This window comes from Schistocerca americana, chromosome 2 (assembly GCF_021461395.2).
Source record: "Schistocerca americana isolate TAMUIC-IGC-003095 chromosome 2, iqSchAmer2.1, whole genome shotgun sequence".
NCBI lineage: Eukaryota > Metazoa > Arthropoda > Insecta > Orthoptera > Acrididae > Schistocerca > Schistocerca americana.
In genome coordinates this window covers 650,145,483-650,217,571 of record NC_060120.1, presented here as the reverse complement: position 1 = coordinate 650,217,571, position 72,089 = coordinate 650,145,483, and the positions used below count along the sequence as shown (strand labels likewise).

The 72,089-nt window shown below is 39.9% G+C and overlaps 1 protein-coding gene and 1 non-coding gene across 7 annotated transcripts; both read right to left on the bottom strand.

Annotated features, from left to right (window-relative positions):
• Nucleotides 1-29,342: 29,342 nt before the first annotated feature.
• On the bottom strand, nucleotides 29,343-71,373 carry LOC124594927. 6 transcript variants are annotated; one of them, XM_047133419.1, is made up of 3 exons: nucleotides 71,086-71,373; nucleotides 65,088-65,313; nucleotides 29,343-30,038 (listed from the first exon to the last, which is right to left on the bottom strand). In XM_047133419.1, exons 2-3 carry the CDS (start codon nucleotides 65,285-65,287, stop codon nucleotides 29,777-29,779), a joined length of 462 nt encoding a protein of 153 aa, XP_046989375.1. In that variant the 5' UTR covers nucleotides 65,288-65,313; nucleotides 71,086-71,373; the 3' UTR covers nucleotides 29,343-29,776. The 6 variants fall into 6 exon arrangements, with proteins under 6 accessions (XP_046989375.1, XP_046989381.1, XP_046989377.1 ...); XM_047133425.1 differs by lacking the exon at nucleotides 71,086-71,373 and adding an exon at nucleotides 69,240-69,346; XM_047133421.1 differs by lacking the exon at nucleotides 71,086-71,373 and adding an exon at nucleotides 69,195-69,248.
• Nucleotides 57,723-57,795, bottom strand: Trnaa-cgc. The gene has a single exon. It is a non-coding gene; the product is annotated as a tRNA-Ala (tRNA).
• Nucleotides 71,374-72,089: the final 716 nt, after the last annotated feature.

The following is a 72,089-nucleotide window of genomic DNA, read 5'->3' as shown; positions in this document are numbered from 1 at the left end:
GGAAAAATCGCTTGTAAATCCAGTTCACAAAACCTGAGAGCTTCAATAAGTACTTCATAAATGTAGCAAAATCAGATTTAGACATAGCAAATTATGAGCAGAAAGTAAATAGTTTTGGGTTAAAAGGTAATACCAGCGAATGTCTTAAAAAAATTCAACACAGTCTCAGCAAAATTCGTTGAAAATGTTATACTCTCCTTAAAAGACAGAAACTCTGCTGGCTGTGATGGGATTCCCACCAAAATAATTAAAACTGTTTAAAACATAATAGCTCATCCTCCCTCTCTCATAATAAACGAATCCTTTGAAGAGGGTTACTTCCCCGATCTGTTGAAATACACAAAAGTAAAAGCATTGTTTAAATAAGAGTCAAAAGATGATATGGGCCAATATCACCGTATTTCTATACTCGCCGGCCACGGTGGCTGTGCGGTTCTGGCACTGCAGTCCGGAACCGCGGGACTGCTACGGTCGCAGGTTTGAATCCTGCCACGGGCATGGGTGTGTGTGATGTCCTTAGGTTAGTTAGGTTTAAGTAGTTCTAAGTTCTAGGGGACTTATGACCTAAGATGTTGAGTCCCATAGTGTTCAGAGCCATTTGAACCCTTTTTTTTTCTATACTCCCTGCCATATCAAAAATATGTGAAAAAATTGCTGCTTTACAGATACAAAGCTTCATCACACAGAATGATATCATTTCTCATAACTAGTTTGGCTTCCAACAAGGCAAAAACACAGTAGATGCGATAAATGAGTTTATTGAAAAAATTACTTCATTGCTAGATAGGAAAGCTAAGGCTGCAGGAATATTCTGTGTTCTTACAAAAGCATTCAACTCTATAAACCATACCCTGATGCTTTTCAAATTCAACAGGTATGGAATAAGGGATATTGCCTTGAAATGGTTTGCATCATATCTATTGGAGAGGAAACAAAGGGTAGTAATCACATCAAATGCAGCAGATTACTTCTCAGAGTGGAAAGCTGTGTCACATGGTGTTCGTCAAGGCTCAATCCTTGGACCCATCTTATTCCTCTCTGTGTAAATGACTTGCCTCTCAATATAAATACTCATTTAACTTTGTTTGCAGACGATACTTCTGCCCTAATTGAAAATGAAAATTCTGACGGTATACCACAGAGTATCATGAATACATTAAGTAACCTGGAAACATGGTTCAGTCAAAATGGCTTAAGGCCAAAAATTTCAGAAACCCACATGATGAGTTTTAAAACCAAACAGTCAAAAACTGAAGAAATCTGTATCACTCACAACAATCAAAAAATGAAAGAACTTGACTCAGTCAGGTTCCTGGGAATAAACTTAGACAGAACTTTGAGTTGGAATTCTCATATAGAATATCTAGCAAATAAATTAAACAGCCTTGCATTTGCAATGGAAATTTTAGCCTGTACCACTGATATGGCCACCAGGAAAACAGCATATTATAGCTACTTTGACTCAGTTGTTAGATATGTCATAATTTTTTGGGGATCCGGGAAACGTTACACGAATTTTAAAGTTGCAAAAAAGAACTATTCGCAACATGTGCTCTGCACAGCCAAGGGCATCATGTCAACCATTATTTAAAGACCTAAAAATATTAACTGTTCCCTCTTTATACATCTTTGAGGTTGTTCTTTTCCTATGCAGTAGAGCTGATCTATTAAAAAAATCATTTTGAACACTCATATGACACAAGACATAAAGAAAACTTTATGCTCACCTCTCATTGCTTAAAACTGCATGCTCAGACTCCTCAGTATATAGCCATGAAAATTCACAATGCAATAAAAGGGTTTAACATAATGAATATGACGATAAATATTTCAAAAAGCAAGTTACATGAGTTTCTAATTGAACAATGCTACTACTCTGTGGAAGATTTCATGAAGGGCAAAGTGATACTTTGAGCTGGATCCCTAAAATGGAATAAAAATGTATGATAGTTATAGTAGATGTAAATACAGTAAGTTGGACAAATTTTAAGTAAGTAAATTCTCCACAAAGTATTATTGTAAGTGTGACAAATTTTTAAATAAGCAAGCGAATTGTAACCTTGACATGTCTCCTGTACATCAGACGTATGTTCTGAAATTATGTACGTTATGAGATGAATAAACCACATTTCACAACCAAATTATTGCACATTAACAATGTGGGCATCTTTTGTTGTGAATGCAGCTCTACCATCTTCACAGAACAATGTACCTGAAATTAATATGAGCGAAGCATTACAAAAGAGCAAACACTGTGTGTGTCATCAACCTGTCATAAAACATGAGTGTACGATGGCTACGAGTGATATGTTACCAACCAACAGAACTTCTACTACACCATGACGAAGGCAGGCAACAGACAACTTGTTGCTGGACTTTGAACAGGAACCTACCACAGTGACCCAGCTTGGGTTACCTCTGACCTAGTCTGAATGTTAACCTCATTCTGAATGCTGCCCTTTGAAAGCTACGGATCATTAAACTTCCACACCTACAGTTGGCAATGATACCACACGAAATTGAAACCCTGGAAAAATAGTTGGTACTTGTGGACAGAATGTTCATATACTACAACAGTGGCACTATATAAATTACAAAGACATAATACCACTGCAGCATGTTACGACTTTGTTGCCTGCCTCTTACTCCAGAATGGCCTGAACAGAGCTAAGGATGGCCGCCAGTGACATCACTATCTCAAACCTGGACACCAACTGGCAGGCTGTGCACAGCACCATTACTGCAGTGGCTAACATTACACCAACTACTGCTGTTGCCTCAGTCACCAACCGGCTGGTACCATGCCCAGTTCAGAACTTCCGCACACAACTGCCATTCTCCCTGCCAGTTCCCAAACATCAAACATGGGCCACTGTAAACACATTGTCTCATGCAGAGACATCAGTTCTCTGACAGTTACTACTAATGACTTAAGCACATGCCCCTTGATCGCACTCCTGGGAGGCTGATGTACACCTTTGACCTCGATTCATAGAAGCATATTTTGGTGGCCCGTGGATCTGCCATTAGTTTAATACTGCTGGAGAGCACATTGACATTCAACAAAACATCATCATTACAACTTCAAAAAGCTAATAACTGAAAGATCATGGTGCATGGATCTGTCACATGCACCTTACAACTGTCACCTCATCACAAACACACATGGACCTTCTGCGTCACCGACATCATAGAACTGGTGAAGGGAGTCAACCTCCATCTCTCTCCACACATACAACATGCTTCACTCCTGCATCGCTGTACAGGCTTGTGCATCCAAGGGCCATTTTCCCCAACAACCTCATTCCTACATGAAATCACATTGCCCATCTGACCAGCAGGACAACAATTTTGCATATGTCAATACACTCAGAGAGTGAGTTACAATGGGAGAAAAACTGCTGTTGGCACATCAAGATTATGACAACTATCGCACAGCTGCTGACACACTCCACACCGAGAACATGGTTCTCGTGCAGTGCAAGAAGAACACACCTGCTGCAGCTCACTTTACCACTTCAAAGTCATCTAACACACTTGCCTTTCTGATGAGCATGAGGAACTGCATGCAGCCTTGCCCCCACTGACTGACCTTCATCTCTGCACAACAACCCTAAGTGAATGGTGTAACACAAATGTTGAAACACATAGGTTAGTACACCACACACTGACTCAACATGCAGTAACTCAACACAGGCCTCATGATACTCTCTACTACCCTTGTACGAAGGGGCAAGCTTTTGCGATACATAATGGCATGGCGCATTGTATCTTAACAACCCCCAGGCCACCAGCATGTCACAAGGCACACTGACTGACCCCAACTAATTTACACGCTATTAAAGTGGTGATTGACGAATTGTTACAGGCAGGAATTGTTCACTCATTCAACAGCCCATGTGCATCATCATCATCAATCAAATTTAACACCAAAAAAAGATGGAACCTTGATGCTCTGTGGTGACTACAGAGTATTAAACACCTATACAGTTTACGACAGCTACCTGGTACGCAATATACAAGATTTCACACATTTGCTATCATGTGTCACCGTACACAGTGTGACTGGCTGTAAAAAAAAAAAAAAAGCTTACCTTCAAATCCCCACACACAAAGATGCTATCGCAAAAAATACTATTATCACACCGTTTGGTCTCTTTGAGTATCTTTTCATGTCATACAGGTTGAAGAACACAGCTCAGGTGTGTCAACATTTCAATGTAGGGGTATTTTCTCAGTTCAATTTCTGCTATGCCTGTTTTTATGACATCCACTTTTTGGGGGGGAGTGGAAGGGGGCTACCATGGAAACCACAACTGACAGTTTGAACAAGTTCTCATTGCCCAAAACGATGGAGGTGTGGTGATCAACAAGGACAAATTTCAGCTGTGGAAAGCAGAAGTTATCTGCTTGGGCAAATAGTTTGTGCAGAAACTTTGAACTTTTATTAGTGGCACCTGCCAGAAGTCATGCCTTTACAAGAACCCCTCACTGATATGCTATTAGGGTCTAACAAGCAAGTACAAAGGAAGATTGCTTTCAGACTTGCTATGAACTGCTTTGCACACAGAGTCATGCTGGACCACCCAATTCCAGATGTTTAGCTCACAGTTACCACAGGCATGAGTGACATTGTGATTGGTGCCAATCTGCAACAACTCTGATTATTATCATGGAAACTTACATCTCCTCACGTCACATGGTTAGCCTTTGAATTATAATTCTTGCTGGCTGCAAAGTGGTGAGATTCTTCTGTCAAGACATTGAAGGGCATCACATACAGCATTTACAGATTGTGAACTACCGACAACTGGACCATATCACATAGCTATGGATATGATAGTTACACAGAGTTGATAACATCATCCCTGAATACTTATCATGAGACAATGTCATTTCCTTCCAGTTCAGTTATGAGAAGCTAGCCACTGATGAGCGCAATGACATTAGTGTCATGGAGTTAATAAGCAACCAGGATTGAAAAGTTAATCCTTAACAGGATTTGGCTGTTAGTGCCACAATAATGTGCCATATGATTTTTGACCAACTCCACTGCCTCCCTCACCCAAGCAGGACTGCCAGACTTGAGTGCAGGCATGTGTATCGTGCAAATGCAATAAAGTCAGAAGACATGCACAACCACATTTGGGTCAGCTTGAAATTCCAAAAGCCCACTTTTATCGTGTACACATCGATCTCATCAGCTTTCTACCAGTGTCAGAGAGATTCAAGTATTTAGGGTCAATGATAGACACAGCTTCTCTGTGGTTGGAAGCAATCCGCCTCAAGGACATCACAGTGGAGTCCACCACCCATGGCGGAGTCCACTGCCTGCACATTTATAGAAACATGGGCAGTGCGTTTCAGCATGCCAGATATGATAACTAGCAATCAAGGCTGTCAGTTTTCATTGGTGTTCTTCAGTCCCCTGTGTAACCTATGTGGAATCCAACATAACCATATCACAGCTATCACCCCCCGTGTAACAGGTTAGTTGAACGGTGGCACAGATTCTCAAAGCTGCCCTTTTGTGCCATGGGGAATTGTTGACCAAAACTTGGTACTACCCATCATTATAACTGCCTTCAAGGAGGACCTACAAGAATCCCTCACCCAAAATGCTATACAGGAAATCATTGACGCTTCCTGCTGATTTTATTCTACTCATGGAAGAACCCAAGCGCATGGATCTCCCTCCACTAGTTCAACTAGTGAAAGGCCATATTAGACATATTCACATGCCACCTCCTGCTCAGCACTCAGTGCCCAATGTCATCGTATATAAAGCACTCTCCAATTGTGAGCACATCATACTATGGGATGATGTGGGCTGATCGACACTATAGCCAGTGTACAAAGAACCCTTCAAAGCTCTTAAGAGGGAAAACAAGAATTTGATATTCTGTTTAATGACAAACCAGTGACCATTTTGGTTAACTGCCTGCATGGGTTCTCTAGGAAATCATCACCTCAAATGTCATACACAGCACTGATGATGACAGCCCATCACCCAGCGCACAGATTGCCAACCTTGACACAGCCTTCCCTGTCATCATCGTACTCAATCTCATTGATTTCAACCATGATGACACCACTTTCAAATTGCTCGATAATAATGGTTGGTTGGTTGGTTTTGGGGAAGGAGACCAGACAGCGTGGTCATCGGTCTCATCGGATTAGGGAAGGATGGGGAAGGAAGTCGGCCGTGCCCTTTCAGAGGAACCATCCCGGCATTTGCCTGGAGTGATTTAGGGAAATCACGGAAAACCTAAATCAGGATGGCCGGACGCGGGATTGAACCGTCGTCCTCCCGAATGCGATAATAATCTGTACCTCACAGGCCACAAGGCAGATTCTCCAACAGGTAATGTTGCATGCATCCAATGCCTCAAAACACGCATACAGCCACCCACTGACATCAACTACACCTCCATATCATCACACCTTTCAACAGATGGTGTCCTCACTGTCATCTGCCCAAGGGTCTTACCATGATTGCTACCTACACCCTCGCCTCAGGTAGGGGCAGATACTGCTGCACAAGCAACCACACTGCTTCTACTTCCTTCCCCCACAGATGCCCGCCAGAGTCCCAGTTTGTGAGTGGCAGGTGCCTTTCGCACTACCTGCTCCCCTAGCAGCTATACAGCACCAGCACCACACGAAGCTATCGTACAGTGCTTCATGAATAAAATACACTGGTTGGTATAATAAAACTGGAGGTGTTGTGAGTACTGCAGTGCAGGCTATATACGTTGATGCTGAAACATCATAGGTATGTTCATTAACCAATGCACTCATGGAGCATGGAGAAAAAAAAATAGTTTCATTTTCTGCCACCAGGTGAAGATGTGGCACTGTAAGCAAGCAGAATGTGAAATGTTTCCAATTTTGACATTAGTATGCTCTTTGTCTCTTGGTGGCATATGTTGATTTCTTTTGTGAAGTGGATTTTGGTGTAAATGGTTCAGAAGGTTAAAGATTTGCATATGAAATGGAATGCACTGTTGGTAAAGTTGTTTCATCGGAACAGCAGCAATGGCTAAAGAATATGATCAAGAAATTTGCAGCAGGGAGAAGGAGGCAGCCCATCTCCAAGGCAATTGTCGATGAAGTAGCTGTAGCTATAGTTGGACCGTGCAACATGTGCCTCAAATTTTGCAGCCAGTGCTCGACCTGTGTCATGGAATTTTGTCTCTCCCTTGGTCAAGAGTTTCAAAAGACTGTGTTGCATTTTACACTGGTATCCCTACAATATTCGGAATGTGCACCAAATGAGGCCCCAGGATCAGCTACAATGCCATGACATTGCCCTTAGTTTTTTGGTACTCATGCAAATGGATGACATGTGGTCAAGGAATATTCTTAGGATGTATGAGGCACATTTCACTCTGCACAGTGTCATGAATGCGCAGATCTGTCATATATAACAACATATTTCCTTCACCTCTCTTCCATCCCCTTCAACCCTTCTGCCTGAAGAAGAAGCCACTGGCTCCAAAAGCTTGCCTAATTAAAACTTCTTTTATGTGTGTATTCTGCCACCAGTTGGTGAACCATCATATATGCCACATGTTGTGCAGGAACATCCACTGCACTCAACTTTGTGGCTGTGTGGTGTGGTTTCACAAGCTCTTTCACTCTCAGTCCATTTTTCTTCAAGGAGATGACATCTCATGGGCCTGTTAGGTGTACAATGACATACACTACTAAATAGAAACCTAGTCCCAACAGGGAATCATATAGCGCTCTTAGAAAAAAGTGTTCCGAGACTGTTACCTGAAATGCTCCTCCATGATACTGACAAGAGGGAGATTGAGTTAATAATTAAATCACTAAAGACCAAGAACTCTCATGGATATGACGGGGTATCTAGCAGAATACTGAAGTATTGTTCTATGTATGTTAGCCCAGTACTTAGCCATATCTGTAACTTTTCATTTAGGAGTGGTCGGTTTCCTGACCGATTAAAGTACTCGGTAGTGAAGCCACTTTATAAAAAGGGAGACATTGATAATGTTGACAATTTTAGACCTATTTCTATGCCATCGGTGTTTGCTAAAGCTATCGAGAAGGTTGTATATACAAGGTTACTGGAGCGTTTAAATTCACATAATTTGCTGTCAAATGTTCAGTTTGGTTTTAGAAATGGTTTAACAACTGAAAATGCTATATTCTCTTTTCTCTGTGAGGTTTTGGATGGATTAAATAAAAGTTTGCGAATGCTAGGTGTTTTCTTTGATTTAACGAAGGCTTTTGACTGTGTTGACCACAAAATATTACTGCAGAAGTTGGACCATTATGGAGTAAGGGGAGTAGCTTACAATTGGTTCGCCTCTTACTTTAAGAACAGAAAGCAGAAGGTAATTCTCTGCAATATTGAGAGTGGTAGTGATGTTCAGTCCCAATGGGGCACTGTTAAGTGGAGCGTTCCCCAAGGGTCAGTGCTGGGGCCACTGCTGTTTCTTTTTTATGTAAATGATATCCCTTCTAGTATAACAGGTGTTTTCTTTGATTTAACGAAGGCTTTTGACTGTGTTGACCACAAAATATTACTGCAGAAGTTGGACCATTATGGAGTAAGGGGAGTAGCTTACAATTGGTTCGCCTCTTACTTTAAGAACAGAAAGCAGAAGGTAATTCTCTGCAATATTGAGAGTGGTAGTGATGTTCAGTCCCAATGGGGCACTGTTAAGTGGAGCGTTCCCCAAGGGTCGGTGCTGGGGCCACTGCTGTTTCTTTTTTATGTAAATGATATCCCTTCTAGAATTACAGGTGATTCAAAAAAATTTCTGTTTGCTGCTGACACCAGCTTGATAGTGAAGGATCTTGTGTGTAATATTGAAACAGTAACTTATAATGTAGTTCATGAAATACGTTCGTGGCTTGTGGAAAATAGTTTGATGCTAAATCACAGTAAGACTCATTTTTTACAGTTTCTAACTCACAATTCAACAAGAACTGATATTTTGATCAGACAGAATGGGCATATTATAAGCGAGACAGAACAGTTCAAGTTCCTAGGCGTTTGGATAGATAGTAAGCTGTTGTGGAAAGCCCACATCCAGGATCTTGTTCAGAAAGTAAATGCTGCTTTATTCACCATTAGAACAGTATCTGAAATAAGTTACACTTCAACATGAAAAGTAGTCTACTTCGCATATTTTCATACGCTTATGTCGTATGGAATTATTTTTTGGGGTAATTCTGATTCAAAGAGGGTATTTTTGGCTCAAAAACGGGCTGTTCGAGCTATATGTGGTGTAAGTTCGAGAACCTCTTGTCGACCCCTATTCAATAGTCTGGGAATTCTGACATTGCCCTCACAGTATGTATTTTCTTTAATGTCGTTTGTTGTTAGCAATATTAGCCTATTCCCATGAGTTAGCAGCTTTCACTCAGTTAATACTAGGGAGAAATCGAATCTGCATGTGGAATGCACTTCCTTGACTCTTGTGCAGAAAGGAGTGCAGTATTCTGCTGCATCCATTTTCAATGAGCTACCACAAGAACTCAAAAATCTTAGCAGTAGCCCAAACTCTTAAGTCTAAACTGAAGAATTTCCTCATGGCTCACTCCTCCTATTCTGTCGAGGAGCTCCTGGAAGAGCTAAAAAATTAAGCAAATTCCAGTGTTACATAGTTGATTTTCTTTATTTAAACTTATTACTTGTCACCTGAATATGTTTTTTTTTTTATATTTCATTTTATCTGTTTCTAATACCGTGTTATAATTTAATGTATTGACTCGTTCCATGACTATGGAGACTTCTCCTTAATTTGGTCCCACGAAACAATAAATAAATAAATAAAAATAAATTTAAAAAATCAACAGTATCTGGATACCCCCAAAAACTTATGTTTTTCATATTAGGTGCATTGTACTGCCACCTACTGCCAGGTACCTACACGCTCGCCTCAGGTAGGGGGAGATACTGCTGCACAGGCAACCACACTGTTTCTATCATCTACTATCTGCTTCTACTATTCTGCTTCTACTATCACAAACATTAACCTCAGTAGTCATTAGACACCACAAGAGAGCAGAATGGGGTGCTCCGCAGAACTCGTGGACTTCAAACGTGGCCAGGTGACACCCATGGTCAGGTGATTGGGTGTCACGTCTGCACACGAGATTTCCGCACTCCTAAACATCTCTGGGTCCACTGTTTCCAGTGTGATAGTGAAGTGGGAACGTGAAGGGACATATACAGCACAAAAGCGTACAGGCCACATACAGCACAAAAGCGTACAGGCCGACCTCGGCTGTCGACTGACCAAGAACGCTGGCAGTTGAAGAGGGTCATATGTGTAAAAGGCAGACATCTATCCAGACCATCACACAGGAATTCCAAACTACATCAGGATCCATTGCAAGTACTATGACAGTTAGACAGGAGGTGAGAAACTTGGATTTCACGGTTGAGCAGCTGCTCATAAGCCACACATAACGCCAGTAAATGGCAAACAACCCCTTGCTTGGTGTAAGATGCATGATCATTGGATGATTGAACAGTGGAAAAACGTTGTGTGGAGTAACAAATCATGGTACACAACGTGGCGATCCGATGGCAGGGTGTGGGTATGGTGAATGCCCAGTGAACGTCATCTGCCAGCGTGTGTAGTGTCAACAGTAAATTTTGGAGGCGGTGATGTAATGGTGTGATCGAGTTTTTCATTGAGGTGGCTTGCACCCCTTGTTGTTTTGCATGGCACTACCACAGCACAGGCCTACATTGATGTTTTAAGCATCTTCTTGCTTCCCACTGTTGAAGATAAATTCTGGGATGGTGCTTGCATCTTTCAACACAATCGAGCACCTGCTCATAATGCACAGCCTGTGGCAGAGTCATTACATGACAAAAACGTACCTGTATGGACTGGCCTACACAGAGTCCTGACCTGAGTCCTGTAAAACACCTTTGGGATGTTTTGGAACACTGACTTCGTGCCAGGCCTCACCGACCGACATCAATACCTCTCCTCAGTGCAGCACTCTGTGAAGAATGGGCTGCCACTCTCCAAAAAACCTTCCAGCACCTGCTTGAATGTATGCCTGCGAGAGTGGAAGCTGTCATCAAGGCTATGGGTGGGCCAACACGATACTGAATTCCAACATTACCATTGGAGGGCACCATGAACTTGTAAGTCATTTTCAGCCTGGTGTTCGGATACTTTTGATCACACAGTGTATGCATGTTATAAGGACCTCCTTGTCGACCACGTGATTCCAGATTTGCAAGAGAATGACTATTTTCATGCAAACTGGAGTGACACCACTTCCCAGGTGAAAGGTTTGCTTTGAGGAACCTTCAGCAATGAGCACATAATCTCTAGGCAATTTCAAGGTGTGTGTGACCTTCCAAGTCCTCTGACCTAAATCCATGTGACTTCTCATTGTGGAGATATCTTATAGATCATATGTATTCACATAACCCACTATTCAGTCCTTCAAATGCCTTATTTGCACACAGGAGGCCTCACTTCAAAAAATGAAACAGATGTTATTTCAGTGGATGTCGATTCTATAGTGGTGATGGCCACAATGTTCTGATGGTATAATATGCACTACTTCCTTCAAATATGCACTTGGTCAGCTGTACTTCCAAGAGAACTGCATTTTAAGCTTGTATTTCAACTTATGCCCTCTCAACTCATTCACTTCAGGTACCTCTCCGTCAACCCTCCTTAAATAACAGACTTTTGACCAGTATGTGTGTTCTAAAAATTATATAGATTTAATTTGACTGCTGATTAATATTAGTTACATAATGTAAAATAACCATGCTCTGCTAACATTGTTTAATGGAGTGACAGGTGAATGGAAGGAATGGGTTGATTACAAGAGTTATTCCCCAGAATATTTATTAAAAAGCATCTTCAGTAATTACCAGGCATCATGACCAATTTAAACGCAATGACATCAGGGGGTCACCGGCCAGTTTTCTTTATATACAAATGACAGCTACATATCACAAACGACAATTAACATGGTTTTCACCAACTTATACACTTCCTTCATCAACTCTATCCTAATAAGAAAGCTCCCTCCAAAACCTCCTCACAAGTACCTAGTAGCTATTTCATATCTCCTGCTGACATAACTATAGTGTCAGACCACTCCACATTCAGTCGCAATTCCAACTTGATCAACAGGGAAGTTGGTCCTCTTGCTCCACTGCAATTATGAGCCATCCCAGCCTGTTTATGTCATGTTGCCTCACTCCATCCCCTGAGACCCCACAACTGCACGGGGCCTGTTGCTTTCTGTCAAGGAGACACAACTCGTCTATATGGTTTGGCAGTGCCCTCAATGGAGCCACCAGGAAATTCAAATGCAATGCTGGCAACAATGAAACAATGCCATATCCATCATGATTTCCTTAAATCAGCTACGGCAAATACTAGGATGGTTTCTTTCAATAGGTTTATTATGTTTCTATTAACCTAATTTTTGAGTGGTATTAAAATGCAAAAGTATCTTCCTTTCTCCAAGGAAGGAAGATTAGGGTTTAATGAATTGCTGAGAACAAGATCATTAGAGATGGGACAAAAGATTGGATTAGGCAAGGATGGGGAAGGAAACTGGTCATGCCCTTTCACAGGAACCATTCTGGCATTTGTCTTAAGCAATTTACAGATACCAAGGAAAACCTAAATCTGGATGGCCAGGCAGAGATATGGACCATCATCCGGTGCACAAACCACTGCACCACCTCTCTTGATCCCTTTCTCCAACCCATTTTCCTAGTCTCTTGAGTGTTATCTGTGGATGGTGTGGTGTATCGATGATACTGTAGGTAAAGAAAAATTTAAGAAATCATTTGCCTCTAGTGAGCTGAATTTTCAAGAGTAGAATCATATCTTCTGAACACCAAATTGAAGAGAGTCCAGATGAGGTAGCAGATGATGGTTCACTCTAACCTCTTTCCTTTGTAACTTGTAAGTGCTATACTACAATAGATACATGTGTTTGTGGGATTCTTTCCTGGTTGGAAGAATGTAGTCATTATTAGTCCCCACCATAGGATGAACAGAACAATTATTGTGTAATTAATATTTTACCCAGTCCAAGCAGTCGAGGTGTGCCAGACAAAAGTTTAATCTTCTTCTCCGACATAAATTGCAGTTTATTAAAGCTTTTCTTGTGGGTCCTTATTACCCATTTGTTGTTCACACAGTATAATTGTAAATCTGAGCACTGATGACTTACCACTGACAGCCTGGCATGTAATTATTAAGGCAGCTAATAGGTTCATGAGGCTAGGCAGACAACAAAGTCAAAGATTTCAGGGTTCAATCCAAAATTGGGCCTAAAACTTTCTCTGCCACACATTTATTTTTTCACATATGGCAGTGGTATGCATATGAAAAATTGCCAGCTTGCACCGGGGGTTGTAGTCTACATTAAATTGTAAATCTATTATATGTGGCTGAGTACGTCAGTTCAAAGGTCGGAAGGAAGGCAAGAGCTTACTACTTCCAACAGGACCATACTCAGTTAAGCTTTACAGAGTTCAAAGTAACCTTCAAATTGAGGACAGCCTTAGCTTTACCTGATAGGGTATGTTTTTCAGTTTGTTTATAAAAAGCAAAAAGAAGTTATTTCATTATCACTAAAAACCCAGAATTTTCAGAGAACTTTTTTGTGATTCATTTATCATGAAAATGGTATTAATTCCTCCTCTGCAGTTCTTACAACTCTGCATTTATACTGCTTTCCTTAAGACCATACTCAGTTGCTTGTGCATTGAGTAGCACTGACTCAAATTCACTGTTTTCTGAATACTGACTTTTGTCTCTCTCTCTCTCTTGTTTTAGATCTGGAAATTAACGTATTTTATGAAGTTTTCTTGTGTGCTTGGCACCTTCATGAAGATCCTTCTTTAATATAGTCAGCTGCTTCAAGAAAGGTAAATCATCTCAATAATAACTCTGATGAAATATTATGAGAAAGATATTTATAGCATTGAGTATGAGGTGATTGAACAAGTTTCTATTTTTGCAGGATAAGAGTATCCAGAATAACCACTACAGATAAGCATTGATGATGTGATATAAATTGACAGCATTGTTCCAGTGTAATTTACAGCTGTGTTGCAGAAGATGATCTGCAGTAAATTCCAATAAATGTACACAAATCTGAAAAATACCTAAGAGAAAAGAACAGAGAGGAACACTAAGTACAAAGCCAAACATCATCAGTCACAGTTAGTTGTTAATGTAGTGTAGAGAGTTAGTTTGTAACAGCTGCATCTGTGTGTAATGTACATAATGCAAATCATTGAAAAGTCCCACTACTGGTGAATTTCATTGCCTCATCATCATCATCATCATTCAAGGCAGAGTACAAACTCAGCTAAATAAGTGTGGAAGAGATTCAATGATAAATCTGTTGCAGGAACTCTGCTAGTAATTGCTTAAAATTTTTTTGGTACAGCCACAAAAAAGCTGGGCAAAAGTGAACAATGGTATACTGTCTTCGTTTGGGTTATGGGTGCTAGGAGACACTCAAAAGAGAGTTTTAAGAGATGTGACATCTAGAAGAGATCAGCAAGGAAGTGTCCGGGTGCTATGAGGGCTTGGACGCAATGTTCTTAGGATGGGTATACAAAAGCCAGAGTAGGAAGCCAGTAGACTGGACAGCTTTTTAAAATATTTTATGTACTACTCCTCAAATCACATTTTAATATATACAGTATGCCTTGGGGATCTCCATCTACACTTCCGAGTCCCAAGTTATCAAGTAGTTATATAAAAGCTGTCTTCTAACACACTTCATGCAACAATAGAGTTATTCTCAGGTAATGGCCTTGCAGTTTGCTCCCCTTCCCTCGGCAGTACTGCTCTTTGAGAAGTGCTCTTTGATTTGCATTAAAGTGACAACTTTTCCATTTGAATCCATTTAACAGGTAGAGTGATCCTCGAAAGGAAGCTGCAAAGATGGATGCTCGACAAAATAAATTTGTCATTCTACAGCCAACTGGCTTGTTCTGAACACCACAGCAGCATCCGGGACAGGGTGAATTGCATTACAAGTGTGATCCACCATGTCACTGATATATCCATCCCAGTGCCATCAGGACACAAATAGGCACCCAGTCCCATGGTGAAATGACAAACGTCAGTCCACTATAAGGGGCAGGTAGGTGTTGCCTCTGTGACAGCTCAAGTGTCAGTTGGTCAACTGCTGAAAACCTCACAGACTTTCGAGTTGCAAAGGCAAAATCTCTTCTGAGAAGTGGATTCACAAAAAGCTTGCTAGTTGCAACCAAATACATTACAGCACCTACGATCAAAACAAAACAAAAATCCTATCAGTATTTTAAAAATAATCTGGATGATTGGGGACTTTCCTAACCAGTAAAGGGAGGCAATCCTGGTCTCCCTCCAGAATCCAGGGAAGGGCTCTACAGTGCCGAGTAGTAATCCTAGTGTTGCTCTAACTGGCTGCATAGGAAAGACCTTTGAGCACAAGGTCAGTCAGTCTCACTTGGGTGTTAGAATACAGGTAGCTACTCAGAACCTTCCATTGTAGGTTTAGGGGGTAGCACTTGAATCTTCACAACTTAACTCTGCTGGAGGTGTCACATCAAAAGGATTTCCTATGCAGACAGCATCTTGTAGTAATAAAAATTTTATTTTTATAAGGCATGCTGAACTATTTGGAGGCAATACATACTAAGGCAGCATGGACACACCTTCCCATCTTCCTACAGTCCTTTCTGTCAAGATGTTCCTTTTTGGGTACTGAGTACGTGATACTCCAGGCATCAATACAAACAAGAGAATAATACTCCACCCATAGATAACAAACAAGATCCCTCAGGAATCAAGTCATAAGTGTTAAATGCTCATTGAACGTATTGTGCTCAGTACCACACCATCCATCATTAATTACATTTACTTGCTAGTGTAGTTCATGGAGAACTTTGCTGTTTTCTGTTCCTCTTCCAGCCTTGCAATGACTATTATTAGTTGCAACTAGGGATAATGTATTTACAGGAGCAGGTGGAGAGTGCTGGCATTAAATTCTCCTCAGACAAACAGTGTGCATCTGTTTTTACTGTTCACACAAGCCTTTTTCATATGTACACTTCTACTTAAAATGTGTAACACACTTCTCAGTTCAATAACACAGGCCTCACTTCCAATTACAGAAGCTGACTTGGTTGCTACATCTAAGGGATTTAATGAGCAAAGATCCTATGACACTCTCTATCCTTTAGTAACCCAATAATAATCTTGGTTAGCAAAAAAGGTGTGTTTGTTCCAAGTAGATTAATTTGTTTGTACACAACTGATGGCAGTTTATGCAGAGCAAGACCAAAACAACTAAAAACCAAAAACATTATCCTTCACGAGACGAGCAGATTAGCATTGGCAACTCCTCAGTGTGTATTAAGTAGAGAGGTTCTTGTATGATCCTCTGTCAGCTGCATTCCATCTGACTAAAAAAAAATCTGCATTTTCCAGTTGTCCTCACACTACAAAGTCACTTAGGAGTCACATGAATCATGCATGATTTGCATCATGCATGACCTATTGGCACATCATATAATCAAAGTGTCAGCCCTTACCCAGTGATGGAACAGCCTGCCTCTCTGATTCATTCTGAGACCAAGAATTATTATTATTTCTCTTTATTATTCTTATTCACCCAAGGATTGTCTAACAATCAATAATATTGTTATTAAATCAAAAGTTCAAAATATACAACACAGAGACTACATAACAAGCTTTATCAGGACAAGACAGGTGGTTTATGAGGATAGGGTAGGCAGTTGCCCATGGCCTTGATTGAGGAACCATCATGGCATTTGCCTTAGTGACTTAGGAAAACCAAGAAAAACAGCAATCAGGATGGGCAGACAGAACAACTTCATCCTTCTGAATATGTGGAATACATGGTCAGTGTCTTAAAAGCTGCACTGTCCCATTCACTTGGTACATTTTGTACAGCATTCCTCGATTTAAACACATTTTTTCAGGTATCTCTTAATATAAAAACACAGTTCTGTTCTTCATCAAATAACACACACGTGTGCAGATGATGCTGCAGTGTCCCTTGTACCAACTACAGTCTGTTCAGAAAGCAGAGTCCATGTTCGCACACATTCAACTATGATCCTCAGTTCCATAGAAAAACTTAGACAGTATCCCCCTATGATGAGTGAGATGTTTAATACAGGAAAATGACAAGACATTACTACCATACATTTTACATCCTGACATATGGTTTCCTTGTGACAGCAGTAAACAGTGATCATGTATGGAAATGTGACAGGGTGTTGTAGTTATCCCCCTTCATTATTAACCACTACTCTAAATCCTGTAAGTAATTTTTATGAAGAATGGTTTTGGTGATTTTTAAACAGTTATACTTCAGTAATCTTTCATTTCCCTTGGAAATTTATTATATAATTTTACCCCCCCCCCCCCCCCCCAAAAAAAAAAAAATGCTGTTTTGCATTTGTTGTTTATTTTTCTGTGGTAAATTTAGGTTCAAACCATCTCTGGTTCCATGATTATGAATAGATCTAGTAGTGGAATAATGTTTTCCCTGGTATGTACCACATATTGGTAGATGTACTCACTTGCTGCAGTAAGGATGCCCAATTTTTTTAAAAGCTCTTAACAGTAAACTTTACTACTACTTACAGCTATTGTTCTTACAGGACTTTTCTGCAGTTTAAAAACTAAGTCCATGTTTTGTGCCTTCAGTTCCCAGAAAATAAACCCACAGCTAAGAACTGAGGGTACACACACATAATAGGTCACCACAACTGGCTGTTACAAACTGATACTGAAACCCTAAGAGCATAACATGGTGATTACATTATTTCTCCCAGTATCCTTGGGAGATCATTTCAGGATATCTGACAATGCTCATTCTAAAAACTTTGTGCTTGCTATACAGTCTATAGATTCATCATCTGATTAATGAGACAGAGTTGTTTCCCCACTTTTTGCAGAAGTGTTTACTGTCTATTTTCTCTATGTTCAACATTAATTTATTATGTACTGCCAAATCATAAAAATCCTTGATGGTTTCATTTGTTTTCTCTAAAAGGAGTTCTGATGTTTCACCAGTGACTATGATGCTGCTGTCACCTGCAAAAAGAACTTTTTCTCTCTATGCTTTATACTATCTGGTAAGTCATTGATATATTAAGTACAGGATTGGACCCAATGCACTACCACTAGGAATATTGATGTTTACATTTTTCTTGTCTGATAATTCTTTTTCTAAAAATTTATTATCAGCAGAGGTATGAACTATGTCCATCTTTTGCATGCTGTTTTCCAGGTAAGACTGGACTCACTCTTTCACCATTTCTCTCATACCTAGTGCTTCTAGCTAGCTTAGTACTTAATTGTCAACTGTGTCAAAAGCCTTGGCCAAGTATAAAAAGCTGCGTGTAACGCAGTCATTCTTGTCAAGAGCTTCAAGTAGCACTTTTGTGAACTCTAAGACCAATACTGTATTCATCCCAATTTTGAAACCAAACTGTGGTTCATTAAAAAAGGCTGTATCTATTCATGTAATTCATTAGCCTCTGTTTCAATTATTTTTGAGAATGAAGACAGTGAAAATAGCCTTTAGTTTTCAATGCTTTCAGCATTACCTTCCTCCAGTAGGGCACAACTTGTGCATGGTTTAGGTACCCTAGAAAAATACCTGATCTAAGGATACATTTATTATATCTGTTAATGAGGCTTGTGTACTATATGTGCACACCTTCAGAACAGAGACAGGAACCTCTTCTATGCCTGCTGACTTATTTTTTTTATTTTTGTATTGTTTTCCTGACTGAACTCTGTTGTGGGAAACAACAATGTGCTTGCTAAATTTTCAGTTTACTCGAGCACACAAAACATGGCACTCTAAACATTTTTCAGTTCATCATTTTATAACCGTAGCTTATTCATATGCCTGCAGACACTCACCGGTCTAACAAAGTGGCACCCTTAGTTGGACTACATTATAATGGCTCAGGAGACTGTAAGTGTAGTCAGGACAGCCACCTACCTACCTCACCTAGGTGATCGGCAATAGATTGCATCATCAGAGGGCCCCAAGTGGACTGCAGGCCTCTTTCACAGTGGCGGCATCAAACAGAGTCCAACAATCAAACTCCACATTAGACTCAACTAATACATTTATTGACAGCATCATATCAGAGTTCCATGCAGCCAGCTCTCATAAGCAGCTCTGGCTGAATGGAAAGTTGGTGGCATGGCTGCAGTTGTCTACAGGTTAAGTTCTCTGAGCTGGAGCCAACCCAGTGGGCAATCTAGAGCTATTATCCTCATGTTCCTGGAGGAACAGATTATTTATCAGCTATGTGTTAGCCCCATTTGTGATGTGGTCAGCTTTCCTCAGCAGCACTGGAATGGTAGCATGGGGGTGAAGCCATTTCAGATGACTGATAAGGGTGTAACTTGGCCTAATTTTGCAGTGTGTATTCATAAATAGTATGAGGTGTAAGGTTCTTCCCCACAAAGCCCCCTTTGTTGATTATCTTCTCCTTGTCAGTGACCCATTTTCATCACTAATATTATTTAATGATTGGTGGGTGAAGTTCATTAAGCACAATAAGTTGAGGTATCACTATTCATTTATTATACCCTTTGTCAAAAGTTGTTATTGGATCATAGCAATAAAATCACACCATGAGATTTAAAAAGAAAAAAAAGTTCAACTTCCATAAATGACTCAATCTTGGATAACATCCACTGTGTGCTAATTACTGTTCAACATTCTTCAGACATGTCATCAGAAAATCCAATATGCTTCTTGGGTTTCTCTGACAAGGAATTCAAGACTGATCACATCTATACTCTTCATTAACAGCTTCCTCACGGGTGCGGGCTTGAAAACTAGCCACTGTAAACCCCAGTCTTTTGCCCAGAGACATTTAACCGTGCATCGTGGCACCTGCCAGAGTGCATATTTGCCATTGTATCAATTGAGATGTAGCAGTTCCCCTTATCCTGAGAGCCATTTACCTAATAAATTAACTGTGCATGTGAAGTGCATGTGACCTTGGGGTAATTCTACAAAATTCCTCATATGCTCCTATCCCTTTCATACACTGCAAGCCATCCAGTGTTTGTGTCTAACAGAAAAATCAATCCGTTCCATCCAGGACACTTTCCCTCTGCTACAATAGCCAGAAGAGGAGGTAATATTCTGCTCATACTAAGGTACGTGGAAATCAGAGGAAACAAATTAGCCAATACAGCAGCCAATATCCGTGGTATCTCAATGTTTCATCCCCCCGTGTGCAATGTCATTCCCGGTGAAGCACAAAGCAGTGTGCCATTGGGAGGAAAAGGGTCTGGAAAGAAGAGAGAACAAAATGTGATCATTGAAAGCTACTTCCAGTCTGACAAAGTTCCTTGCATCCAAAGTGGTGATGCAAGATGCTCCCAACACATCTCTGGATTGAGCAGAGTCCTTTACAGTATGGATTTCATCTCTGGTGAGGGAATCCACAGACTTGAGTATGCCTCAGTATAGTGCACTCAATTTGCACATGAGAGGGTACTCCACAATCTCATTCCCTATTTTAGGCAACAGCACATAAAATGTCAACAACACTTACCAAAAAGTTCGTTTATCTTTCAATTTTTCACACTATGTATTTTAAAGAAACAAAGCCTGATCCTAAAGTTGGTTCATTGAACAAACCATTTTCACTTGTAACATCTTCAGATTTCTTTTCGCATTTTTTGTGCACTTCGTCATATCATTTTCCTTTTCTTTTATTTTATAACAGTTCTTGATTACTTTTAACACACTGACTATACACTACCTATCATTGGACGCTGATAATCATGCCACTGAGCACCCCTGAAACCAAACAATGCTTTACTGACTTATCTAACAATTTGCGAGATTTTTCTTTTTGCTTTGTGATGTTTTACATTCACGATTTTGCTCTGCTCTCTGTGATACAAAGTCTGTTCCAGCACTTTAACCTCATCACTGTCCACAAGGGAAAAAAAAGAATATATTACTGCACTACCCCAACAATCAACTTTCTCTATCCAAATTATGCCCTCACGTGTCAATGTTTCACAAGTATTTAGGAGTAAAGCAGTTCACTCACCAACTAGCAGAAGCACTGAGCCGTTAACAGAAAAATACAAAAGAGAACAAAAGCTTCACTTGGCTAGCTTTCTGAAGAAAACTCAAAGATTTTCCCCAGCCACAGGCACTAATCAACCCCACCTGTGCTGTACAATTAAAATAAAGTCCCTTTAATTCCTTTCCAGTCACACCTCTTGCAACACCTCATAGATTTTCCTGTTAAGTCACTTCTTTTGCTTGGTTGTCTATTGCTGGTGGTTCCACCAGTTCTTGAGAGAATGGGAGCAGTTTGATGACATCTCAGTGATGCGTCTCACATCTGTGTGGTATCTAGGTGCTTCGGCTGTTTTGACACAATACCACATGATGTGAAGGCAGTGAAATCTAGCCAACACTACCACTGCAACACTTTTTTCCTGTTCTACCTTATCAGCATTGTACCATGGTTTAAACCTATCTTAAACTAAGAGATACATGTTAACTATTTTCCTTGGGCGTCACATTCCAGGCTTAGCCATAACCCTAAATCCTACATTATGCCCATCTCTAATTACTGATATACATGTTTAGGCTTGCCACAAGTTTCCCCAAGTGAAATTCCCTGATTTCCAGACAAGTTTTAGCATTTTTCCTCTGACAAATTTTGAGATCTCAAGGGTAACTTATAATCTTAAGTTGACAATCAGTCTTTGCAGCTATGGTACAAGAAACAATAGTGCAAATGAGGAAATATCTAAAGAAACTCTCAAGCAGATAAAGTTTCCTGACGTGAGCAAAAAAATTTTAAGTACTAACACCAACATCTTTTGTAATGAACTGTTCTTCAGATTCAGAAATCAAGCCAGATGGTATGGATGTTTCATTAAGACCACTGATGTTATTTTATTTCAATAAAACAAAACACATTTGGTGACAAAAATATGCATTTCCTTGGAGTTGCAAGACTGATTTAAAATACCTTTACCGATTTCAGAAAAAGCCTCAGAAAGAAAGTAGTCCTCTTGAAAGGTGTGTAAAAGGCAGGGAAGAATTGGGTAAACCAACACTGTAGGTGGCTACCAATAAAATGTCGGTTCTACTATGTTTGCTATTGTCGGTTGTTACCCATTGTGTTATAGCTATTATTTAACAGGTATTGCGTGATTTTTCTTTCGAGAAATATATGGGTATGTAGTGTACCAACTGCCAGAGACTGAAACAATTTACTACTTCTTATCATCTATACTTTCTAACATATAAACTACTTTTGAAGTACCAAAATGTACCAGAACAAATAAAATGTCTATAAAACGCCACATTGTACAACATAGTTGCAGTGAGACATTTGCAATTCCTGAAATCTATCGTCCATGGTCTCTGGCCTGTTGAGGAGTACCACAGTCCTAGGTCCATGGATAAACCATGAAAATTCGCTCCATCACATCACACACAAACAGACATGGCCTGTGGGCAGATTGGTGAGACTGGATCCAACAGGCAGGGCCTGCGCATTGACGGGAACCAAATGGCTTCAGATCAGCAGGCTCGATCCATTACAGATACCCGCACAAAGGCCTCCGGTTTTGGCCCGTCGTGGAAATCAACTAGTGTGGCCAACTATTCACAAGCCACAGACAGCATGTTGACGAAATGAGACCACAGTGATCAATCCATGCAACAGATAACTTGTTCAAATACTCTGAGAATCAATAATAATGAGGATAGGTAGGAGCAACTCATCATAAAGATGACTGCTGAGCCACACACAGGCATGTAGAAAAGACAATCACACTCTTCAGCCATAGCTTTTGTCAGAAAACAGGAGCGCACACACATTCACACAATCACTCTGACACAGCTCATGCACACATGACCGCCATCTCCAGCCGCAGCATCTACAGTCTCTGAGAATCAGATCCAAACAAACCACTCCTCATGCCTCCCTGCCTCTCTTCGGTAGCTACTAGGCTAGTGGCAAGAAGTGGTGGCACTTACTGCAAGCTGAGGGGAATGGTAGGGTTGGGAGAAGCAGTAGGACTGAGGGAGTAGGGAAGTGGCACACATACTCGGCTGCACCCAGCCTGTGACGATGCATGATACCTCAGTAAACAAACCATTTCATCTACCGAGACAAAAATGAGATTTTTCCAATCTTTTTTCAAATTTCCCTTATTTCCCTGTTGTGTTTGAAATTCCCTTATTTCCCTGTTGTGTTTGAAATTCCCTAATTTCCGGAACTTGTGGCAACCCTGATATCATCCATTCTTATCCTGGAACATTTGCTTTATACAATTCCTTAATTACAGCAAAACTCCTTATTCCTCTTCTGACTTATCCTTATGAAATTACTGAACTTGTCGGGGTACCCGAGGTTTTCCACACCTGAGCCAGACACACACTAGGCACTGGCTGGTATGCAACAGGATGTGACTCAGTGCATGGGGGTGGACTATCCAGGTAAATTACACTTGTTGCATATTACTGGAGTTAACAGCTCAGGCCTCACTTCCTCACCGAACACTACAGCAGTATCTAACCCCGACATGATGGTAAGAAGCTGGGAGGAGGTCAAACCGAAGAATGTACAGAATCCCAGGAGTGAAAGTAAAAATCTTTTGCTGCACCTGTTTATTCACTGTTAGCAGTCTTCTGTCATCACCATTTTATGTATCTTCTTGGTCATCATTGATCCACCACTGTTCCAAACCATTTCGATACTGATACCAAATATAACTGGCGCCTTTGTTGGGTGCCAAAATAGAGCAGACCATGATAGCTGCAAGGAAACTTGAGTGAAATATGATCAGTTCTTGCTTGCCACAATGGAATGAAGTCTTACTCTGGGCATGGTAAGGTGTACAGATGATTTGGGAGACAGGTGTGGCATGTGGCAAAGCTGCAGACAAATCAGTGCTGGACATATACATCATTATTTATCCTGTCATTCAACTTTATTCCTCCATGAACATGAACAAGTCTCTAATTATTCTATCCCACTACTACATTAATCAAGTTCATTTTCTTCTTTATATAATATTCTGGTACTATAGGGCACCAGCAGGGTAACTGCCAGAAGTGCAAGGATGCAAGCAGCTTGCTTGGAGGAATGTTGACAGAGGGCACTGACTCACTGGCAATGGCACAGACACCGCACGTGATCCAATTGCAGCACCAAGCATGCAGCGGGTGACATCACCCGGCATAGCAGAAGGTCACAGTGCTGCCCAGAAACTGACTCCAAACTGTTATCAACAGCCAGCAATCCCGGGGAGGCAGCAGATGGAGTGGTGTTGGTTACCTGGGCTAGGCAGATAGGCAGAAGTCCCTCAGTTACAGCAGAGTTATCACAATACGCAGACACACACAGACTATGCACCACACACTGCCCAGCTGGCCAAAAAATGATTAGCTGGTACGTCCATGGTTAAATACTGCTTCCATGCACTGAAACTTGCAGAAGTGTGACAATGTGTCACACCAAATCATCTAGAGTGAAGACAATGATCGTCTGTCGTAACTGGCATTGAGTTGAACTGCAGTTCTTCCTGGTTAGTGGCCTGGTTTCATCACACGGACAGCAGTGACATCAAAGTCATAGACATCCACTCAAGAATGTGGCCTTGTTGCAGTTCTGGGCTCTGACTTCTGTGTCATGTTCACCTGGTACTGGAAGAGTGTACAAGATGCACATAGCTCCACATACATTTGGAAATAACTCTGAAATTTTAAACTCAAGCATCTTATTCAAGAGGTCTAATGGTTCCAAAGTAATGTATTCAAAGATTTAAGTATGAATTTTTTTCAAATATTTAATGTGACATAATTATGGTATTTTATGACAAATAACTTGCATTACTCAGCAACCTGATTATCAGTCATCTTTGATTATTTTCATAAAAACCCAAATGTTTTACTGAAATCTTTCATATCAGGTTTTCAAATTAGACACTAGATTGTCAATGATGATATAAAAACATTTATCTTGAATAAATCATCTCTATTCATATCCATTTACTTATGGTTTCACCATGAAATGATTTCTCCTGAGTGAGCACCTCCAGAAATTTATGATCAATATTGATTGCACTGGCAATAGCTTTGGGTTCAGGGAGAATGGTGCCTCAGTTTTTGCAAAGATATCCAAAGTCATTTAATGAGGTTTCAAAGTGCGTTACCTCTACCTCAACACCAACAACAGTATTTCAAGCTTATGGTCCTTTGCTTCTTTAGTCAACTGGTACCCATAACTTTTGCCAATTTGATGCCATAATTAAATAAATGAAACATCTTACATAATATGTGTACCACAGAACATGTTTCAACTGACAAATTTAACTTACTGAGAAAGTCAACAGCAAAGAGTGTCTTATCCAAGTGAGCTGCAACTGGTCTTACACCATCAACTGGCGTGCTCCAACAGCTATCACACATGGAATACAAAGAACTTCCAAGACACTTTCAGAATTTTCCATCACTGTGGATTGAAATTGAACAGGTTGTAAAGAAGTAGAATTGTTCCAAAAGACCATCAGCTGCATGTACTCTACATAAGGCTATGACAAATACATACAGAAAATTTTACAAGTGGATTCTACTGAAGAAAATGTGTATAAGCTCCTTTATAAGATCCTCTCATATTACTCTCATTACCATAACTCTGTCCACAAAATTCATTTATAAGAACTGATTGAATGTTTCATAAGCACTGATTTAATTAAATATACAACTCCTGTTTTTTGATTGCAATCTATGAATTCCAAAAACTGTTCACTTATTTCATATTTATCAATGTCTTTAATGAAATAAAGCTAATGCAGGATGGATGTTGTTTATTCAACATGAATTTAATCACGAGTTGCACCAACAATAATTGAATAATACTTTGTATTTTCCATCTTTTCCAAGGTGCACTCCTTACATCATGGGCACAACTAGAAATAAATTCATTGCAAGTATCACTTGACAGATAATGCACTTGTTGTAAACACTTTCTAGCTTCTTGTCTGTCCCTCACCTCACTAATGGGTTTTGCAAGCATGATGACTCAAATGCTCCAATGATCTGAGGCATTTTCCGTTATTTCGATCTCCAATCTGTGAGATGAACCTCTGAAGGCCAAGCTTCTTTCACCAAAAAAGTCACATGAAGTAACATGAGAGCATCCATTAAGGTGACTGTTCTATGGATGAACAAAATATAACCTCCACTTACAAGCAATCAGCGTGGTCTCTGTATCTCTTTCGTGTCATTTCATTTCTCCATTTTTATGATTTTTCCTGGACAACTACGTGCAGAAGTATATTTTATTTTGTGCTTACTCTTGAATGCAAAATATATTTTGTGTAAAATCACCTCGTGATGGACTCAGCAATGCCTTATCTTTGAATGTTGTTGGCAGTCCTACCAAATTATACTAACGTTTCACAGCTGTTGCTATCTACATTGTTGTTGTTGTTTTTATATGTAATTAATTACATGAGAGAAAATTTATTTTACAACAGCAGTCCTGATATTTGCCAACTGAGCATCCTTGACCATATGTAATCTTGAGACACTTACATCCCCCCCCCCCACGGGCCTTGAGCCCCAAGGATTTTGCTCCCTCCTCCTCCCCCCACCTCTACCCCTCCAGTATGGGCTACCTATTCTCACAGTCGCACTGTTCTGGTCGGTAATAAATCAATCCCATTCCAGAGCTAAGTAAATATTTATGCCCCAAGACGGTATGCATACTACCCGAGTTCAATTCTCCTCCTACAGTACCAGTATTTCATAAGTCATTTTCTTGTCTTCTTATGGAAACTATTGCAAAGCTAATGCTGTAAAACAGGCTAACTTTCTGAAGCATAACTACTTTTCTTCAATTTACTATTTTATTCACTCCATATGGTCACTTGGCAGGATCCAAACTGCAGGATGAAAAAAATGGTTGAATAATTATAGTCAATTGACATATCACCTCAGAGATAAGCACACTTACTGTGCAGCTTTCAAATCACTTCATAGCAACAGTCCAGATAACTATCCACTCATTCATGTATTATGTCATGCAGGCTTCCGGTCTTCTTCTTTTAGTGTTCAACCCTGAGGTTGGTTTGCAGCAGAGTGCCATTCCTCTCTTCTGTCTGCCTTCCTCTTCACTTCCACGTATGTGTTACATGCAACGTCACTCATGATCTATTACATGCATGATATCCTTGGTTGTCTCCACCAATTCCTTCCCTCAATAGCTCCTTCTGCTATTGTTCCAATGATGTTGTTGTGTCATACAATGTGCCCTACAAGTTTCGCTCTTCTTGTCTGGATGTGCCTCCACAGAGATTTGGTTTCCTGTACTCTTCTAAGCACCTCTTCATTTGTTACTTTGTCTCTCCAGCTGATCATCATCTTCATCATCATCATCATCATCTTCATCATCATCATCTTCATCATCATCATCATCATCTTCATCATCTTCATCTTCATCATCTTCATCATCATCATCTTCATCATCATCATCTTCATCATCATCATCTTCATCATCATCCTTCTATAGCACCACATCTCCAGGCCCTCTAGCCGTCTTCTCTCTTCTCTTCCAATTGTCCAGGTTTCACATCCGTATAGGGCCACACTCGGAACGAAACCTTTCATGATACGTTTCCTTATTTGCAGATTGATATTGTTGCTGGTGAGTAAGTTCCTTCTCCGATTAAATGCAATTTTGTACTTTCGTATTCCGGTCGCAATTTCTTTCCGGCTTCTACCATCTCTTCTTATTTTGCTTCCCAGGTAAGTAAATTCCTCTATCACTTCCAGCTCCTCTCTTCCAATCAGCAGGCTTCAGGTAGATTTAAAAATTACATTACAAGAATAAAAATAGGAAGGAAAACAGACATATTAGCATTGTGAGTGATTTTTGAAATTAATCCCCAATTTGCTTGAATTGTCAGATGTTTTATTTAATGCTCATTAATGTTCTTAACTTGTGTATGAGTGTGAGACCAAGCTGTGTTTGCTCTTATACTTAGCAACAAAAAGGAAGTACCATTAGCCTACTACAAGCAAAAAGCTTTATGTTAGGAAATAGTTTCACATTTCATTCATACACACCAGTTTCTAAAGCACGAGATCGAAAAGTAGTATTACAAAATTTTTATATAAATTTGGAATCTGTCTCATTCTTCCATAATTTGTGTGATGTTCCCGTTTCTCCTCCTTCCTTGTTCTAACAAAGAATCTTGTCATCACCAATTCTGTAGCTATTCCTGTCATTGTCAAAATTTGTTCGCCGATTAACTTCACTAACCCTGCCACAATCACCAGTTTAGTTATCCCGTGATTATTCTCTGGTTAGGCGTTGTTACATGTTCGTACAATGTGTTTTCTGCGCTACTTAGAGAATAGAACTTAAGCGGCTGCTAGCCGGGGACTGTACAACTGGCCCTTACTAGTGTAGCAATCTGGCCAATAAATTTATGTCAAAATTTCATTTTCTTGGATACACCTAGATTCCCCCGACAGACACATCACATACACTATGCACACATTCAAAAACCAATAAGGATGCATTTCAAAATCATATGAATAATCGATAGACCAATGTGCACTGGATGCTATGTGCTTTGTGAATTTTTGTTTTCCTCTCTCTCTCAAGAATATCCCCCCGCCCGAAATACCCAGGTCAGATACCTCAGTTTGTCTCAACAACAAATCCCATAATGGAACAGATGTAAAAGACAGCAGACTTAGAATTTAGAGACACCTGAACAATGGTCTACATGAAGATCATGAACCGACACCACAAATCTGTTTCACATAAATTCTCAGCAAGCACACAGTTATTGAGTGCTGTCTTCTTTAGCAGAGCACAAGGTACTAACAGTAGTGATTTATGTCTTTCAAAATTAACTTGCGTGTGAGACCAGGTAGAGTATAGCTGGATTCCAGAGTTTCTGGGGTGTTGTGTGCATAACAAATTACCTGTGCAGGTATTATTATTACATGTACTTTACGGTATGATATCACAAGATATATTTCACAATATGACCTGTCTTAGCAGACAATGCTGTTGCAAAACTTACCAATCATCACTAACTCGAACCTCCTAAATGGTATGACAAATGGCATTAAAAAACGAAGAGACTGGGTGAAACTCATATGCACCACTAGGCAATGCAGTCCTGGGTACACAACCTCCAATAAAAAATGAATGGATTGAATGTATGTGAGTGTGATTTACAAATCAAGAAAGCTTCTGAAATGTCTAACATAGGTACCTGGAATTAACAGCACAAAAAACTTTATTTCTGTAATAGTTTGTAATCCAACCTAATTTAACAGTTAAATTTTTTCTCAAAAGTAATATCTTGTAGGATTTGTCATGCTGTGCATTAGACTATATTTTATGATGTACATACTCGTATAAAAAGGCACAATAAAATTTAAGAGCAAATTGTAGATCACAGCACACTACAATCGGCTACAAATGAAGCAACATATTCAAAACACGGTTTTGAGTGGTAATATGTCACTCAAACAACATCTTAGACATGAGTTAATTAAACTTGTCCAACTTGTCACTTTTTTGTCCATTGTGGTTAATATCACAGACAATTTGTAGCAGTCCAACATGTAATGTCTTCATTCGAAATACATGACTGTCATAGGAACATGGGTGGCATTATTCCAGTAAGAGTATGTCTTCTGGCTGAACCAATTAGGTCATATTATGTTGATGTCTCATTTCTTTCCGAAATGCTTCCAGCTTTGGCTCCAGCAAAACTTCAACATGCCGACGAGAAGACTCAACAACTTTTACTGTTTCAGGTAAACGGGCAGAGTTTGCTGCTTGTTCCAACTCATCTAATTGGCCAGTATCAAAGTTGAGAGCATGGTCCTGTGCAAAGTGCACCAGCTCCTTGACATCTCTCATTAAGTCTCGCCTACGGTAGCCAGCACCCCTCAAACGAGACAGCCACCTAAAACAATATTACACATGTATGTATTAGTATGTGATGCTGCTGTAGGAATTTGTGAAACTATAATTAGTTAGTAGAAAGCATACATTTAGCTGACAGAAGATTTACTTAAGAACACAGAAAACAGGAAATGAAGTCTCAGCAAAGAGTGAATGACACTGGAGAAAAAAAAATGAGAACAAACACTAAATTAGTCAGCTTCCATATTAAGCTAATATCTTCTTTTAAAAAAATAGAACAACAATATTAACTGCAAAGTTGTCATGCAGTACAGCTTCTGTGGGTTAAAGAGAAAGTGTGTCCGGGAGTAGTGATGAACAAGAAACATGATGCATTATAAAAACATTATAAAAAGGAAAGGAAGGACAAACACACACACACACCAGCAAGCACATCTCACACGCACATGACTATTGTCTCTAGCAGCTCGGAACATGCAACACTTTTCTCTCTTCCCCTCTCCCTCCAATCTGTCATTCTATCTGCTGAACACACCCAGGATCTCGCCCCACATTCCTCCAGCTGAAACACTCTTCTAGGTTTTGCACCCAGATATGTGTGTGAATGGCACCTCCGCTTTTCCTCCCTCTGTCCCTGGCAGGTCCCCATGCCTTACTACGGATGTAGCCATTATTGCAATTGGTCAGCAGTCCCCTTACTTGATTCTTGATAAATTCTCTAATGACACAGCCCAGAAGTTACATGTCTGTGTCAGAACCTTAGTAAAGTCATAATTCATTCAGTAAAATTTAAATCTTCGACAGCATGCAGAGTCTGACCTATATGTTTTTCCGCATTAGCAGGGTATCTGACTGACTTTTGATATCTGTAGATCAGGGTAGTCTTCGAAATTACCAAGCAGTGCCCATGTTTTAGCTGGTGGGTGCTAGATTGTTTTCCCTTTGTGTTTATAGAGAATTCTATTATGAGTTACCTCTAAGGTAATGGTCTACTGACACATGGTCAGCATGGATTCAGAAAATATCATTCTTGTGAAACACATCTAGTTCTTTATTCACATGAGGTAGTGAGTGCTACTGACAGGGATCAAACTGATTCCATAATTCTAGATTTCATGAGTTTTGACAATGTTCCTCACAAGAGACTTCTAATCAAATTATGTATCTATGGGTATTGCTTCAGTTGTGCACTGGATTCACGATGTCCTGTCAGGAAGGTTACAGTATGTAGTAATCGACAGAAAATCATCTAGAGAGATGTTATCTGGCATTCCCAAGGAAGTATTACAGGCACTATACTGTATATAATCTTCATGAATGATTTAGGAGACCATCTGAGGTGCCCTCAGATTGTTTGGAGGTGATGCTGTCATTTACCATCTAGTTAAGTCATCATAAGACCAAAAACAATTGCAAACTGATTGAGACAATATCTGTATGGTGTGAAAAGTGGCAACTCTTTCTGAATAAGGAGAAGTATGAGGTCATCGACACGAATACAGAAAGAAGACCATTGAATTTTGGTTACACAATAAACCATGCAAATTTAAATCCTGTCAATTCAACTAAATACCTAGGAATTACAAATACAAAAATTAAACTGGAACAATCACATAGATAATATTGTAGGGAAGGCAAACCAAAGACTTTACTTTACTGGCAGAACACTTAGAAGATGCAGCAACAGGTCTACTAAAAAGACTGCCTACACTATGCTTGTTTGTCCTCTGGTAGAGTACTGCTGTGAGGTGTGGGGTCCTTACCAGATAGGACCGATGGAGGACATCAAAGGAGGCCAAAGAAGTGTAACTCTTCTTGTGTTGTCGTGAAATAGGGGAGAATGTCACAGATATGGTAAGCAAGTTGTTTTTCATTGCAGCAAGATCTTTTCCTGAGGTTTCAATCAGCATCTTTCTCCACTAAATGTAAAAATATTTAACTATTGCCAACCTACATGGGGAGAAATGATGAGAAATCAGAGTTCGTACAGAAAGATTTAAGTCTTCATTTATCCCATGCAGTGTTTGAGAATGGAATAGTAGAGAGATAGTCTGAATGTGGCTCGCAGAACCCTCTGCCAAGCTCTTAAGTGTGAATTACAAAGTAGTGTAGACATAGATTTGTCCTATCTTCCCGGATAATGCACCAACAGTTGTACAGTGGGTGTAGGATGCAAGTTTCTCCGAATCTGCCATTCCTTGTAGCTGTTTTACAATGTCATTCTAGGTGTTCAAGTCCTCAATTGAGACTTTCATTGTCAGAGAGGACATGAGCCCTATGTACCGAGGTTCTGAGCACACCATTCCTTTGCTCTGAGTGGTGGCAACTGTTTGCATATCAGTACATGAGGTCCGTTCGTAAAGCTCCAGAACATTCATAATTTCATGTCAATGGTGTGTTGGAGCGAGTGAAATGTGGTTGGCAACACTGCACATGCCTGTGTTTAATATGTAACTACTGGCAGTTTCATTGTTGTATGTCTGGTAGTTATTGTTCAGTGCTGTACTGAGTAGGATGTTGTATCACACAGCTACTGAAGTTCAAGATGGCAGAGGAGCAACATGTCTGGATTAAATTTCGTGTGAAACTCAAGAAAACCTTTACAGAAACACACCAAATGATGCAAGAAGCCTACAGTGACGAGTGCTTAAGCCTTACTCTGTGTTATGAATGGTTAACCACATTTAAAAAAGGCCAGATGGAAGTTAAGATAATATGATCCTTGTTGAGGACATCCTTCCACGTCTATCGACGACACTCATGTCAGAAACATCAATGAAATTGTGTATCCCAGTCCAAGACTGACTGTCAGAGAGACTGTGCAAGAATGTAATATTTCAGTTGGACCATGCCTTGAAATCCTGACACAGCATCTTGGAATGCATATTATCACTGACAAGTTCATCCCACAATTCACAAGTCAAGACCAGAAACTCCTTCTCGCCTCGAAATCTGTGAAGAGTTTCTGGACTGTGCAAATGAGAATGAGATGTTCCTTAAAAGAATCATAATTGGTAATGAGACATGGATTTACAATTATGATGCTGGGACCAAGATTCGATCTTCACAATGGGTCGGGAAGGGTTCTCCAAGACAAAAAAAGTTTATCAGGTCATGTCAAATGTGAAAGCCATGATAGTTTTCTTTGACTTTGAAGGATTAGTTTGTCAGGAATTCATGCCACAGGGGCAAATTGTTAATTGATGGTAACATTAGGATGTGTTGCAAGAAAATGTGAGAAGGAAACAGCATGAAATGTGGGCGAGAGACTTCACTTCATGGCTGTTGCATCATGATAATGTAGTCGCACATTCATCACTGTTGGTATGTGACTACTGCACAAAAAATGAAATCACTGTGCAGCCTCATCCTCCATACTCTCCAGACCTCACTGCTGAGACTTTTTTTTAATTTCCAAAGTTGAAAACTCCACTGAAAAGAAAAAGACTTGCAACTTTAGATGAGATAAAAGAAAATTCGCAGATGATACTTTGTGAAATCTAGCCAGAGATGTACCAAGACTGCTTTCAGAAGTGTTACTGGCATTGGAGCAGTGTATCAACTTTGGAGGAGAGTATTTCATGTACAATAAGTAAAAGATAAGCACAGAAAAATTTTGTGGACAAATTACTGAAACATTCTGAAGAGACCTCGTAGGTAGGCATGTACCTTCTTCCAGTGCACACTGTGACCCAATATGCTGTTCACTCTGCTTTTTACCATGACATCCCTAAAGGGGAGCACTCCACCCAATTTGCTCTTCCATAAAAAACAGATGTTCTCATGTATGGAATTGAGATTTATGTCATTCAGTTTGCATTATCCACGTGCCCATATGACAAAGGTGCCATCTACATACTGAAATAAATTGGCAATTGAAATAAATGGGCTGCATACTGAGCGTCCTCCTCTAAATGTTCATATATACAGTATGTTGGTGACTACTAGTGAAAGTGAACTCCCCAAGGCTGTTCATTATTCCTGTCCAATGTAGCCACGATCGAAAAGAAAGTATGTTGATATCGAGATAGTTTGGAAGGTAGGAGACGAGGTACTGGCAGAAGTAAAGCTGTGAGTACCGGGCGTGAGTCGTGCTTCGGTAGCTCAGTTGGTAGAGCACTTGCCCGCGAAAGGCAAAGGTCCCGAGTTCGAGTCCCGGTCGGGCACACAGTTTTAATCTGCCAGGAAGTTTCACATCGAGATACTCCTTTACCACTTACTTGTCGAAATGTTAACTACTCTTGTTATTGATTATTTGCTGTAATAATGATGAAGACAAGAAATGCAGTTCCCAAAAATATTAAGCAATATCTCGAGGATGACAGCAGTGAAGTAATTGCTGGGTGGTTGATTTGGGAAGGGGACCAAATAGTGAGGTCATCAGTCCCATCAGATTAGGGAAGGATTCGGAAGGAAGTCGGCCATGCCCTTTCAAAGGAGCCAGGAGTAATTTAGGGAATTCACAGAAAATCTATATCAGGATGGCTGGACATGTCTTCCCGAAAGAGTACAGTGTGTTAACCACTGAACCACCTCACTTGGTGCAAAGTAATAACGCCATGAAAAACTCTTCTATACAGTAGGAATGAGTTGTGTAGTTAGCTAGTCTCTCTCTCTCTCTCTCTCTCTCTCTCTCTCTCTCTCTCTCTCTCTCTCTGTGTGTGTGTGTGTGTGTGTGTGTGTGTGTGTGTGTGTGTGTGTCGCTGTTCCTCTTCCAGTTTCAAAAACACACATTTTCCAAGTGACAAAAATTTCAGTAGGAAAAGAAATGATTCAATCAAAAGTTTTATTCCCTGCTAACAGTATCATCATGAACTGTGGCAGAATGATTATTGTCTCACTGTATTGCAGTTCATTCTTGATAACGAACAGATATCTACAGCATTACCTCTCCGTGCTTTTTCGAAAATTCCAAGGTGTATTTTTCCACTTTTTCATGCTAATTTTTTTTCAGATATTATGAAACACCGTCTCTGCTGGGATCATCAAAATTGAGACTAATCACATTTTTTCTAAACCATTTACTGTAGTTCCATAGAGAAATTCTAAGCCATTCTTTAACTTTACTACCTCTTCAGGGACATATTATGGGCCATATAACCAAAAGTTGTTTTTTTTTTTTTTTTTTTATTCCTTGATTAATGTGGATAAATTTGTTGCAGTGAAGTTCAAAGTTGTGTACACGGTACAAAGTACACATTGTACCACCCTAATTTCTTTAAAATTGTCAATGCTAATCTAGGAATCTACCAATAAGTAAGACAGTTCTTTAACAACAGTTTCATAAGAGGTGATTTCTACATTTGCTGTGATTAGTTTCCTGTGCTTTTAATTTTCATAAATTCTCTAGTACAAATGTTGATGGGGTTGGGACAGCAACCAGCCACAAATATACTTTCAGTTCCTTTATCCAAAGGGTACCATTACCAGTTTAGAATCATTGTGATTCATCTTCAGATGGTTTACACGATTTCCTTATGAGACGTGGTGTGTTTTTTTACAGATTACTTGTCGTGAAATGTTGGTTAGAAGTGTTTGTTTTCATAACATTCATCCAACAGATGTGAATACATACCCACTGCATTCTTATTGTTGCACATGTAAATTTTTCTCACTGAACACTTTATATTTGTCACTGAGAAGATTTCTACCACACACCACACGTTTTGATGCATACAATGTATCTTCTCAGTGACAAATCTTAAGTGTCCAGAGAGAAAAATTTGTGTGTGCAACAATAAGAATGCAGCGGGAATGTGTTCACATCTGTTGGGCAAATGTTATGAAAACAAACACTCCAAACCGACATTTCACGACAATTAATCTGTAAAAAAACACACCACTTGTCATAAGGAAAGCGTGTAAACCATCTGAAGATGAATCACAATGGTTCGAAACTGGTAATGGTACCCTTTGAATAAAGGAACTGAAAGTAAATTTGTGGCTGGTTGCTGTTCCAACACCATCAACATTTGTCATCAAATGACAGCCACGGTTGCCATCATGTCATCATATGACAAAATTGCAGAATTCTTTAGTAATTCACTTGCAGGCAGCATATCCCGAGGCGTAATATACCCTAATGTCAGTATCGTCAGTCATATTTTAGCACGAGGATTAATTGTAATTTTAAAACTAGTAAGATTTCTCAATAAATTTGCATCATAATTGTAACATTTTTGTAACCATTACCTACTCATGACACTGTGTATATGGTTCTTTGCATGCTTCGAAAATTATGAAATATCAAAATTGGTAAGGCAATTTTCATCTAATAAGAAGTGTGGATGAGACAAGTGAAGTTTCAAACTCATTATCCGTCATTTAATTGCTGTGATGTAAGGCATACATAACTTTTAGTGCAATTAAAATGCATGTTTTACTGTCCCATAATGGTATAGTAAAAGAAATGTGTCATTTTCTAAAAAAGATGTCATGCGATTTCAATGCAAGTATGCTTTGGGAAAAAATTACATGTGCAAATAATCAGCAACTTAATTATAATCTTCAAATTATTTTTTTGTAACTTGTCCCATTCTCTTAAAAGCTCAACAGACGAATTCAATGACACTCTGGAGAAGTTTAATTTTTCCTTACTTTTAATGCATAAAATTACTATTTTAATTAACTTAAAAAAAAGAACTTTCATAAAAGAGAGCAATTCAAATTTTTTATCTTAAATAAGGTTGATATTTATTAGATCATGTAATTAATCAATTTTTGAAAATATAATAGGATATATTTAAAAAATCTACTCACCAAATGGCAGCAAAAGGAAATGCAAATAAAACTTATGGAAATATACAAGCTTTTGGAGCCAGTGGCTCCTCCTCCTGGCAGAAGAGTTGAAGGGAAAGGAAGAGCAATGAAGGTAAAAGCCTGGCAACATTTAGGAAATGGGGAGATTTATAGAATAGTCGCTCAGAACCTTTTGTCAGGTGAGACTTTCTGAACAGGATGAGAAGATTTGACTGGGATTTGTACCATATAAGATTTGAAAACCATATAGCTTAAAAGTGGAAGATAGGGTCATAAACAACACACAGATTACTGCAGAAAAAATTAATTAATAAATAAAAATAAAACCATGCAAGAGTTAATAAGAACAGAAAGATAAGTGCATTGTATATGTCGCAACGAAAATACACAGGTCAGAAAACTGAAAATGAGTAAAGAAAATGAATAGATACTGAAAATGAATGCTGAGACCAAAGAAATTAATGTAAATTTAAGCCATATGGATAGTGCAGGGTGAACCCAAGCACCTGTTTTAACACCAGTTCCCACTTGTGGTGTTCTGAGGAACTGGTGTCAGGAGGGGGAATCCCAATGAAATGAGTGGTGAAACAGGCAATGGAGTCATGACCATCAAATTTTAGAGCATGTTCCGCAACAGAATATTGTGTGTTGCCAGTATACACCCTCAGTCTATGCCCATTTGTCCTAACGGATAACTTGGTGGTAGCCATATCAATGTAGAAGACCAAACAGTGTTTACATAACAGCAAGGTAAGTTTATTGGAATGCCAGTGCTGATGGAGTTTAACTCAAATGGAAGATACGGCATGTGGTTTTGGATGGAAAAAAAAATGGAATTTTTTTTATGACGATGCCGAAAATAAAGAAAACAAATTGTAGTAAAATATTGTTAAACAGTTTGCGTTTATGTGTGAGAATTTTTCATAATTGTCCATGCAATACCTGACACTGTGTGAAAGCCTTGCACCCTTACACAATAATTTATAAAGAGCATGCTATCACCAGAAATGCTTTTGAATTTAACTTTGTCTCGGGAATAATTAAAACTAGGATTCCTGATTACACTCCAAATAATGAAGTCAACTGTCAAATGGGTGATGAAAGGGATGATATTCATGGGGGTTGCTTTGTTGTTGCTGCAAACATTTAAATTTAAAGCTGACAATACTGCTTGGGTACCAAAGTGATACTGACCAACAACAAAGATTTTCATCCCCTGGTTTAGAGATCAATGTTGTTTCATAGGCTGATGTATTTTTTGCTAAATCTAAAATTTGTTTATTTGTTCGTGTTAGAAACCTCTGTTTCCAAAATAAAACAGATTAAAATTAAACTGACTTCTGTTTTGTACTAGTATCGTTCCATCACTATGAATATTCCATGCCATCATGTGTCACAATTTTAATATTAAAATACCAGGTGGGAGTGAAAAATTATTAATGCACATTGGATGAGCACAAAAAATTTCAGATTCTAATTGGATGTAGTTTCTGAAAATTTTCACACTATGTTACCACACATTTCTTGTATCTTCTCCGAGTCCCATTCCATGATAGATATATTTTTGTTTATTTACAGAACACTAAATAAAATTTCTGTAATTTTATTGTACTGACATTGTAGTTAAGCCTACACCATTTAAGACCACAGAGAAAGAGTTGCTGTTTCAATATCAATTTAATGTTGGAATGTGAAACAAGTTACAGTGGTACGCAGATATGTCCCTCAACTAATACACGATATTGTTCACTGTCTTAAAAGGAACAAATGTTATGGGTTCATGGCTATATTGTTTCTACGTAAATTTTACCATGGATGAAAGCAAAGACTCCATAAAAACAAGTGATCATATTTTCAGTTATGTATATTGACCTACTCTAGACTCTCCCTAAACCGGCCCTCAGTAGTCTGGCCTCTCAGTAATCCGGCACACATCCGAAAATACATCCACAATGAATTATCATGCGCAGAATGCTTTGTATACTGTATTTAAAAGTTAAATCAAGGTTCTTTGCAGAAAGCCATTGCTGCTGAGTTCATTGTTGGACAAGCAAATATTTATGACACAAAAAAATATGTTATTCAACAGTACTCAACACAAATGGATAGGGAGTTGGGAAAACGGAAGGTTATGTGAAAGAGTGAGAATGTAGAACTGGAGGCAGCAGTTTATAGATGGTTCATACCACAGCGCAGTAAAGGAATTCCAGTCAGTGGCCTGACTAAGGGAAAAAGCAGCTGCATTTGACAAACAACACAGTGGTAGTAACTTATGTGCAGTGAGCAAAGTTTGGCTATCAAACTGGAAAAAACAACATGGTGTTCAGCAGCTGACATTCTAATTACATTTTTGCAATGTGTGTATCTGACATTCCCTCTTTTATGGGTCTACGGAATGAATAATTAATCTAATCTAAAGGATTTTTGGTACCTGGTCTCAGTTCCAAGTCTAACATAAGGCAGAAACCTTCAGGTAGACCTGTTATAATCTCTAATTGCAGTTCACAACAAAGAAGTGCCATTGAATCAAAGAGTTTAAGAAATAACAAATCTTGCTTATTTCATCAACATATAATGGGTCTACGGAACAAACTGGACCAATTGTCTGTCCGCATTTATGACAGTGATGCAACAAACAATGCCCGTATTTTATGTTTTACTGAACATCATTTGAAGGAAAGGATTGAAATGCTGCAACTAGACACATAAACCTTAGCAACTTTTTATATTAGAAGTAAAATGGACAAAGGAGGAGTGGTAATGTAATATAGTGTACAAATCTATAGATTTAAAAAAATATTGTGTTGACCAGCATTTAGAGGCTTGTTGCATTGAAGTCCTTGTCAATACACTGCCTATTTATGTTATTACAGTCTACAGAGCTCCCTCGGGAAAGGTCAGTGTATTCCTCAAGCAAGTAGAATCACTTTTAACTTACTTGTATTCAAAAACCAAAGAAATAACAATGATTGGTGGTTTTAATGTACATTTTCTTACCTGTAACGATGATAGAACAGAGTTTGAGAATGTAATGAATGCTTTCAATCTGAGAACAGTTGTTGACTTTCCCACAAGGGTAACAAAGAACTGTACAAGTCTGATTGACAATATTTTTGTAGATAATAATAGAATCGAAAATATATTTGTAACAAAAATCTTAAATGGTCTCTCTGACCACGATGGGCAGCTGTTGGAAATACACTATGCAAGCCCTGCTAACAAGAGCAGTTCTATCAATAGACCATACAGGTTAATCAACAGTGAGAATCTGGAAACCTTCAGTAGGCATTTGGAGCAGTTACATTGGGAGGCAGTACATGAGGTTAAAAATGTAAATGATAAATTCAACCTTTTCCTAAATGAATTTGTTACCCTTTTTGAAGCTGTATTTCCTAAGAGAATTTCAAAAAGCACAAACCAGAATGATTGTAGGAGACAGTGGCTCACTGAGGGAATAAAAACTTCATGTAGAAAAAAGAGAATGCTTTGTGTTTCACTAAGAAATTCTGATAAAACTCAGGATAGGAAACACTACAGATTGTACTGTAACATCCTAAAGAATATTATTAAAAATCCAAGAATATGTTTATCAAATCTGAAATTGACAGATCCAATAATAAAATAAAAACAATCTGGATGGTGGTAAAAAGGGAGACAGGAAAAGTTTCAGAGGATACAGACAGTATCCAAGTCTGTCACAATGGAAGCATGGTAGATGAAGGGGAAATAGATGCCACTATCTTCAACAATCATTTTCTGACAGCAGCAGATCAAATTGGATGATCATTTTCTGACAGCAGCAGATCAAACTCGATGTAAAGGGTCTATGGATGAAGCCATGAACCTTCTACAAAAAGAAGCGCAGAGAAAAATTAGCCTGATGTATGTACCCTACATCACAGCAGATGAGATTGAGAAGGTGATATGCCAAATGAAAAACAAAAATTCCACTGGTGTGGACAATATATCTCTCAAAGTACTGAAACAATGCCACAAACATATTCTTAAAGTTCTGTATCACATATTTAATGAATCTCTAAATCAAGGTACTGTCCCTAACAGACTAAAATTTGTAGTTGTTAAATCAAAGCAGAGGTTTCTAACTACCACCCAATTTCATTGTTAACAAGTCTTTCAAAAATCATTGAGAAACTTTTGTACAATAGAATCATGGATCACCTTAACAAATATAACATCCTTCATAAAAACCAGTTTGGATTCCAAAAGGGTGTTTCAATTGAACAAGCCATTTTCTCATTTGTCAACCAACTCCTTGAATCAATAAACAAGAAAATGCCACCAGTTGGAATCTTTTGTGATCTGTCAAAAGCATTTGACTGTGTAGACCACAAGATTCTACTAATAAAGGCTGAGCATTATGGCTTAAAAGATAAAGTAGGGAAGTGACTTGAATCATATCTAGATGACAAAAATCAGAAGGTAGTATTAAACAATTGTGCAAAGGTGCCTGCCAGCTCTGATTGGGGTACATTAAAATGTGGAGTGCCACAGGGCTCAGTGCTTGGTCCCTTACTTTTCTTAATCTTTGTAAATGACCTCCCATGGTGTGTTACCCAAGAAGCACACTTCACCCTATTTGCAGATGACACAACCATTATGACTGACAAGGTACCCAACTGCAGTCTAGAGAACACTGCAACCACTATATTCCAAGAAGTTCTAGATTGGTTCACTGCAAATGGCCTGTCCCTCAATGTTAATAAGACTCATTTCATTCAGTTTCAAACAGTAAACAAAAAATTGGAAAATATTGAAATAAAATGTGGAGACAAAGAAATAGTGAAAATTGCATCTTCCAAATTTCTGGGTTTACATACTGATAACAATCTAAACTGGTCTGTCCAAATCACTGACCCATGTAAAAGACTGAATTCAGCAGCATTTGCCATACACTCAATTGCATCTGTTTGTGACATGGAAACAATCAAAACTGCATATGTTGGTTATTTCCATTCACTTATGACATATGGCATCATATTCTGGGGAAATACACCACAAGCAAATAGTCTTTTGTTGCACAGAAGAGAATTATCAGCATTATGAGTAGAGTGCATCTTAGATCATCTTGCAGAAATTTATTCAAACAGCTGGGGATCCTCACCATGCCTTGTTCAAATGGCTATGAGCACTATGGGACTTAACATCTGTGGTCATCAGTCCCCTAGAACTTAGAATTACTTAAACCTAACTAACCTAAGGACATCACACACATCCATGCCCGAGGCAGGATTCGAACCTGCGACCGTATCGGTCACGCGGCTTCAGACTGAAGCGCCTAGAACTGCATGGCCACACCGGCCGGCTCACCATGCCTTGTCAATACATCTTGTCACTAATGTGCTTCATGCACAAAAATTATGCAATTTACAAAATGAATAGTGCGTGCCATGATCACAATACAAGAAGAAAACATGATCTTAACATAGATTTAAAAGATCTCAGCATGGTACAGAAAGGAGTTCATTATTCAAGTATAAAAGTGTTCAATAAACTTCCTGTCCATATCGAATCAGTCATTGGGGATCATACTAAATGAGAGCTAAAACTTTATTTTTGGATAATTCTTTCTATTCTTTACAGGAATTCTTTGCTAATGTGTAATACTTCTTGAATGTGTGTTTAATTTCAAGAGTTTCTAATAGAACTGATTATGTAGATTAGCATATCACTTGTTAGAAGAATATTTTTAGATGAATTACTTTAAATTTGTTTATGTAATCATCTATGTCATTACTGTACTATTATCTGGGTTGTTATCTGAATTTATGTGTGTAATTATTTGACATGTGGATGTCGTTTTTCATGTATCTGCTTATATATGTTAATTAAATGATTAATGGAAAATCTCATATAAAGATGTGAAACAAATACTAACAAAGAGATAGAGGGGCTGGCCAGTACTTACCTCAGCTTAGTACAGCCGATAGATACACATAAAACAGAACTGAAAATTTACATTCCTAGCTTTCGGAACAAATGTTCCTTCATCAGGGAGGAGAGAGGGGAAAGAAAGGGAAGAAGGGAAAGGAGATTCAGTTACTCACAACCCAGGTTATGAAGCAACAGGGAAAGGAAAATGGGAGGGTAGCAAGGATGGAGGCATGGTTGTCAGAGGGAAGCCAAAGATATTCTACTGTAAGTACTGTGCCAGCTTCAAACCAAAGAGGATGCATACAGAAGTAAAGAGGTATATAGTATAAAGATAAACACAACTATGTAGGATGAAAAGATGCGTGAATGGCTAAAGAGGAAAGGGAAAGAGGAGAAGACTGAAGAGTGAATGGGAGTGAGGTTGTTTAACGTAGGTTCAGTCCAGGGGGATGGCGGGATGAAAGGATGTGTTGGAGTGCAAGTTCCCATCTCCGCAGTTCAGAGGGACTGGTGTTGGGTGGGAGAAGCCAAATGGCACGTACGGTGTAGCAGGTTCCTAGGTGCCTAGAATTATGCTGGAGGGCATGCTCCGCTACTGGGTATTGGGCATCTCCTAGGCGGACAGTTCGTCTGTGTCCGTTCATGCGCTCAGCCAGTTCAGTTGTCGTCATGCCGATGTAAAAGGCTGTGCAGTGCAGGCATGTCAGTTGATAAATGACATGTGTAGTTTCACACGTAGCCCTGCCTTGAATTGTGTATGTTTTACCAGTAGCGGGGCTGGAGTAGGTGGTTGTGGGGGATGCATGTGGCAGGTTTTGCAGCGGGGTCGGTTACAGGGGTAGGAACCGCTGGGTAGAGAAGGTAGTCTGGGAATATTGTAGGGTTTAACAAGGATGTTACGGAGGTTAGGGGGGCGACGAAAGGCAACTCTGGGTGGTGTGGGGAGAATTTTGTCAAGGGATGATCTCATTTCAGGGGTTGACTTGAGAAAGTCATATCCCTGGCAGAGTAATTTGTTGATGTTTTCGAGGCCAGGATAATATTGAGTGACAAGGGGGATGCTTCTGTGTGGTCTGGGGGTAGGAACATTGTTGTTGGACGGGGAGGAATGTATTGCTCGGGAAATCTGTTTGTGGACAAGGTCTGCAGGATAGCTGCGGGAGAGGAAAGCATTGGTCAGGTTATTGGTGTAATTGTTGAGGGATTCGTCACTGGAGCAGATACGTTTGCCACGAATACCTAGGCTGTAGGGAAGGGGGCGTTTGATGTGGAAAGGATGGCAGCTATCAAAGTGAAGGTACTGTTGTTTGTTTGTGGGTTTGATATGGACAGAGATGTGGATGTGAGCTTCAACAAGATGAAGGTCAACATCCAGGAAGGTGGCTTGGGTTTTGGAGAAGGACCAGGTGAAATTCAGATTCGAAAAGGAGTTGAGGTTATGGAGGAAATTAAGGAGTGTTTCTTCACCATGAGTCCAGACCACAAAGATGTCATCTATAAACCTATACCAGGCCAGGGGAAGCAGCTGTTGGGTCTTCAGGAAAGCCTCCTCCATATGTTAATTGGTTGCCTCATGATCATCTACATGTGGCTATTTCTGTAATAATCTGACACGTTCTACATCCTAGCGATACATTCGCGTCAAGGATCCATGGAACTCGAAATAAATAAATAAATAAATAAATAAATAAAAACAGTCACCAGGGAAAGTCCCTCAGTTAACAATAAAGATGCTGATGAGTTTGTAAGCAGGATACGAAAGATAATAGAGGTAAGAGATTTAAATGCTGATATCTTGTACAATGCTGATGAATAAAGACTCTTTTACAAGATGCTTCCTTCAAAAACATTAGCTGCCAACAATGAGAAGGAAACTCGTGGTTACAAGCAACAGAAACAGCGCCTAGCATCAATGACATGCTGTAATGCAAATGGGAGTCAAACTACCGCTTATGGTGATTAGAAAATCCCAACATCAACGTTGTTTTCAACACACTGATGTAAATACTCTACCAACACAGTATTGCACTCAGAAGAAAGCATGGGTGGACAGGCATATATTCTCCCGGTGGTTCCATGAAACGTCTGTACCAGCAGTGAGAAAAGAGCTAAGAAGAAAAAGCTTCCACTGTAAGCTATCCTTATAATTGACAATGTTCCCAGTCATCCTTCAGATGTTTCTCTAAAGCCCAATGGTATACAAGCACACTTTCTCCCACCCAATGTGACAGCCTTAATTCAGTTCATGGACCAGGGAATTTTGAAATAAATTAAACGTCATTAAATCAATTAAACATCATTATTGACATTCACTTATCTCCTTGCAGAATGAAAGTGAAAACAACTCTATCGAGACTATGCTGAAAGCATGGAAAGCTATTAACATAAGTGATGATGTTTTCCAAGCAGCCAAAGCATGGGATAAGGTGGAGAGCACTACCATAATGAAGAGCTGGAGATAATTGTGGGTATCCATTGATGCTGAGTTGGATCCAGTAGTGAGTGACAGCAATAAGCCAGTAAATTCGGAATTATCAATTACTTTGTACACTGGCATGTTCCACAACCTTCCCAGGAGGATAAGAAATTGATGAAGATGTTACTAAGTGGCTGAATGAGGAAAACTGTAATACGGACCAAACTTTAACAGATGAAGAAATAATCAAAAGCATGCAAGAAAGTAATGATGAAAGTGATGAAGAATAGGACACAGGAGGACACAGCATGAAGATTTCTCACATTGCTGGTGCTGAATCTGCCGAGGTCTTCCCGGAGTACATTCTGCAATAACCAGATACATGCAATACCAATGTAATGCTTGTAAAGCGGTTGCGTGATATAGCATGCCATCATCATTGTGAAAGTTAAAAATTAGGGACATGTTCCATTGTGAGCGATATGACTGGGTAATTATGTGCAGTATATTGTACACCCAAGGACTAAGTTTTCTTTGAAAATTAATTTATTTTGGATTTAATAAAGTATATCCTCTATATTTTAAAATTGTATCCTTTGTTTAATAAAGTAGAGTACACCATGTCCCCTACATTTTCAAAATAAATAAAAAAATAAATGAATAAAATAAATTTCAGACACTCAATAATCCTCCGGCACTTCCGCTAATCCAGCACCCATATGTGCCAGGAATGGCCAGATTAGCAAGAGTCTAGTGTAAGTGCATGACGTCCAGCCCAGCCCATCCATCCTATCTTCAGAGAGAATGTTACATATTCTGGATAGTTCTTTCTTTTCTTCCAAAATAAAGTTCAGTCATCAGTTGAACAATTAGGAAATTTATTTTGATTTGCCATTTCAAGAGATTAACCTGTCATATTCAGAAGCCTACAAAATTTGTGATATTTTAAACCATTATAACTTGGCCATACACTTTTATGTTTTTCAAACTCTTATTTTACTTTCATTTTGCGCACTTCTCAGTATATGCAAAATTTGTATATTACGGAAAGATGGAGGAAGTGTGCGTTTCTCGATTTTGAAATGTTCTGCAAAAGCTGACATATATACTTTTAAATAGGACAGGCAGAAGAAACATTTAAGACAAGCTTGCAGGAACACTTGCTCCACAAAGAGAGTGAAAATTCAGGGAAGTCAACTTTTGCATAATGTCTCAAAATCGAGAAAAACACTTTTCCTTCCCCACTTTTGCCTTATATGGAAATTTTGGATATAGTTGTCAACGGCTACAAAATGAATTCCTTAGAAGAGTTGGGGTTGGATTGGGTTGTTTTGGGGAAGGAGACCAGACAGCGTGGTCATCGGTCTCATCGGATTAGGGAAGGACGGAGAAGGAAGTCGGCCATGCCCTTTGAAAGGAACCATCCCGGCATTTGCCTGGAGCGATGTAGGGAAATCACGGAAAACCTAAATCAGGATGGCCGGACACGGGATTGAACCGTCGTCCTCCCGAATGCGAGTCCAGTGTCTAACCACTGCGCCATCTCACTCGGTAGAAGAGATGAAAAGTAGACACTATTTCAATTGTATTGCCCCTCCTACAAAATGGTGAAAATGAGATCATTTCTTCTCAATATTAACGTCAGCAATACATTCTGTGGATCTATGTGCCATATTTCTGCAATGTATTATACATAATTTCCTTTATCTACACCTTAGTTAAACTCTTTAACAACTTGATATGTACATAAACTCTGAGTTAACAAGAGACTGTTAGTGGTGTTTGGACTCTAAGGAGAAAGACAGTCATTCAAGGTGCGAATTGATATGTCATGTAAGCTCCAACAGCTTAGGCACAATAACATTGATCAGAAAGGTATAATGTAACAAGACAGATAAAAAATCTATGCACCAAGTGGGGGTAAGAAAATATGCGTAAGTTAAGCTTTTGCAACAAGGGGTTGCTCCTTCTGGCAGAAAGGTTTAAAGGGGAAGGAAGATGGATGAAGGAACAGGACTGGCAAGGTTTAGGAAATGTAGATAGTTACAGAAATGCTGCCCGGACCCTGTGTCAGGGAAAACTTACCAGATGGTATGAGAAGGAAAGACTGACTGTTTGGGACACACTGTATGAGATTTGAAAACCTGAGAGCTTAAAGGTTGAAGACAGGATATAAGTAAGACAGAAATTACCGAGATAACACTGGAAAGAGTTAATAAGAGTGGAAAGCTAAATGCATTATACGTTGTAGACAGATGAGGAAGAGCACAGAGAAAAACTGATGGGTCAGAAAATAAAAGGTACAGAAAACAAAAAGGGAGCAAACAAAGGAATATTACTGAAGCAAAATGCTGAGACCAAAGAAATTAAGGCCAGGTTGGGGGAGAAGTGAGGATATGCTCTAACACCAGTACTGATTCTGGGAAACGGAGGGGGGGAGGAAATATCCAAAGTGGTGAAACAGACAATGAGGTCACACAACTGTTATGTTGAACAGCACACACTGCAACAGGATATTGTGTGTTGCCGGGATACATTCTCTGTCTATGCCCATTCATTCTATTTGATACCTTGGTGATAGTTATATCACCATAGAAGGCCAAACAGTGTTTATGTAACAACTGGTTCTCAACATGTATCATTTCAAAATTGGGAATGCTGTTTTGTCTTTTACAGTGGTAAGACTACCACTAAGTTATCAGTTAGGATGAATGGGTGCAGACAGAGGGTGTATACTGGCAACACACAATATACTGTTGCAGAGCATGCTATAAAATATGACACTTGTTACCTTGTTACCTGTTTCAACACACGTGCAGTTTCGCAGAACTAAGCGGGTGGGGAGGGGGGGTGTAATTGGTGTTTGGTGTTACAACCTGTCCTTCATTCTTGCCACCCACCTGGCATTACTTTACGTTAATTTGTATGGTCTCAACATTTCTTTTCAGCAACTATTCCTTTTTTCGATCCCTTTTTGTTTTCTATATCTTATTTTATGACCATCTATTTCCCCCTTTCCCATCTCCTAACCTACCCCACCCAAACTATCATTTACAGTGCACTTAGCTTTCTACTTGTATTAAGACTTGCACAATATTTTCTCAGTAATCCCCATCTTGCATAGTGCCGTATCTTTCACATTTAAGCTCTCAGGTTTTCAAATCTCATACAGTGCAGTCCCCAATAATCAATCGTTCCTTATCCCATTCAGCAAGTACTTTACTTTTACCCACGTTTTCTCCTGCCGCCACTTGGTGAGTAGATTTTCTATCCATTGAATTACATTTTCAAAAATTCATTATTTTTTAGATCAAGACAGTAGGTATTCTGCTTTCAACATGATCTTACACACATTTTCATCTCTATACAAAAGTGTCCACATACTATGTTAATACCTTTAGAACATTAAAAATATGCATGTGATATACTTCTGATAATGTACTTGGAAAGAAACTTACATTGGCCTTGTTTAACACTGATGACAACATATATTGGAAACACGAAATTTTACTGCCACACAGAAAAATTCACGTCAATAGAAAAACAAGCTTTAATATGATATGCTGTTGTTATTCTTCTTCATGTGTCACCTCACAGAGTTTCTATTTTATGTGTATGATTAGCATTCCACCAAAAACTCATACAGCAGGCTGGTGCATGACCAGCAAATGTATGTTACATGTGTGGCTGGTTATAATGGATTGTGATCAGAATGCTACTATGGACTATCAAATTATTTCAAAGATTTTCCCCACTTTGATTTATAGAGTACACCTTTCAGATTCATTTTTATGTACTTTATTTTGAAACTGATCTGCTCATGCCAAGTGTGGCATGTGATGGTTGCAGTCTAGGCAATCGGCATATGTAAGACCCACACATGACAACTGGATTCTATTTAACCCTTTCACTACCCAAAATGTGTAACTCATCTAGGCCAAACACACTGTTCAGGTTCCTGATGCGTTCACTAGCTTTTGCAAAGCACATTTCATATGATCCTTATATGTTAACACAGCAGAGATTAATTGTTGCTTACTTTTTAGCTGAGGTACCACAATTAGTCCACAGTTTTCAGTTGATTGTTTTGACATTTCACATTGCAAAAGGGTGAGTAAAAAAATATTTACAAAATAAAATGAAAAAAATAGGCAATGCCGACATGCCCTGGAACCCAGCAGAATGCCACCTCTTTCCCCAGTTTTTTTAGTTGGAGGAGGGCGTCCTGGATGGTCTGGACTATTTTATCTGCAGGATACAAACGTTGCAATGAGTGAAGGTCACTTAGTGAGCTGGAACAGACAAGAAAGTTAGGATGGGAAGAACGTCTCATCTGTTCCAGTGCCCACATCAAAGACAGTAAATGCTTGAGTCAGTCGGACCTTGAGGAAACTGATCCAGAAAAACAACAGAGCAACCAACAGAATCCGCATTTCGACCCATCCGTAAAAACAGCTACATAGTCATGTTGCTCAGATAAAATGGCAGAAAATGTTGCTTAAAAGACAGTGGCAGGAGTGCAATCTCTTGTACTGCACCAAATCTAAAATCGCCACTCCAGTAACCAGGGAGGCAGGTGATTAAAACCCTGGATTTGGGGCTGTACGGGCTCCCCACCAAAGGACTCCAAGACACACTGCACACAGATCCCAAACAGCATCGTGGCTCAGGGACGGTGGGAAAAAAGATGGCCCCAAGGGGGATGAGCAACAATATGGTGAGCGGGTGAGGTTGGAGCTGCAAGAAACTTACAAGTCTGGCACACCAGCAGGAGCAGCCACCGGGTGGTAAGTGGCAGTTCCCCAGCCTCGGCACAGAAGCTGAGTATGAGACTGGTCCGATAAGCAACTGTGGCTAGTCGAATCCCTGCATGGTGGACAGTGTCAAGGATCCACAAATAAGAGGACCTCACTGACCCATACACCGTGCACCAGTAGTCCAGCCGCGAATGCACAAAAGCCCTGTCCGCTCCCCAAGACCTGTGGCTGAGGCACTTGACGATGTTCAGTGCCTTCAGGGTTCTGGCTTTCAAGTCTCATAGGTGTGGCAACCAGGACAATCTGGGGTCAAAAATGAGGCCCAGAAACCATACCGTATCACTAAAATGTAGGATAGTGCCCCCTCTATGCAAGGCACGCAGATTAAAAGGACAACGAAAACGATTAAAATGAACACACACACACTTATCGGCAGAAAACTGAAAACCCGTCTTTGCAGCCCACTCCTCTAACGACTGCACTGTAAATTGCAACTGACAGTTCACCATTGCAACACTGGAGGAGGAATGGAAAACAGCAAAGTCATCCACAAATAAGGAGCACTGTACAGGACTCCTTACTGTAGATGTTATGCTGTTGATGGCTATGGCAAAGAGGGTAACACTTAAAACACTGCCCTGGGGGACAACATTCTCCTGCTCAAATCGATCAGACAATGTGTCACCAACTCAGATACAAAAAAAACGCCGAGACAAGAAAGACCAAATCAAAATGGGGAGGTGACCACAAAAGCCCCATTGATGCAGTTGTGCGAAAATACAGTGTCTCCAAGTAGTATCGTGTGCCTTACTGATATCAAAGAATATGCTGATACACTGATGATGCTGATGAAGAAAAGCCTGCTGAATAGCCACCTCTAGGAGGGTCAGGTTGTCAACCGTGGACCAAAATTTTTGGAATCCACACAGAGAGCGGCTACTGAGTTGCCTGGTCTCTAACAGCCATACCACACGACAGTTAACCATCCGTTCCAGGGTCTTTCTGGCACAGCTTGTCAAGGTGATACTCTGATAACTTCTGGGACATGTGCGGTCCTTTCCTGATTTGCGGAGAGGGATGAGAATTGCCTCACTCCACGAGTTGGGGAAGATGCCTGTCTGCCATATTAGATTAAAACATTCGAGGAGGATTTCCTTTGATACCACTGGCAGATGTCTGAGCATGCAGTACCAGATGAGGTCGTGACCAGGTGCTGTGTCAGAAGTCTGATTCAGTGTCGATTCGAGCTCCCCCATGGAGAAAGGGGAGTTTTAGGTCTCAGAACTGTTTGACTCTCGATAGTCACACGGTAGTGACGAAACAATGGATCCTGGCTCGTAGTGGCAGTAGTAGGTGCAAAATACTGGGCCAGCGTCTGAGCAATGTTTCTAGGTGTTGTTTGAAGGCACCCCTGGTTCAGCACTGCAGCTATCAGTAAACGGCTGTGCTTACTGGAAATCCTCCGGATGGCTTCCCCTATTTTAGAGCAACAAGTGGAACAACTGATGGAGTTCAGGAACTCATGCCATGACCGCTTTTTTAATGACACGGTGAGCCTTGGCTCTCAATTCAATACTTTGTGAGATTTCCGCTGTCGGGCAACATTTAAACCGTCTAAGAGCCATATGCCTGTCCCGGATAGCCAAATGGCACCCTTCTGTCCACCAAGGGACAGGTCACATCTGAAGACGGCCGAAAGACTCTTGTATAGTTAGATCAGCAGCGTGATGGATCACATACAGTGTGTTAACTGTAAGACTGCAGAGTTGTGAGGGGAGTGCAGGGAGAGGAGGAAGCAAGCATTGGCTGTCAAAGGGAGAGGAGCCGTTGGGGGGGGGGGACGACGACGACGACACAAGGCACGCCTACCAGATGCTGTGATGGCACTACAAATTGTACGTCATGCTCACACGAAAGCAGACTAAAGGCTTGGAAGTAAAACTCGCTTTAAATGTTGTTCGTAAACGAAACTGAAATCGATATATATATATATATATATATATATATATATATATATATATATATATATATATATATATATATATATAAAAAAAATGAATGTATGTATGTTTGTCTACTATGCGCTCACAAACCATTCATCCGATTGCAATGAAACTTTGGTGAGTTGGTCTCCGAATGCCCGAAAACAGTAATGGACAATGATTCAACAGTTATGTCACTGTTGTATGCGTAGCGCAATTGATTAGGTAAAGGCTTGTCAAGCAGCGGACCCGCGTTCGATTCCCATTATTCACAACTGTTTTTTCGTTTTCTTTCATTCCCCGCAATGTTAAACTATTAATTATAAAATTTAAATATACTTAAACAGGTCATGTTGTACAATGTAACTGTCAATCTCTATATATAAATATGAATGTATGTATGTCTGCCCTCTGTACGTTCCGAAACCATTCATCCAATTGCGATGAAATTTTGGTGATTCCTTCAAAGTGATCACGAATAAAATATCTGAAATGGAAACTCACCTTTTCTTGCCAGGCCTTTGTGGTAATACACCAGGATGATTCTTGGAAAACTGTTTGAATCTTCCAATGCTACACATGCTTTGTCCTGTGTATGTAGCAGCTCTCACTGAAGATTTGTAAATGGGGTGAAGCAATTTTTTCTGCTCCCTTTCCCTTTCGTAGCATTCAATCGCACGCAATATAATTTTTCGAGCATCGCTACATAATACTGGTTTCCTTCTAACTGTAGGCCTACTGGTAGGGGTTGTTGGCGACTCCCGTGATGGGCCAGCAACTGCCTCTTCACTCATTTTGATTATGTTTAGCACAACTGCACAATAAAAACACGCAGAACAGTACAGTTCAAAACAATAATGAAGCGGACGACAATGGCTACCTTGTACAACACAGTCAGCTATGTAATGTTGGCAGCAGTCGAAACTGCGTGCCTACCGAAGCCTCCCGACGTTTACAGACTTCTGCCAATTCAGGACTAGGGAGAGGTCTGCCATCTAAAAGTTTACACACTGTACATGATGTGACCATCCATTCCTGGACACTGAACAGTGTTCAAACACAGCCAACTGGCTGAACAGCGTCCAGTTAGCCTTGCCAGTCATCCATGTTGGTGGCTTCTGTTCCAGCAACAGATCATCGAGAAGCTGAAGGCAGATCAGGAAGTCGTCACTGGAATGAAGGTCATCAATGACCTAGTGTACAGAGTCGGCGAGGGCTGGAGAGCAGAAAGATAGGTGGATGGTTGAGAATGACCCAGTAGCAGCACAGAAATGGGTCGGAGCACCAGCGTTTATGAGGCACAGCACTGAAAATGTCAGGAGGCTCTTCAAAACTCAATCCCGAGAGCAAGCAGACGGTGAGCATCATCACAGGACACGGTGGGCACTGAAGTCACCCAGGAGGAGAAATGGTCGGGGGAGTTGTGCGATAAGATCTGTGAGAACCTCAGAGTCTTAATGCATCCAGTGGAGGTAAACAGAGAGAACAAACTGTAAGCCACTGACAGGCAGAAATTTCAACTGCAACTGCCTGCAGGTCGATATCCAGGGGAAGAGCAGAGAAGTGGTGCTCATTATTTGACAAACACAGCAACCCCTCCTTTGGCTCTTTCTCCAGTCAGGTCATCCTTGCGGTATAGGGTACATCCCCATAGTGCAGGGGCATCAGATGCTTCGAAATGTGTTTCCTGCAAACACAAGCACAGAGGGCGTTGCTGCACTAGGAGTTTCAGTTCCTCCATGTGCGCCCTTAATAAAAAAAATGGTTCAAATGGCTCTGAGCACTATGGGACTTAACTTCCGAGGTCATCAGTCCCCTAGAACTTAGAACTACTTAAACCTAACTAACCTAAGGACATCACACACATCCATGCCCGACGCAGGATTTGAACCTGCGACCGTTGCAGTAGCGGGGTTCCAGACTGTAGCACCTAGAAACTTTCGGCCACTGCGGCCGGCACGCCCTGAATCCATTCATGTTCCACTGTATAATGGGAGCCATCTATCAGGGGGGGTAGAACTTTCATCCTGACTGTTTGACAGGGGTGGGGAACCCACAATGGGTAGAGGCTCAGTTTTGGAGCAAGACGGTTGCCCCAATCTAACATCAAGATCCATAGCCTCTAAAGAAAAATCGACAGAGACATCAGAGAGGTCAATGTTTATATCATCAGGCTGTTTTCTGCCCAATTCCATCAGTGGTTGACATTTTGTCTTGCATTTTTCCCTGGGTAGACTTTGCAGCCACAATTGTGGTTGCGGGTGTGACAACATTGGTTTTCTCTGAAGTTCTCGGGGGAGGGACAGGCATACAAATGACTGCAGCAGCACAAGTACATGGACACAGGCAGGTATTAGTGCCGACACTAGTAGCCTCCGTTTGTGCAGCAGTGTCAGCTTTCCATGTGGGCTGTTTAACAACTGAAGTGAAGGAGGTAGCAAAACACGGGGCAGCATGGCTTTTAGAGCGTTTTTTGCCCCTGTATACGGGATGCACTTAATTGTTTTAGGCTCCTGTGTCTTCCATTCTTCCAGATACACGCTGCAGTTCCGAATCCAGATAGGGTTAGGTCCAGAGCAATTCACACACTTCAGTGGAGACAAACAATGCACACATTTACGGGCGGCCTGACCACACTTGCCACAAGTAGCTTCTCCGCGACACCCAAGAGTAGTATGCCCAAAGTGCTGGCATTTGAAACACTGCATTGGGTTAGGTACATAAGGCCACACACTTAAGTGAAGGAAACCTGCCTTAGTATGCTCAGGGATTTTTTTTTTTTTTTTTTTTTTTTGGTGGGGTTTAAGGGCGCTCAACTACTCAGGTCATTAGCGCCCAGTCACTGTTGTTAGAGCACATGGAATCTAGTAAAACTCAAGGGGATGGGGGGGACACCAGAAGGACCTGACAAAGATGCAGATAAAATAAGTAAAAAGGTTAGATGTCTTTGGACAAGCCAGTCAAAGTTATAAAACGCAGAATACGAGCAGCTGCTAGAGTGTCATCAGCTAAAACATCTGGTAAAGTAGATGGCAGGGACAGGACAACACGAAATTGACTAAACGGGGACACGACAATAAAACATGGCGCACTGTTAATGACTGACCACAAGGGCACTGCGGGGCTGGGTCACCGGAGAGCAGGTAGCGGTGGCTAAACCGGCAATGCCCAATCCGCAACCTGGTCAGAAGGACCTCCTCTCGCCGAGATGGTCGGGAGGAGGTTGTCCAAGCAGTTGGGAACGGTTTTACTGCCCGGAGCTTGTTTCCTTGGAGGGATGACCAAGCATCCCACCACGACACAAGCCTCTTACATACATCCCCACGAACATCAGATGACGGGACACAATGGGAGGCTGGCCGAGGCAGGAGGACTGCAGCCTTGGCTGCAGCATCCGCAGCCTCAGTATGCTCAGGGAGTTTCGTGCTATTAAACGTCAGGATAAAGGAGTCAACTTAACAAGAACCCCATCCACCCTCTTCATGATATTTTGCACATCAACTATTCCTGTTGTAGCCCACTCACCTTTCACTTCCTCTTTAAGAATGTCCACCAGATCCCTGCACGTCACAACAAGGTGGTGTGTAGCTCAGTTACATGGTATATTCCGGAGGGAGTGTGGATTCTGGAGATTCTTAGCTTGTTGGGAACTATCTGTTTCCACTAACAGCATCCCATTATGCAATCACTTAACAGATTTCAAACTGCCAGCAATGTCCTTGAGCCCTTTTTGAATATACAATTGGGAAACTTTCCCGAAGCTGCCCTCTTTACTTTTAATGATTAAAAACACACCATCTGTTCTGTTAGTAGTCATGATACTCTCAGATTTCGCTCCTGAGTCAGGAGGGATGGCTACAGGAGCCCACTTGTTGGATTGGGTGTTGGAACCTACCAGCGGCCCACCCTTTCCGCTGCGAGGCTGCAAAGAAGATTTTGGAGGATCCATCTCAGTCCCACAAGCAGCTACAGAACTAGAAGTCACCTAGACAGAGCCCCGCATGCCTAGGTAAGCCTTTTACAACTGAGGTGCGGCAGGTTCCCCAAACGTTGCCTGCTAACGACTGTTCCGCCTCAACAGCCATGCATCTCACCAGCACGCAGCACACCTTGAGATACACGTTTTTTTAATAGACTTTTATTCCATCCTCGCGATCTGGGCGGTGAAGCCAAGGTCCCCATTTCCTGAGAGAACATTCCACTGCTGCGCTGTACGTTGGTGGCTGAAGCATGCCCAGAGCTTACAGTGACAGGGGACTGGCCGCGCTTAAGAGTCCCCCAGCTCAGAAACCCCGGTGTCGCCAAGCCTGTACCCAGCAAATGAATGTTGAGACCATGGAGGTGGTAGCAGAAGTGATTCCACAGAACTACCTTTCATAATCCTTGTCATTCATTTGTTGTAGAATCACAGAACATATTCTGAGCTCAAATGAAATGAGGTATTTCACACAGAATGACTTCCTCCATGCCAACCAGATCTGTAAAACCCAACTCACTTTTTTCAGATAACATACTGAAAGTCATGAATCGAGGCAGCCAGGTAGATGCAGTATTGTTTAATTTCTGGAAAGCAATTAATTCACAAGAGGGACATGCAATATATCACACTCTGACATAGTGTAAACTTTGCCTGGTAAAAGGACAAAAATATAGGGACGCTTACTTTGTCTTAGGTGCCAATACTCAATAGTTTCCCAGAAAATGACATTTTTTTTATGGTACTTCATCAGCAAATCCATCATTAAACTAAATAAGTCTGTGGTATAGTGGCTAATAGCACAGTTCCAAATTTTTTTGTTCTGTGTTTAAATCCAATCTTAAGCTGTTTTGGTTGCCACTGAAGTATGTGACTTCAATGACAGCAGTATTTTTTGTGACATCAAGAAATACAATAGAATTAATGAGAAAAGAAATAAGCATTTCATTAAAAACAGATTTTATCATCACAGATCTTAACTTTATATGAAAAACATATAAATTCTAGTATTTCACTTTTTGCTTTTTCTACTTCAAGAGATCCAGTACATTCCTATATGCCAGGAAGACATTCAAAGTATAGAAAGTCAGAGCACCACAAGCAATATGGGGTGGCACTTATGCCACGGTCACATATTTTAGTGTGAATATCATTAGGGAATACAACCTCATAAACATTGCTAAATACCTCATGATCTGATGATAATTTCACAGCAAACCAAGCACATCAAAGCATTTTCTTGACAGCTGCAGCCTGCAATTGATTGCAGATCCAGGCCTGTGTTTTATTAATTGCATCACTCCTACTCGCAATTTCCATTTGCTGCGTGATGAAAATACTGTACTTCTGTAATGGGCAAATTCATTTCTTCATATGTCAGCAAAAGTACACATCATACAATTGAAACAGCACACACCTTGATGGAATTACTTTTAACACATCAACATTCTGATTTCATCAAAAACCAAGCCATTGAGTAAGGGATAGCTTCACCCATCAAACGAGACAATAATGCACAGAAATGGTTCAATTTTTACATAAGATCACAAAATTACATACAAGGGCTGATAGTAGGTTAGCTTTCCAGATTTTGTGGCTGTTGTGTACTCATTAGGGTGCTGTTCCATTGATTGGTTTATGCCTTGTTGGACTCTAGGACCAAATTTGCTACAGACTTCTTTAGGACAAACAAAATCTGCTAGTAACATTTAGTAACAGTGAGTGTGTGTGTGTGTGTGTGTGTGTGTGTGTGTGTGTGTGTGTGTGTGGAGGAGGAGGAGATTAGTGTTTAACGTCCCGTCGACAACGAGGTCATTAGAGATGGAGCGCAAGCTCGGGTGAGGGAAGGATGGGGAAGGAAATCGGCCGTGCCCTTTCAAAGGAACCATCCCGGCATTTGCCTGAAGCGATTTAGGGAAATCACGGAAAACCTAAATCAGGATGGCCGGAGACGGGATTGAACCGTCGTCCTCCCGAATGCGAGTCCAGTGCGCTAACCACTGCGCCACCTCGCTCGGTGTGTGTGTGTGTGTGTGTGTGTGTGTGTGTGTGTGTGTGTAGTTATAATAGAGGGAAACATTCCACGTAGGAAAAATATATCTAAAAACAAAGATGTAGTGACTTACCAAATGAAAGTGCTGGCAGGTCGACAGACACACAAACAAACACAAACATACACACAAAATTCAAGCTTTCGCAACAAACTGTTGCCTCATCAGGAAAGAGGGAAGGAGAGGGAAAGATGAAAGGATGTGGGTTTTTAAGGGAGAGGGTAAGGAGTAATTCCAATCCCGGGAGCGGAAAGACTTACTTTAGGGGGAAAAAAGGACGGGTATACACTCGCACACACACTCTTTAAATATGTCTGCTTCTGTGTGTGTGTGTGTGTGTGTGTGGGCGCGCGCGCGCGCATACCCGTCCTTTTTTCCCCTAAGGTAAGTCTTTCCGCTCCCGGGATTGGAATGACTCCTTACCCTCTCCCTTAAAACCCATATCTTTTCCTCTTTCCCTCTCCTTCCCTCTTTCCTGATGAAGCAACCGTTGGTTGCGAAAGCTTGAATTTTGTGTGTATGTTTGTGTGTCTATCGACCTGCCAGCGCTTTCGTTTGGTAAGTCACATCATCTTTGTTTTTCGATATATTTTTCCCACGTGGAATGTTTCCCTCTTAAAGCCTCATAAACATGGTGTGATTCATTCAAGAGCAAACACTGAAGTTTTCACTGTCGTGTCACCAACTACATCAGCACCAATGATAAATTATGTTTGGTGAATTATTGGAAACAGTAAGATTCTTTAAACTTCAAACCTCCACTATAATTCGTGAGTGTAGCCCTTATTTCATTATGATTATGGATCAAACATATTCTGTCACAGCTCTAGTAAGAGAATGTTATCATTTTGATGTGAAAAAGTTTCATAAATTGCTGTCAGCCAATTGAAACAAAGAAATCTTTTGTCAGAATTGGACAAAGGTTTGTGACCTTATGCAAAAACTGGACTGCCGGCCGAAATGGCCGAGCAGTTCTAGGCACTGCAGCCTGGAGCCGCGCGACTGCTACGGTCACAGGTTCGAATCCTGCCTCGGGCATGGATGTGTGTGATGTCCTTAGGTTAGTTAGGTTTAAGTAGTTCTAAGTTCTAGGGGACTGATGACCTCAGAAGTTGAGTCCCATAGTGCTCAGAGCCATTTGAACCATTTGAAAAACTGGACTGTTTCTGCATGCAACTGAGTCATAGGGAGTGCAATGTTATCCCTCCTTCTACAATGGTCTGGTTGTTGATGAATTTTGAATATCAACACTTTCATTAAAAGTAATTTCGTCAAAACATATGCCATGTTGTCAACCCTACAACGTATATTTTGACTGACAGGTGAAGAATTACATTTGTCCATTACATTCTCATGAGACAGGAAACTGAAATCACAAGTAGATGTAATGAAATTAATAAAACATACACATGGATCTGTAATCAATTGCAGGCACCAGCTTTCAAATAAATGCTTTGATATGCTTGGTTGGCATGAAATTATCGCCAGATCGCAAAGTATTTAGAACACTAAAGAAATTACTTTCTTAATGATATTCACATTAATGAATGTAACTATGGTATATATGTATTTGCATGAAGCTGGTGGTGCTTTGATTTTTTTGTGATCGGAAGTTTTTATGATAGATATCACCATGGGTAATACAATGGTTCTCTCTAAGCATATAAGTACAAATAAAAGCAAAGACTGATATACAAAAATTTATATACCTCAGTAAAACAATGGGATTGCATCACAGAGACTAAAATGGCTACGGAAAAGGACTTTGTTACAATAATGTGGAACATGCAGGGTGTGGGTACAAAGATGAGAGAAGTATCCAATATGATGTATCAGGCAGCGTAACTTGCTGCGACAGTGCGAGAGAGAGAGAGAGAGAGAGAGAGAGAGAGAGAGAGAGAGAGAGAGAGAGAGCTATATATTGTTTATTACTCTGGTGGTCAGCGCTCACATAATTATCCTTAGGATATAGAGCTTTTGTTCTTCTTAAGAGTAATTTTTACTAGAAGAGAGCCATTCTTGTGATGTAAAAATGGACGCCATTGCGAGTTTTTGATTCATACTGTAAAATATATGTGTATATGGAAGGAAATCAGTTAATAGAACAATAAAATATTGTTCATTTCAAGAAGTTACGTGTTATTCTACACCCAGAGTATACTTCTATTGTGATTTAATAATAAATAGCAGCTTGAGAACAGTTCCGACGGGAGCGTTCAGTACTAGTGAAATAGTTTGATGTTTTCTTCGGAAAAGAAGTCACTTCATGGATCATTCAAATCCACAATAGTACCTGGACATTTCTCAGAACTGAAAGCAATCTGATTGCTATGCAACAGAGCCCCAAAGAATATTTTTCCGTGTTTTGGTTACCACTTTCAGCTCAACATGGTATCTGCAGCATCTGGAGCAGATTTCTACAACAGCGGAAGCATGTAATCGCTATCAGTTTCACACAGCGCCCTGTGTACGTTGTATGTATTTACCCACAACAGTGAACATACAGTTACTCACACACGTAGAAAGACAATACAAGGTGGTGTGGGAAACATTTCAGTATAAAGGTCCTGTAGAGCTAAACAGTAATTAGCCTAGTAGTAGTAGTAGTAAACAAAATTGATAAATTTTTTTTTTTTTTTTCGAGGGAGCCTTTACACCAGGAACAAGGGAGGTTGAAAGTAGATGTGTGTATCTTCAGATAAAAAAAGGGAAATGAAAATATAGCAGTTCACATTCATTTTTACAGCGGTGTCGAAAAGGGACAAGACAGAAACTTCAATAGCTGCCCATACGAAGCATAGAAGAGATATCAACTGCTGGTAGGAAATCTGGAAACTGGTGAGAGGATAATGACAGCAAAAATCTCAAAATATGTACATGAAGTTATTGTGGGGTCTTATGAACTTACAAACGATGGCAACAGCAAAGTCAAAGATGAGTTTTATGAAAAATTGGCAAGTGTGCTAGAGTGCACACGTGCCTGGAAAGAAATTATTTTAATGCGAGATTTTAATGGAAAAGTAGGGGTGGCCACTGATAGTGAAGTAGTGGGAAGATATGGTGATGACACAGTAAACGGCAATAGGAAAAGGTTAGTGAGTATGTGTGACATATTGTCCTTGCAAATTTTAAATTGTTTCTTTCCTCATAAGCAGATCCAAAAGTGTACCAGGGAGAGCCCTTCCAGAAACACCAGATCAATAGCAAAGTATACTATTCAAAATAAACATTCCAACATAAGAACAAATACTGTTAGGGCCTACAGGGGTGTGGAATGTGACTCAGACCACTTCCTGTTAGCTGCAAAGATGACAGTAACATCTGTGGGCCAAAGACAAATTAAAGAGGCAAATATTCCAACAAGGATAGTGGATACTGTGAAATACAGTTCAGCATGCTTGAAACAAGATTTGGTACAATCTCTTTGTAAATTATGGTTGTCAAACCAATTGAGGCACTTGTTCTAAGTACGTATACCAAGGAATTACAAAATGCATATATGAAGCAGCATCTGTAGCACAGGGGCATCAAGGAGAGAAAAAAGGAAGCAGCCCCCACAATGGTGGACTCAATGCAATGATGAAAAAGCAAACCTAAAAAAGATGTTAAATAGTAACTGGATGAGAACACAGGACAAACGTGATAGAGCCTTATATGTCAGAATGAATAGAGAAGTAGAAAAGGACATCTGCATAAGGAAATATGAAATGTGTGAGGACAAATGTGAGGAAGCTGATCAATGTGTTGAGGGGACAAAATTGGTGGTAGCATGGAAAATAGTTGCAGGGCTCAGAAAAGAAGTAAAAGAAAGAGCAAACCTGTCATTTATCAGCCTGATAATGTGGGAGAAGCATTTTAAAGGCTTGCTAACAGAAGAAAGGAAGGAGTACAAGTAAATGAAGTGAGAGATACAGGAAAACCAGGACAGTGAGGATGTATAGAAGATAACTACAAAAGAGGTACAGAATGTGGCTACACGAATGAAATTTGGGAAAATCTGCAGGTCCTGGAAAAGTACCATTAGAATTAATGACAAATGATCCAAGCATTCTGTATGAACATCTAAGCAAGTTATTCAATAAATGTACGTGGTATGGGGAGGAAATCCAGCAGAGTGGAATTTACTGTATCTAAGACCCGCAGATAAAGAAGCAAGGAAGGGTGTAGCAGTTATCATGGCATAAGTGTCAAGTTCAATTAGCACTTTTAAAATCAAGATTGTAGTAGTCTGTAAATGAAGTAGAAGAAGAGAGTGGCTTTAGAAGAAGCAGGTCACGTGTAAATAATATCTTGACCCTATGACATTTCATGGAGGAGCAACTGGAACAAAATCTAAGTGATCACTTGGTCTTCACAGCTCTTGAGAAAGCGTATGACACAGTTTCGCTACAGCTATTGTTCAAGGTGCTGCCAGCAGAGGAAACGCCAAAAATATATTTAAGAGAGGTCAAACATCTCCAAGTCAGCAAAATGTGTCAAAGTGTAGAAAGAAATTTCTAGAGAGGCTTTGAGAATAAAGGACTGCGGTAAGGATGCTATCTCCCTTCCACACTCTTAAAATGAATGTGTAGAAGACACTGGATCCATGGCGCAGAACGGGCATGGGCATGGGAACTGGATTGGGGATCCAGTGTATGTACATGCTTTTTATGCTGATGATCACATCGTTGCAGCAAATGATGAAGAGGATATATCTCGCACGCTTAGGAAGTTGATGGAAGAGCAAAAAATGTGGGTTTGAAAATTAATTTTGAGAAGACAGAATATCAATGTTTATGGAGGACAGGAAAATAACTTTGACACTGATGGACATCTTAGTGTGTAAAGAGTACCTGGATAGTACCTGACCACGTGATGCAAGTGCGACAAAGAGATTCAACAACGAATCTTTGAGGGAAGGACAGCCATCCACACATTAAATCCGGTACTTTGGTCCCCAAAAATAATTTTAAGGGTTAAAATGCATTTGTATAAATCCATTGTGGAACCAATAAAAAGCTATGGGAGTGAGTGCTGGGAACGCACAGAAAGGAATAAAAAGAGACTGGAGCTTTAGAAATGGACCACTTGAGAACAGCATGTAGAATTTTGTGACTTAACCACATAAGAAATGAGGAAATAAGAGAAAGGAGACAGACTAATTACAGTATTGTGGACAGAACAGAAGAAAGACAGCTAAGACAGTTTGGGTGTGTCAAAAGGATGGTCAAGACAGATGGCCCAAGGGAGTATTTTCATGCAGATATCCTGGAAGGAGAAGAAAAGGAAGACCACATAAAGTGGTATCCAAAAAGCAGCAGAGACAAGAGGAATATAAGAGGTTGAGGAAGAATGGGAAGACTGAGGCATTTGGTGGCGGAAATGTGGGATGCAGCGACAGCTGTAGGACCCTGCACAAAGAAGACTGTAAAATTTAATTTTAATAACATGTGAAATTATTTCTTTTGCAAATAATTCCACTGTATTTCTCAATGTCCCAAAAAGATTGATGAGACTGGTGTCACAAACTTCCACAACAACAAAAAGAAAAAATAATGACATAATATTGGAATTGAATAAGGAAGACAAAATTCAAACCCTACTCTTAGCTACTATGCTACCAACTCGCTTGGCATAACAGAATGCATGTGAACTGATACATTAGCACTAAAACTTTGAGTGTCATTTTCTCAATAACTATTGCATGTTGGCAGTTAAGACAAAATGTGTGTTCTTTTATTTTCTTCCTTCTTTCACAAAGAAAAGTTTACACTGTGTTGGAGTGACCACTTCCACATCCTAATTGTAAGTACACATCGGAGCTTACTATCTAAAGCACAACTGTAAGTAGTACCAAGCAAAATTTGTGACTTGATTGTGGATTTTTTTGGGAGGGAGTACACAGCAAGTTACCTTGGATGGCGAGTCACTGACAGACGTAGAAGTAACTTTTGATGTGTCCCAGATAAATGTGTTGGAACCGTTGCTGTTCATGTTTTATATTAACAACCTTGCAAACAACATTAACATTTACAGATGAAGCAGTTGTCTATAATGAAGTACTGTCTGAAATAAGCTACGCAAATATTCAGCCAGATATTGATAAGATTTGATAGTAGTGCAAGTATTAGTAGCTTGCTTTATACATTGGGGTAACACTTCTTAGGGAAATGAAATGGAACAATCACCTCTAGTCCTAGTCATAGATAAAGAGCAGGTGTCAAACTGTAGTTTATTGACAGAATACTAGGAAAATGCAAGAAGAATACCAAAATGTGTGGGAGCCATACCAAACAGAAGGAACATGCGATATTGAATATGTACAAAGAAGTGCAGCACGAATGGTTCCAGGTTTGTTCTACCCATGGGAGAGTATCACGAAGATACTGAAAGAAATGAACTGGCAGGCATTTGACACAAACTATCCTGTGAAAACCTACTTAGGAAGCGTCTAGAACCAACTTCAAATGATAGCTATGTAGTACAGTCACCTACCTATTGCTCCCTTAGTGATCACAAAGACAAGATTAGACTAATTACAGGACGCACAGTTGTACTTAAGCAAAAGTTCTTCCCACGATCCACACATGAATGGAACACAAGAATTTCCCAGTAACTTGCACAATGGGACTTGCCCTCTACTATGCACTTAACAATGGTTTGCAGGGTGTAGACATAGATGCAGACAAATTCACTACTCCAGTAGTTATGACTGACTTGTTTCTTCCAATTACGAGTTTATTTTAAAATAGAGGGTTCAAGAGCCGGAAAGCTGAATTATAAGAAACACAGTGCACATTCAGTTGTCATAAGCCTGCTGGGAAACAATCAGAGCAGTTCGATCATTTCAAGGCAGTTGTTTACTCTGTTTCCATCGGACGGTGATTTTGTTTCATCAAAATATTTACTTTAGGTTTAAGTTTTAAACTTCCCTGTACCAATTTTTGTTATATGTGAAGCCAAGTTTTATTCTACTTGCTTTCATGACCATACATGAGACTGAGTTGACATCACTTAATACGCCAAACTGAACAATTATACGGGTTACATATAAACTCTTCCTTTGTTAGCATTATCTGTCAACATTCTATGCCGTACCACATCATTGTGTAATAACCTCTAATACACGAAAATCCTTGTACTTATGTAATAGACTGGTCAATCAAGAAACGGAAGGAGAACTTTTGCCACAATTACTTCTACTGTTAACACGGATTAATGTCACTATGAGTTCAACTAATAAGAAAAAAGAACCTCACAACAAAACTAGTACTCACCCATTAGAAAAGTTATCAGACTTTGCAACAACATCAGTACACATTTCCCAAAACGCCAGCTCATCTAAAGCAGAGTCTAATGAACAATTTTCAAAAAACTGCCGCAAACGTTCCCGTGTATCTTCTGTTGCCAATGGATTGCGGATTAGTGTTCTGGGTGATACATTGCCCTTGCAGCCAACACCTCTGCATGATGCCATGGAATATATTCGTCACACACCTTCATCTGTAACATTTCACACATTCAATCAAAGGAGAACAAGAAATAACATTCCACTGTAACTGAGGATGGATAGAGAGAGAGAGAGAGAGAGAGAGAGAGAGAGAGAGAGAGAGAGAGAGAGAGAGAGAGAGAGAGCATAACAGACAAATGAGAATTTTATAAACTGTGATGCCCGCACAAGGGCAGGAAAATGGCTCATTCATAAAAAGAAAAAATCTAAAACCACTGACTGTGAAAAGATTATGAATTGTTAGTATCCATAAGGAGCTATTTGCTGGAGAAAGGTCTGCTTTAGGCTTCTCTATGCACTAGAGGTGGTGATGTAAAATGCACGGACACTTGTAAGTTGGGGCAAGGGCCCGATATAAATATCTGGGCAAATAGATTTATGCATTTTAAAGATTAATTGATAAGTGACACATAGTAAAAAAAAATTTAACCGATGTTTTGTACTGGAAAAGGTGTTTTGAAACATAGCTTCTGTACTAGTTGGTAAAAAGCTGCTTCAAGTTATTAGGGGAAATAAATTATACTATACATGTAACCATAAGTTTTTAATGAGGTCAATTCTTGGAGTAGTACATAGTAAAAAGAAAGAAAACAAAACTCAAATTTAAAAGTAATTCTTGACCTAAAGACAGTTTATACTAAGTAGGTAATCTGTAAGTAGTATTTTTAGTTATACTATGCTACCACAAAAAAATTAGAGTGAAAAAAAAAGGTGTTCCATAATGATTTTAATTACGGATGAGTCGTGTGCCAATTCCAATTCCATCAACCCAAGAACTGTCGATTCTCTAGGGATCTATTAGTATCAAAACAGAATGATTCCAGGATACCGAGCATTGATTCTTTATTATTAAATCTTTTATATGTAAGTGTCCTCATTTTATCTCGACAGTAGTACAGTCGTACAAAAGTAGATAGAAAAAGTAGGAAAATGGAAAACTATAGTCTCAAATGTCACTACATCTAACAGTAAAGCTTTCTATTTCACTGAAAAAAGTTTCACTTTTAAGTATACATCTATTATCAAAGAAACACACACCAGCTGTTGAATACATTCAGTAATAATTTTGCTATCAATTACCATTCTTCAGTAATATTCAGCAATTTGACACACATTATAAAGTGTGTTACATTGCAAAGTGATGTCGCAAGTATATATAAACAGAGTGTGTGTGTGTGGGCGCGCGCACGCGCTTTAGTTTGTATGTTATGCATTCTAGGGGTAAAAACTTTAAAAAATCCTTTTTTTTATAAATTCCCAGATTTTGGGCATTTAAAGCTGCTTTGAGCAAATTCCCAGGCAAATGCCCATTTATACATGTTCTGGTCACTGGGAATTTGCCTGACACATCACTAACTAGAAGTGGTTTTTATCCAGCAGTGGATGACAAATGGCTGAATATATTGTACAAACACATATGTAGCCTTTCTTGTTCTGTGAAAACAATGTTCACCACACTGTCAAGTACCCAAAACCATTATGTATCAGTCACAAGAGCTGCAAGTGCCTCAGTCATCTCTGAATTTTAGCCAAAGGATCAGAGGTTTTTTTTTCAGTTTTGAGAGGGTTTTCAGATAATGACTGAATTGATCAAAGTGAGGCTTATTAGCAGACGGTACAGTAAAAAAAAAAAGTCTTCATTAGTGAGCATGGTAAAAATTTAATAGTAAAAGGTACTAAAAGTCACATCTCTCCAAAATATTGTGGACATAGCATATGAGTACTACTATACAGAACATTTAAATTGCTGTAGCATAAGGATCAATGGTGGCTGCATAGAAACAATGAATTTGGTTTGGAGTGCACTATCTCAGCATCTGCACTTTTTAGCTCTGAATCAGTTGAAGGTTTAGGGCTTTGCGACAGTAGTGATTTGTGTATAGTCCGGCCAAACTTTTATACCAATCAGTATAGTGTGTATCAACACTGTAAAAGCAATTACTGACTGGTGTGTTTAGATTGGTGATATGCGATTTTAGCAACAGGCCTATGTAATGCTGAGGAAATTGGATTATACAATGAGATACAAAAACAGGGGGAAGGAGCAGCAAACCACAATGACTTCTCTTCCCTCTCAACTGAGCTATATACCAGTCATAAGCTGTAATTTATCTGCAGTTTTTAGAACATTAGTAATTTATATGGAACAATTTTCATATAATTAATACACTTTGAGACATTAAGTATTTTAAAATTTGTTGCTTATAAAACTCAATAAAATTCAGTTGGAATGCTCAGTTAAAATGCAAAATTCCCTTAGACTTTGAAATTCCCTGACTTTTCCATGTAAAATGTAATTCCCTGAGAATTCCAGGTTTTTCAGAAGAATCATCACCTTGCAAAATGTTGACATCTATTATATATTTAAGTGCTTGGCAGTCTTTTCTTAGGGGATTTGGAATGTAGCCTTGTACAGAAGGGAGACACTGATAATTGTTATTTGATATGAGAAAACAATAAATGCTTTTAAAATTTAGTGTCATAGTCAATCTGTAAATTTGATAAGAGAGAGAGAGAGAGAGAGAGAGAGAGAGAGAGAGAGAGAGAGAGAGAGAGAGAGTGTGTGGGGGGGGGGAGGAGGAGATACGATGATGACATTGCGGGGGGGGGGGGGGGGGGAGGAGGAAGAGGAGGAGGAGGAGGAGGAGGAGGAGATACGATGACGACATGGTGTGGAGAAGGATATGTACCATGTAATGTTAATAAACAAAGACCTTACATACCCACGCAAAATATGCCCACAAACAATTTCAAATTGTAGCCTTTACGATACATTTGTAGCTACTTTACCAAATTAAATATACCGGTACTGAATGATCATGTGAAAAACGAAAGTGCCAGTACAGTACCTACTATATCAGTGTGACAGTGTGAAATTATTTAATGCCAATTATTTTACATTTTTATTGCAAAATTAATATACTGGTATTGCATTCTCGTTTTACATGTACTGATTTCAGCAGCAGTTTGTGTACGTTGTACTCTCCCAACTACTGTTAACACCAAACGTGGTAGTTCAAACACCAAACTTACTAAGTTTCTTACGCCCAACTGCTACAACGTCGCTCTCGATTGAAATACCGGCACGGTACATAATGCATTCTAATGTTCGTCAACGATATTCACAGCACTATCTTATTCAGATAACTTGCATTAAAGATTCAACTGATTGGCTGTGAGTAAACCAATTTGCTCATAACACGCTAATTTTGTTGTGTAAATTAGCAAATATAATTATCTACCAGTCTGATGAGTGGTAACATCAACAGTAGATACATATTTAGCACGAGATTAGTTTTTAATTGACACAAATTATGGCTACCATCAAATCGTAATACACTTTCCCACTGCTGTCATTCAACCCACAAACTTAACAATCGATAACACCACAAAACATTAAAGTCTGGCGTCTACTGCGAATCAATGCGTTCCGTTTTAAATTCTAATGTAACTTCCGATTAAAAGTCGTGCTTGTTAGCGTCAGTGGCGTTACTTCAGTACGTCTTGCGATTTATGTATAATTAAAACACCGTTTTAACTGAAGTCCATGTTGTCCTGGCATACGCGTAGACAGCGATTGTTGCATTAAACTGTCGGTACATCAACCATCGCACTGACAAATGTAAGAAGTGGCACGCACTGACCTGCCACCACACGTTAAAAAAATCAACGCAGGCCAAGGCCGTCGTAATTCACCAAGCTTGTGTATCGTGAGAATCTGCGAGCGTGAGAGGAGCCGAACACAGTGAGCCTGGTCCTTGCCGGCAAGTGTGTGCAGGTCGTTATCACAGAGTTAGCACTACGCCGATGGGCAAAGTTCGGAAAGTGACGGAAGCCAACAGACTACGCATTGTGCACTAAAACTATTACAAACCTCACAGCCTAGCAAGAGTTTCTAACAACCCTTGTAATTACGTACCTCTTGAGGGCAGCACCAGCGAGTCGCATTTGTGCGTGCAGCAGCTTTGGAGTAACTGCGTGCCAACAGTTTGATCGATATGCAGTGGCAGCTCTCGCGGTGCCTGGACGACGCCTGTTTTGAGCGCGATTTTCAAAATGTCGGTGGCAAACATTAAAAATTTCCAAGTTGTATCAGAATTACAGTCGTCAGTCGAGCGTGTTATTACGTAAATTTTTAAACATATTGTATTTTGTGATTAGCACCAGAGTTTTTCGCGCAACTGAGTTTCATTTGGGAAAATATGTTGGAGCCAGAATAGCATCTGTGCCTAAATCTGCCCGACAATACAGTAGCGTGCAGAAGACATGTTTCGATGACTTTCAACAAAAGAAAAAAAAAAACCACTTTGTTATTTATTCAAGTTATCAATTTAAGATATTTATTTTCACAGCTAATTATGACCCATTGGGTGTTCTAAGGGTAACAGATTGTACAAATTGCAAAATTCTAGATAAGTATGATAATCCGAACCTTCACAAGAAAAACTGATTAAAACATTAAAAAGTGACATAGGCCTACCGGTAACCGAAACTCACTGAAATCTTGGTTTGAAGTATTGTTTTAAACCTTTATGATACCACCGCTTTAGCTGCATCGACCCTGCTAGGAAGACAACTGATATGGGATGTCAAAAGAAATTGCACCGAACGAACTAAAGACTTCTAAAAATGAACCGTGGAAACAATCACAGCAAACATCGTTATATAAGAATTTTATATTTAAATACACTATTAACCCATGGTTAAATATAGAAGAATGAAAAGTCAGACATGTTTCTAGAGTGCTCGCAAAGCTTAACGAAGTTAATTAATCCAACAGTAATACTCAGTTACTATTCTGTAATGAAACAGTAATGGGTGATGTAGGCCGACTGCAGGGATAGCAAGCAAGGTAAAGCAAAATGTATTTTTCCATCAGCCGGCCGGGGTGGCCAAGCGGTTCTAGGCGCTACAGTCTGGAACCACGCGACCGCTACGGTTGCAGGTTCGAATCCTGCCTCGGGCATGGATGTGTGTGACGTCCTGAGGTTAGTTAGGTTTAAGTAGTTCTAAGTTCTAGGGGACTGATGACCTCAGAAGTTAGGTCCCACAGTGCTCAGAGCCATTTGAACCATTTTTTTATTTTTCATTCATCAATACAAATTATTGTAAAACAGCCACAAGTCATTAAACTGATGAAATTGTTAAACTAGTGTATTATTTGCTCCCAATAACATTAAATGTCTGCAGCATTAACTGGTATAAGAAGTACCTGATAGTGTGAAATTGCTCTACAGTAAAAAATAATTTTATATAGCAAGGACTGAAACCGTAGTGGCTCTGTTAGTAAGACAAAAACAGTAAGGGCTCATTTACATTGGAGACCAAGCAGCGTTTTATTCTGTAGCTGAAAAATTCTGCGATTGTGCTTCTCTGACCAGATAATTCAATGATACATCAATGAATATCATTATTTTATTGTTAGATATACACATGGTACACAGAACCTCTATAAAAACTGGATTACATATTTATTTTGTCGATTTACTGCGAGAGCAGAATTAATTACGCTTGAAATAGTCGTCAAACTTTTTTCTGTAGGGTGCAATAGCATGCAAAAATTTGTAGCTGGCAATCACTGCTACTTCTCTTAAACGTGCGATGCAGCCATCTGATGACATGACTGCTCGAAAGCCATACAGCAATAAAGACTAAATTGATTTAAATGTTTCCTCCACTTGTTGACACCGACTATCTCACAATATAGCCAGTAACCACGATCGCCCCATTTCATTTATTGGAAAATAGTTTTAATGTTTGTTTACCTGTCTCTTGGTTGATGTAAAGCAGCTGACAACTAAAATTGTGTTCTTCGTAAACAGTACAAGTTATGAATGGTTCTATTGCTAGTGGCAAATGATACTGAAAGCACTAAAGTAGGGACATGCGTGTATCTATCGTTAGCACAACTGACTGACTGAAGAGCACACTGGAGAGGAAAACAATAACGGATGAAGTGGAGAATCACGGGAGGAGCACGCCGTGTAGCCACACAAACAGCACGAATGACATCTCACACGCGAGGCTCGGAGCTTACTACTTCCTGCGCGTCTGTGCATCTGCTTCTTAACAGTGTGGCAGCCCTCGGCTATTTCCGTCGCGCTATTTCGGATACCGTCGGCGGCGCCCTTGCGCTTACGTCTGCCTGGCGTTCTTAGCAGATGCTGGAAGATCCTGTTCCGCTGTAATGGTAAATGCCAACGCACCTTGTTGCTGTCTTGCCGCTACGAAACACTGTAACGCTCTCAACTTCAAAGTAGGCTTGTATATACTATCAGTGTTTGCAAACCATTATATAAATGTCATACCGGTATATTTAGATTTGTCCACGAACTAAACTCCATCTAACTCTCAACTCTTGAAAAGGAATGGTCAGCATCGAACGTCCCAACGACGTTTCGGCAGGGCTGAGGAAGAAAATAGACCCGGCTTTTTCAGAGGAACGACCTGCATCATTTACTTCAATGAAGAAACAAGACATCTTAATCTCCATTGCTGGACTGGAATTTGTAACCCGCTCGCTCCGAATGCGAATCCATTACCTTAAACCAATGAGCGATCCCACTCAGTTTCGCCACTTGAGGCGACACCCATTGTGTGTACATAAAATGTTTTTGTAATGCATGCCTTGTGAACAACTGATCGGTCATAAACCCAATTTTCCGCACCTCACTTAAAACAGACTTAGAGTTGCACCATCAGTGTCTGCCGGCCACAATTTCAAGGAACATTAGGGATCGTCTCAGTGAAGAGAAGGTACGGTCATAAA

What these genes read in the sequence shown, in the direction of transcription:
- LOC124594927 (XM_047133419.1), bottom strand. Translation starts at nt 65,287, where the DNA reads ATGGCATCATGCAGAGGTGTTGGCTGCAAGGGCAATGTATCACCCAGA. An exon ending in TCTGATAACTTTTCTAATGG is followed by an intron (nt 30,039 to 65,087) that starts GTGAGTACTAGT and finishes ATATTGTTTTAG; the next exon opens with GTGGCTGTCTCGTTTGAGGG.